At 51.6% G+C, this 51,780-nt stretch overlaps 7 protein-coding genes across 7 annotated transcripts; all 7 read left to right on the forward strand.

Moving 5' to 3' along the window:
• The first annotated feature begins 2,111 nt into the window (after positions 1–2,111).
• Positions 2,112–3,463, forward strand: LOC124592108 (collagen alpha-1(IV) chain-like). Its single transcript, XM_047131798.1, has 2 exons — positions 2,112–2,208; positions 2,547–3,463. The coding sequence occupies exons 1-2, from the start codon at positions 2,112–2,114 to the stop codon at positions 3,461–3,463; spliced, it is 1,014 nt and encodes a 337-aa protein (XP_046987754.1).
• A 5,331-nt stretch (positions 3,464–8,794) lies between these two features.
• Positions 8,795–9,966, forward strand: LOC124592109 (prestalk protein-like). The gene is made up of 2 exons (XM_047131799.1): positions 8,795–8,849; positions 9,014–9,966. Exons 1-2 carry the CDS (start codon positions 8,795–8,797, stop codon positions 9,964–9,966), a joined length of 1,008 nt encoding a protein of 335 aa, XP_046987755.1.
• A 1,928-nt stretch (positions 9,967–11,894) lies between these two features.
• LOC124592110 lies at positions 11,895–16,400 on the forward strand. Its single transcript, XM_047131800.1, has 5 exons — positions 11,895–11,991; positions 12,330–13,164; positions 13,962–14,310; positions 15,059–15,318; positions 15,545–16,400. The coding sequence occupies exons 1-5, from the start codon at positions 11,895–11,897 to the stop codon at positions 16,398–16,400; spliced, it is 2,397 nt and encodes a 798-aa protein (XP_046987756.1).
• A 2,178-nt stretch (positions 16,401–18,578) lies between these two features.
• Positions 18,579–19,750, forward strand: LOC124592111 (prestalk protein-like). Its single transcript, XM_047131801.1, has 2 exons — positions 18,579–18,633; positions 18,798–19,750. The coding sequence occupies exons 1-2, from the start codon at positions 18,579–18,581 to the stop codon at positions 19,748–19,750; spliced, it is 1,008 nt and encodes a 335-aa protein (XP_046987757.1).
• Positions 19,751–21,678: 1,928 nt separating this feature from the next.
• Positions 21,679–26,166, forward strand: LOC124592112. The gene is made up of 5 exons (XM_047131802.1): positions 21,679–21,775; positions 22,114–22,930; positions 23,728–24,076; positions 24,825–25,084; positions 25,311–26,166. Exons 1-5 carry the CDS (start codon positions 21,679–21,681, stop codon positions 26,164–26,166), a joined length of 2,379 nt encoding a protein of 792 aa, XP_046987758.1.
• A 2,178-nt stretch (positions 26,167–28,344) lies between these two features.
• Positions 28,345–29,516, forward strand: LOC124592113 (prestalk protein-like). The gene is made up of 2 exons (XM_047131803.1): positions 28,345–28,399; positions 28,564–29,516. Exons 1-2 carry the CDS (start codon positions 28,345–28,347, stop codon positions 29,514–29,516), a joined length of 1,008 nt encoding a protein of 335 aa, XP_046987759.1.
• A 1,928-nt stretch (positions 29,517–31,444) lies between these two features.
• On the forward strand, positions 31,445–32,778 carry LOC124592115 (cuticle collagen 10-like). The gene is made up of 2 exons (XM_047131804.1): positions 31,445–31,541; positions 31,880–32,778. The coding sequence occupies exons 1-2, from the start codon at positions 31,445–31,447 to the stop codon at positions 32,776–32,778; spliced, it is 996 nt and encodes a 331-aa protein (XP_046987760.1).
• Positions 32,779–51,780: the final 19,002 nt, after the last annotated feature.

The following is a 51,780-nucleotide window of genomic DNA, read 5'->3' on the forward strand; positions in this document are numbered from 1 at the left end:
GGGGACAGCACAGCTTGCGAGCTCAGCACAGCTTGCGAGGACAGCACAGCTGCGAGGACAGCACAGCTTGCGAGGACAGCACAGCTTGCGAGGACAGCATAGCTTGCGAGGACAGCACAACTTGCGAGGACAGCACAGCTTGCGAGGACAGCACAGGTTGCGAGGACAGCACAGCTTGCTAGGTCAGCACACCTTGCGAGGGCAGCACACCTTGCGAGGGACAGCACAGCTTGCGAGGACAGCACAGCTTGCGAGGAGAGCACAGCTTGCGAGGATAGCTCAGCTTGCGAGGTCAGCACAGCTTGCGAGGACAGCACAGCTTGCGAGGACAGCACAGCTTGCGAGGACGGCACAGCTTGCGAGGACGGCACAGCTTACAAAGACGGCACAGCTTGCGAGGACACACAGCTTGCGAGGACAGCACAGCTTGCGAGGACAACACAGGTTGCGGGGACAGCACAGCTTGCGTGGACAGCACAGGTTGTGAGGACAGCACGGCTTGCGAGAACAGCACGGCTTGCGAGGACAGCACAGCTTGCGAGGACAGCACAGCTTGCGAGGACAGCATAGCTTGCGAGGACAGCACGGCTTGCGAGGACAGCACAGCTTGCGAGGAGGGCTCAGCTTGCGAGGACGGCACAGCTTGCGAGGACAGGAAAGCTTGCGAGGACAGCAAAGCTTGTGAGGACTGCAAAGCTTGTGAGGACAGCACGGCTTGCGAGGACAGCAAGGCTTGCGTGGACAGCACACCTTGCGAAGGCTGCACTCCTTGCAAAGGCTGGACTCCTTGCAAAGGCTGCACACCTTGCGAAGGCTGCACTCCTTGCGAAGGCTGCACTCCTTGCGAAGGCTGCACTCCTTGCAAAGGCTGCACTCCTTGTGAAGGCTGCACGCCTTGCGAAGGCAGCACTCCGAGAAAAGGGTGCACTCCAAGCGAAGGCTGCACTCCGAGCGAAGGTTGCACTCCGAGCAAAGGTTGCACTCCGAGCAAAGGTTGCACTCTGAGCAAGGATTGTACTCCGTGCGAAGGTTGCACTCCGAGCAACGGTTGCACTCCATCCAAAGGCTGCACTCCATGCGAAAACTGCATTTCATTCGAAGGCTGCACCCCGTGCATACGCTGCATCCTGTGCAAAGAATGCACTCTGTGCAAAGGCTGTGCTCCTTACGTTGGCTGCACTTCTTGCGAACGCTGCACTCCGTTCGAAGGCTGCACACAGTGCGATGGTTGCACTTCATGGGAAGGCTGCACTCCATGCGAATGCTGCACTCCATGCGAAGGCTGCACTCCATGCTAAGGCTGCACTCCATGCGAAGGCTGCACTCCATGCGAAGGCTGCACTCCATGCAAAGGCTGCACTCCATGCGCAGGCTACACTCCATGCGAAGGCTACACTCCATGCGAAGGCTACACTCCATGCGAAGGCTACACACCATGCGAAGGCTACACTCCATGCGAAGGCTACACTCCATGCGAAGGCTACACTCCATGCAAAGGCTACACTCCATGCGAAGGCTACACTCCATGCGAAGGCTACACTCCATGCAAAGGCTACACTCCATGCAAAGGCTACACTCCATGCAAAGGCTACACTCCATGCAATGGCTACACTCCATGCAAAGGCTACACTCCATGCAATGGCTACACTCCATGCAAAGGCTACACTCCATGCGAAGGCTACACTCCATGCGAAGGCTGCACTCTGTTCGAGGGCTGCACTCTGTTCGAGGGCTGCACTCTGTGTGAAACCTGCTGCACTGCATGCAAAGACTGAACTCTGTGCGAAGGGTGTACTCCGTGTGGAGGCTACATTTTCTGCGAAATGTGTACTCCTAGTGACGGCTGCACTCCATGCAGAGACTACACTCCATGTGGAGGCTGCACTCCCTGCGGAGGCTGCACTCAATGTGAACGTTGCAGTCATTGAGAAGGCTACAGTCATTGAAAGTCTCACTCTTTGCAAGGGCTGCACTCCTTAAAAATTCTGCACACCTTGCAAAGTCTTTACACACTGTTATTACTGCATAGTCTGATTTCATCACTCCTATTAAGTGAGAAGATCTTTGTGGACGTCATGCAGTGTAAGGACTGCAAACCATGTCCAAGCATCATGACGTGTAGGCAGTACACCTTGTGCGATAACTCTCTTAATGAAATAATCCCAGATTGTGAGGAAGTTAATTTAAGAAAGAGACATGTTGCTACAGGTAGAGGAGCATACATTCTGATATCAGTCGCACTTGTCAGCGCACCTCACAGCTCACCATGAAAGGGAAGCACAGCTACCAGGGGCAACACACATTCGAAAGACAGTACAGATTGTGAGAGACTACACTGATGGGAGATGGCACATACTATTAGGAAGTGACTCTATTGAAGGACAGAACGTGAAGCGTGGACACCACTCCTTTTGAGGGCAGCATCCCTACTGAGGACAGCGCATTATGTGAGGACAGAACATCTTGGGATGGTAGAACCACACAATGTGAGCTCAGCTTGCTCTGCAAGGTGGGCTTGTCATGCATTGTATGTGAGTACAGCACAGCTTGCAAGGATGGCACACCTCGCGAAGACGGCACACCAAGCGAGGACGGCACACCAAGCGAGGACGGCACACGAAGGGAGGACGGCACACCAAGCGAGGACGGCACACCAAGCGAGGACGGCACACCAAGCGAGGACGGCACACCAAGCGAGGACGGCACACCAAGCGAGGACGGCACACCAAGCGAGGACGGCACACCTTGCGAGGACGGCACACCTTGCGAGGACGGCACACCAAGCGAGGACGGCACACCAAGCGAGGACGGCACACCAAGCGAGGATGGCACACCAAGCGAGGACGGCACACCAAGCGAGGACGGCACACCTTGCGCGGACGGCACACCTTGCGCGGACGGCACACCTTGCGCGGACGGCACACCTTGCGCGGACGGCACACCTTGCGCGGACGGCACACCTTGCGCGGACGGCACACCTTGCGCGGACGGCACAGCTTGCGAGGACGGCACACCTTGCGAGGACGGCACACCTTGCGAGGACGGCACACCTTGCGAGGACGGCACACCTTGCGAGGACGGCACACCTTGCGAGGACGGCACACCTTGCGAGGACGGCACACCAAGCGAGGACGGCACACCAAGCGAGGACGGCACACCATTCGAGGACGGCACTCCATTCGAGGACGGCACACCATTCGAGGACGACACACCATTCGAGGACGGCACACCATTCGAGGACGGCACACCATTCGAGGACGGCACACCATTCGAGGATGGCACATCATTCGAAGATGGCACACCATGTGAGGATTGCACACCATGCAGGGACAGCACACCTCACAAGCACTGCACACTTAGTGAAGACTGCACACCTGTGAAGTTAGGATGCCTTGTGAAGACAGCTCGCCCTGCAAAGACACCTTCAGAACACAAGACACCAATAAAATTGCACACCTACTGAGTACATCAAGTGTTAAGAAGATGGCAGATATGCAGGGGACAGCTCACTTTAGGCAGTCCGCACACCTTAAAGGGAGAGCACATGTTGGAATGAGAGGACATTTTATAAGGGAGGCTTACCCCATGAGGAGAGAATGCCTTGTAATGTTAGTACACTGTGTGGGGATAGGACAATATATGAAGATGGCATATTTTGTGAAAAATTATGTGTTCCAATGACTGCATGCCTTCTGATTGCTGCACTCATTATGAGGTTAGCACATGTTGGCAGTACAGCTCACCATGTGGGGGGCAGAATAATTTTCATGGACAGCACAACCAGTGAGGACAGCTCACCTTGCACAGAATGCACACCCCTTGCAAGGACAAAACAGCCCGCAAGGAAAGGACATCTTTCGAGGACAACACACCTTGTGCAGCAGCATACTTTTTGAGGACGGCGTATCTTATGAGAACAGCAAATATTTCAGGACCGTTAAAGAAGCGAGGACAGAACACCATATTAAGGTACAACATGTTGGGAGGAAAAACACATTTTCTGATAAGTGCATATTGTGCCATGCCATTCCTGCTCACCTTATGATGAGTGCAAAATCTGTGAGGACAGTACAGCTTACATTGACGGCACAGATATTGACACCGGCAATCCTCACAATGACAGAACATGTAGTTAGTGTATCTGACCTTGTGAACACAGCATACTTTTTGATGACAGCACAGCACACATTGCAAGGACAGCACACCTTGTGTGGGAAGCACACCTTGCGGGGACAGCACAATTTGTGGGGACAGCGCAATTTGCGAGGACAGCACAACTTGTGAGGACAGCACAAGTTGACAGTGCTGCACAAGTTGCGAGTACAGCACAACTTGTGAGGACAGCACAAGTTGACAGTACTGCACAAGTTGCGAGTACAGCACAACTTGCGAGGACAGCACAGCTTGAAAGGACAGCACAGCTTGAGAGGACAGCACAGCTTGCGAGGACAGCACAGGTTGCAAGGACAGCACAGCTTGCGAGGACAACAAACTTTTTGATTAACCTAGTGGATGCCATTACTCTAGTACGTTCAGTAACTGTTTCATTTGCAGCAACCTTAATGTATATAGTAACACTTGCATGTACAGATACACTAAAATGAATAGGAAGAACTTCACATTCAGCGGTTTTACCTGATAGAACATGAATAGTGTGTGCTGCAACTCTTGCATGCACAGTATCTCTAATGTACAGAGTAAGTGTTGGGTAAGCAGTCACTTCTCCATGCAAGGTAACTCTTGCAAGTTGAGTAACAGATGCTTTTGCAATCCTCACAATGACAGAACACGTAGTTAGTGTATGTGACCTTGTGAACACAGCATACTTTGAGGACAGCACAGCACACATTGCAAGGACAGCACACCTTGCGAGGGAAGCACACCTTGTGGGGACAGTAAAAGTTGCGAGAACAACACAGCTTGCGAGGACAGCACAGCTTGCGAGGACAGCACAGCTTGCGAGGACAGCACAGCTTGCGAGGACAGCTCAACTTGAGAGGACAGCACAACTTGAGAGGACAGCACAGCTTGCGAGGACAGCACAGCTTGCGAGGACAGCTCAACTTGAGAGGATAGCTCAACTTGAGTGGATAGCTTAACTTGAGAGGATAGCTCAACTTGAGAGGATAGCTCAACTTGAGAGGATAGCTCAACTTGAGAGGATAGCTCAACTTGAGAGGATAGCTCAACTTGAGAGGATAGCTCAACTTGAGAGGACAGCACAACTTGAGAGGACAGCTCAACTTGAGAGGGCAGCTCAACTTGAGATGGCAGCTCAACTTGAGAGGGCAGCTCAACTTGAGAGGGCAGCTCAACTTCAGTGTACAGCCCAACTTGAGAGGAAATCTCAACCTGAGAGGACACCTCAACCTGAGAGGACAGCTCAACTTGAGAGGACAGTCCATCTGTATAGGACAGCTCAACTGTAGAGGACAGCTCAACTTGAGAGGACAGCTCAACTTGAGAGGACAGCACAACTTGCGAAGGCAGCACAACTTGCGAGGACAGCAAAGCTTGCGAGGACAGCAAAGCTTGTGAGGACAGCAAAGCTTGTGAGGACAGCAAAGCTTGTGAGGACAGCACAGCTTGCGAGGACAGCACAGCTTGTGAGGACAGCACAGCTTGCGAGGACAGCACAGTTAGCGAGGACAGCACAGCTTGCGAGGACAGCACAGCTTGCGAGGACAGCACAGCTTGCGGAGACAGCACAGCTTGAGAGGACAGCACAGCTTGCGAGGTCAGCACACCTTGCGAGGGCAGCACACCTTGCGAGGACAGCATAGCTTGCGAGGACAGCACAGCTTGCGAGGAGAGCACAGCTTGTGAGAACAGCTCAGCTTGCGAGGTCAGCACAGCTTGCGAGGACAGCACAGCTTGTGAGGACAGCACAGCTTGCGAGGGCGGCACAGCTTGCGAGGACGGCACAGCTTACAAAGACGGCACAGCTTGCGAGGACAGCACAGCTTGCGAGGACAGCACAGCTTGCGAGGACAACACAGGTTGTGGGGACAGCACAGCTTGCGTGGACAGCACAGGTTGCGAGGACAGCACGGCTTGCGAGGACAGCACGGCTTGCGAGGACAGCACAGCTTGCGAGGACAGCACAGCTTGCGAGGACAGCACAGCTTGCGAGCTCAGCACAGCTTGCGAGGACAGCACAGCTTGCGAGGACAGCACAGCTTGCGAGGACAGCACAGCTTGCGAGGACAGCACAGCTTGCGAGGACAGGACAACTTGCGAGGACAGCACAGCTTGCGAGGACAGCACAGCTTGCGAGGACAGCACAGCTTGCGAGGTCAGCACACCTTGCGAGGGCAGCACACCTTGCCAGGACAGCACAGCTTGCGAGGACAGCACAGCTTGCGAGGAGAGCACAGCTTGCGAGGACAGCTCAGCTTGCGAGGTCAGCACAGCATGCGAGGACAGCACAGCTTGCGAGGACAGCACAGCTTGCGAGGACGGCACAGCTTGCGAGGACGGCACAGCTTACAAAGACGGCACAGCTTGCGAGGACAGCACAGCTTGCGAGGACAGCACAGCTTGCGAGGACAACACAGGTTGCGGGGACAGCACAGCTTGCGTGGACAGCACAGGTTGCGAGGACAGCATTACTTGAGAGGACAGCTCAACTTGAGAGGACAGCTCAACTTTGGAGGACAGCTCAACATAAGAGGGCAGCTCAACTTGAGAGGGCAGCTCAACTTGAGAGGGCAGCTCAACTTGAGAGGGCAGCTCAACTTGTGAGGACAGCTGAACTTGAGAGGGCAGCACAACTTGCGAGGACTGCACAACTTGCAAGAACAGCAAAGGTCGCGAGGACAGCAAAGCTTGCGAGGACAGCAAAGCTTGCGAGGACAGCAAAAGTCGCAAGGACAGCACGGCTCGCGAGGACAGCACAGCTTGCGAGGAGAGCACAGCTTGCGAGGACAGCACAAATTGGGAGGACAGCACAGCTTTCGAGGACAGCACAGCTTGCGATGACAGCACAACTTGCGAGGACAGCACGGCTTGCGAGGACAGCTCAACTTGAGAGGACAGCTCAACTTGAGAGGACAGCTCAGCTTTGGAGGACAGCTCAACATAAGAGGGCAGCTCAACTTGAGAGGACAGCTCAACTTGAGAGGACAGCTCAACTTGAGAGGACAGCTCAACTTGAGAGGACAGCACTACTTGAGAGGAAAGCACAACATGCGAAGACAGCAAAGCTTGCGAAGACAGCACGGCCGGCGAGGACAGCACGGCTTGCGAGGACAGCAAGGCTTGCGATGACAGCACAGCTTGCGAGGACAGTACAGCTTGCGAGGACAGCGCAGCTTGCGAGGACAGCACAGCTTGCGAGGACAGCACAGCTAACGCGGACAGCACAGCTTGCGAGGACAGCACAGCTTGCGAGGACAGCACAGCTTGCGAGGACAGCACAGCTTGCGAGGACGGCACAGCTTGCGAGGACGGCACAGCTTACAAAGACGGCACAGCTTGCGAGCACAGCACAGCTTGCGAGGACAGCACAGCTTGCGAGGACAACACAGGTTGCGGGGACAGCACAGCTTGCGTGGACAGCACAGGTTGCGAGGACAGCACGGCTTGCGAGGACAGCACAGCTTGCGAGGACAGCACAGCTTGCGAGGACAGCATAGCTTGCGAGGACAGGACAGCTTGCGAGGACAGCACAGCTTGTGAGGATGGCACAGCTTGCGAGGATGGCACAGCTTGCAAGGACATCACAGCTTGCGAGGACAGCTCAACTTGAGAGGACAGCTGAAATTGAGAGGACAGCTCAACTTGAGAGGACAGCTCAACTTCAGAGGACAGCAAAACTTGAGAGGACTGCTCAACTTGAGAGGGCTGCTCAGCTTCAGAGGGCAGCTCAACTAGAGAGGGCAGCTCAACTTGAGAGGGCAGCTCAACTTGAGAGGGCAGCTCAACTTGAGAGGGCAGCTCAACTTCAGTGTACAGCTCAACTTGAGAGGAAATCTCAACCTGAGAGGACACCTCAACCTGAGAGGACAGCTCAACTTGAGAGGACAGCACAACTTACAAGGACAGGAAAGCTTGCGAGGACAGCAAAGCTTGTGAGGACAGCAAAGCTTGTGAGGACAGCACGGCTTGCGAGGACAGCAAGGCTTGCGTGGACAGCACGGCTTCCGAGGACAGCACGGCTTGCAAGGACAGCACGGCTTGTGAGGACAGCACACCTGGCGAGGACAGCACGGCTTGCAAGGACAGCACGGCTTGCGAGGACAGCACAGCTTGCGAGGAGAGCACAGCTTGCGAGGACAGCACAGCTTGGGAGGACAGCACAGCTTTCGAGGACAGCACAGCTTGCGATGACAGCACAACTTGCGAGGACAGCACGGCCTTCGAGGACAGCTCAACTTGAGAGGACAGCTCAACTTGAGAGGACAGCTCAACTTGAGAGGACAGCTCAACTTGAGAGGACAGCTCAACTTGACAGGACAGCTTAAATTGAGAGGACAGCTCAACTTGAAAGGGCAGCTCAACTTGAGAGGACAGCTCATCTAGCGAGGACAGCTCATCTGAAGAGGACAGCTCAACATCAGAGGACAGCTAAACTTGAAGGAGAGGTCAACTTGAGAGGACATCTCAACTTGAGAGGACAGTTCAACTTGAGAGGACAGCTTAACTTGAGGGGACAGCTCAACTTGAGAGGACAGCTCAACTAGAGAAGGCAGCTCATCTTAAGAGGACAGCTCAACTTGAGGGGACAGCTCAACTTGGGAGGGCAGCTCAACTTGAGAGGGCAGCTCAACTTGAGAGGGCAGCTCAACTTGAGATGGCAGCTCAACTTGAGAGGGCAGCTCAACTTGAGAGGGCAGCTCAACTTCAGTGTACAGCCCAACTTGAGAGGAAATCTCAACCTGAGAGGACACCTCAACCTGAGAGGACAGCTCAACTTGAGAGGACAGTCCATCTGTTTAGGACAGCTCAACTGTAGAGGACAGCTCAACTTGAGAGGACAGCTCAACTTGAGAGGACAGCACAACTTGCGAAGGCAGCACAACTTGCGAGAACAGCAAAGCTTGTGAGGACAGCAAAGCTTGTGAGGACAGCAAAGCTTGTGAGGACAGCACAGCTTGCGAGGACAGCACAGCTTGCGAGGACAGCACAGCTTGCGAGGACAGCACAGCTTGCGAGGACAGCACAGCTTGCGAGGACAGCACAGCTTGCGAGCTCAGCACAGCTTGCGAGGACAGCACAGCTTGCGAGGACAGCACAGCTTGCGAGGACAGCTTAGCTTGCGAGGACAGCACAGCTTGCGAGGACAGCACAGCTAGCGAGGACAGCACAGCTTGCGAGGACAGCACAGCTTGCGAGGACAGCACAGCTTGCGAGGACAGCACAGCTTGCGAGGACAGCACAGCTTGCGAGGTCAGCACACCTTGCGAGGGCAGCACACCTTGCGAGGGCAGCACAGCTTGCGAGGACAGCACAGCTTGCGAGGAGAGCACAGCTTGCGAGAACAGCTCAGCTTGCGAGGTCAGCACAGCTTGCGAGGACAGCACAGCTTGTGAGGACAGCACAGCTTGCGAGGACGGCACAGCTTGCGAGGACGGCACAGCTTACAAAGACGGCACAGCTTGCGAGGACAGCACAGCTTGCGAGGACAGCACAGCTTGCGAGGACAACACAGGTTGCGGGGACAGCACAGCTTGCGTTGACAGCACAGGTTGCGAGGACAGCACGGCTTGCGAGGACAGCACGGCTTGCGAGGACAGCACAGCTTGCGAGGACAGCACAGCTTGCGAGGACAGCATAGCTTGCGGGGACAGCACAGCTTGCGAGCTCAGCACAGCTTGCGAGGACAGCACAGCTTGCGAGGACAGCACAGCTTGCGAGGACAGCACAGCTTGCGAGGACAGCATAGCTTGCGAGGACAGCACAACTTGCGAGGACAGCACAGCTTGCGAGGACAGCACAGGTTGCGAGGACAGCACAGCTTGCTAGGTCAGCACACCTTGCGAGGGCAGCACACCTTGCGAGGACAGCACAGCTTGCGAGGACAGCACAGCTTGCGAGGAGAGCACAGCTTGCGAGGATAGCTCAGCTTGCGAGGTCAGCACAGCTTGCGAGGACAGCACAGCTTGCGAGGACAGCACAGCTTGCGAGGACGGCACAGCTTGCGAGGACGGCACAGCTTACAAAGACGGCACAGCTTGCGAGGACACACAGCTTGCGAGGACAGCACAGCTTGCGAGGACAACACAGGTTGCGGGGACAGCACAGCTTGCGTGGACAGCACAGGTTGTGAGGACAGCACGGCTTGCGAGAACAGCACGGCTTGCGAGGACAGCACAGCTTGCGAGGACAGCACAGCTTGCGAGGACAGCATAGCTTGCGAGGACAGCACGGCTTGCGAGGACAGCACAGCTTGCGAGGAGGGCTCAGCTTGCGAGGACGGCACAGCTTGCGAGGACAGGAAAGCTTGCGAGGACAGCAAAGCTTGTGAGGACTGCAAAGCTTGTGAGGACAGCACGGCTTGCGAGGACAGCAAGGCTTGCGTGGACAGCACACCTTGCGAAGGCTGCACTCCTTGCAAAGGCTGGACTCCTTGCAAAGGCTGCACACCTTGCGAAGGCTGCACTCCTTGCGAAGGCTGCACTCCTTGCGAAGGCTGCACTCCTTGCAAAGGCTGCACTCCTTGTGAAGGCTGCACGCCTTGCGAAGGCAGCACTCCGAGAAAAGGGTGCACTCCAAGCGAAGGCTGCACTCCGAGCGAAGGTTGCACTCCGAGCAAAGGTTGCACTCCGAGCAAAGGTTGCACTCTGAGCAAGGATTGTACTCCGTGCGAAGGTTGCACTCCGAGCAACGGTTGCACTCCATCCAAAGGCTGCACTCCATGCGAAAACTGCATTTCATTCGAAGGCTGCACCCCGTGCATACGCTGCATCCTGTGCAAAGAATGCACTCTGTGCAAAGGCTGTGCTCCTTACGTTGGCTGCACTTCTTGCGAACGCTGCACTCCGTTCGAAGGCTGCACACAGTGCGATGGTTGCACTTCATGGGAAGGCTGCACTCCATGCGAATGCTGCACTCCATGCGAAGGCTGCACTCCATGCTAAGGCTGCACTCCATGCGAAGGCTGCACTCCATGCGAAGGCTGCACTCCATGCAAAGGCTGCACTCCATGCGCAGGCTACACTCCATGCGAAGGCTACACTCCATGCGAAGGCTACACTCCATGCGAAGGCTACACACCATGCGAAGGCTACACTCCATGCGAAGGCTACACTCCATGCGAAGGCTACACTCCATGCAAAGGCTACACTCCATGCGAAGGCTACACTCCATGCGAAGGCTACACTCCATGCAAAGGCTACACTCCATGCAAAGGCTACACTCCATGCAAAGGCTACACTCCATGCAATGGCTACACTCCATGCAAAGGCTACACTCCATGCAATGGCTACACTCCATGCAAAGGCTACACTCCATGCGAAGGCTACACTCCATGCGAAGGCTGCACTCTGTTCGAGGGCTGCACTCTGTTCGAGGGCTGCACTCTGTGTGAAACCTGCTGCACTGCATGCAAAGACTGAACTCTGTGCGAAGGGTGTACTCCGTGTGGAGGCTACATTTTCTGCGAAATGTGTACTCCTAGTGACGGCTGCACTCCATGCAGAGACTACACTCCATGTGGAGGCTGCACTCCCTGCGGAGGCTGCACTCAATGTGAACGTTGCAGTCATTGAGAAGGCTACAGTCATTGAAAGTCTCACTCTTTGCAAGGGCTGCACTCCTTAAAAATTCTGCACACCTTGCAAAGTCTTTACACACTGTTATTACTGCATAGTCTGATTTCATCACTCCTATTAAGTGAGAAGATCTTTGTGGACGTCATGCAGTGTAAGGACTGCAAACCATGTCCAAGCATCATGACGTGTAGGCAGTACACCTTGTGCGATAACTCTCTTAATGAAATAATCCCAGATTGTGAGGAAGTTAATTTAAGAAAGAGACATGTTGCTACAGGTAGAGGAGCATACATTCTGATATCAGTCGCACTTGTCAGCGCACCTCACAGCTCACCATGAAAGGGAAGCACAGCTACCAGGGGCAACACACATTCGAAAGACAGTACAGATTGTGAGAGACTACACTGATGGGAGATGGCACATACTATTAGGAAGTGACTCTATTGAAGGACAGAACGTGAAGCGTGGACACCACTCCTTTTGAGGGCAGCATCCCTACTGAGGACAGCGCATTATGTGAGGACAGAACATCTTGGGATGGTAGAACCACACAATGTGAGCTCAGCTTGCTCTGCAAGGTGGGCTTGTCATGCATTGTATGTGAGTACAGCACAGCTTGCAAGGATGGCACACCTCGCGAAGACGGCACACCAAGCGAGGACGGCACACCAAGCGAGGACGGCACACGAAGGGAGGACGGCACACCAAGCGAGGACGGCACACCAAGCGAGGACGGCACACCAAGCGAGGACGGCACACCAAGCGAGGACGGCACACCAAGCGAGGACGGCACACCAAGCGAGGACGGCACACCTTGCGAGGACGGCACACCTTGCGAGGACGGCACACCAAGCGAGGACGGCACACCAAGCGAGGACGGCACACCAAGCGAGGATGGCACACCAAGCGAGGACGGCACACCAAGCGAGGACGGCACACCTTGCGCGGACGGCACACCTTGCGCGGACGGCACACCTTGCGCGGACGGCACACCTTGCGCGGACGGCACACCTTGCGCGGACGGCACACCTTGCGCGGACGGCACACCTTGCGCGGACGGCACAGCTTGCGAGGACGGCACACCTTGCGAGGACGGCACACCTTGCGAGGACGGCACACCTTGCGAGGACGGCACACCTTGCGAGGACGGCACACCTTGCGAGGACGGCACACCTTGCGAGGACGGCACACCAAGCGAGGACGGCACACCAAGCGAGGACGGCACACCATTCGAGGACGGCACTCCATTCGAGGACGGCACACCATTCGAGGACGACACACCATTCGAGGACGGCACACCATTCGAGGACGGCACACCATTCGAGGACGGCACACCATTCGAGGATGGCACATCATTCGAAGATGGCACACCATGTGAGGATTGCACACCATGCAGGGACAGCACACCTCACAAGCACTGCACACTTAGTGAAGACTGCACACCTGTGAAGTTAGGATGCCTTGTGAAGACAGCTCGCCCTGCAAAGACACCTTCAGAACACAAGACACCAATAAAATTGCACACCTACTGAGTACATCAAGTGTTAAGAAGATGGCAGATATGCAGGGGACAGCTCACTTTAGGCAGTCCGCACACCTTAAAGGGAGAGCACATGTTGGAATGAGAGGACATTTTATAAGGGAGGCTTACCCCATGAGGAGAGAATGCCTTGTAATGTTAGTACACTGTGTGGGGATAGGACAATATATGAAGATGGCATATTTTGTGAAAAATTATGTGTTCCAATGACTGCATGCCTTCTGATTGCTGCACTCATTATGAGGTTAGCACATGTTGGCAGTACAGCTCACCATGTGGGGGGCAGAATAATTTTCATGGACAGCACAACCAGTGAGGACAGCTCACCTTGCACAGAATGCACACCCCTTGCAAGGACAAAACAGCCCGCAAGGAAAGGACATCTTTCGAGGACAACACACCTTGTGCAGCAGCATACTTTTTGAGGACGGCGTATCTTATGAGAACAGCAAATATTTTCAGGACCGTTAAAGAAGCGAGGACAGAACACCATATTAAGGTACAACATGTTGGGAGGAAAAACACATTTTCTGATAAGTGCATATTGTGCCATGCCATTCCTGCTCACCTTATGATGAGTGCAAAATCTGTGAGGACAGTACAGCTTACATTGACGGCACAGATATTGACACCGGCAATCCTCACAATGACAGAACATGTAGTTAGTGTATCTGACCTTGTGAACACAGCATACTTTTTGATGACAGCACAGCACACATTGCAAGGACAGCACACCTTGTGTGGGAAGCACACCTTGCGGGGACAGCACAATTTGTGGGGACAGCGCAATTTGCGAGGACAGCACAACTTGTGAGGACAGCACAAGTTGACAGTGCTGCACAAGTTGCGAGTACAGCACAACTTGTGAGGACAGCACAAGTTGACAGTACTGCACAAGTTGCGAGTACAGCACAACTTGCGAGGACAGCACAGCTTGAAAGGACAGCACAGCTTGAGAGGACAGCACAGCTTGCGAGGACAGCACAGGTTGCAAGGACAGCACAGCTTGCGAGGACAACAAACTTTTTGATTAACCTAGTGGATGCCATTACTCTAGTACGTTCAGTAACTGTTTCATTTGCAGCAACCTTAATGTATATAGTAACACTTGCATGTACAGATACACTAAAATGAATAGGAAGAACTTCACATTCAGCGGTTTTACCTGATAGAACATGAATAGTGTGTGCTGCAACTCTTGCATGCACAGTATCTCTAATGTACAGAGTAAGTGTTGGGTAAGCAGTCACTTCTCCATGCAAGGTAACTCTTGCAAGTTGAGTAACAGATGCTTTTGCAATCCTCACAATGACAGAACACGTAGTTAGTGTATGTGACCTTGTGAACACAGCATACTTTGAGGACAGCACAGCACACATTGCAAGGACAGCACACCTTGCGAGGGAAGCACACCTTGTGGGGACAGTAAAAGTTGCGAGAACAACACAGCTTGCGAGGACAGCACAGCTTGCGAGGACAGCACAGCTTGCGAGGACAGCACAGCTTGCGAGGACAGCTCAACTTGAGAGGACAGCACAACTTGAGAGGACAGCACAGCTTGCGAGGACAGCACAGCTTGCGAGGACAGCTCAACTTGAGAGGATAGCTCAACTTGAGTGGATAGCTTAACTTGAGAGGATAGCTCAACTTGAGAGGATAGCTCAACTTGAGAGGATAGCTCAACTTGAGAGGATAGCTCAACTTGAGAGGATAGCTCAACTTGAGAGGATAGCTCAACTTGAGAGGACAGCACAACTTGAGAGGACAGCTCAACTTGAGAGGGCAGCTCAACTTGAGATGGCAGCTCAACTTGAGAGGGCAGCTCAACTTGAGAGGGCAGCTCAACTTCAGTGTACAGCCCAACTTGAGAGGAAATCTCAACCTGAGAGGACACCTCAACCTGAGAGGACAGCTCAACTTGAGAGGACAGTCCATCTGTATAGGACAGCTCAACTGTAGAGGACAGCTCAACTTGAGAGGACAGCTCAACTTGAGAGGACAGCACAACTTGCGAAGGCAGCACAACTTGCGAGGACAGCAAAGCTTGCGAGGACAGCAAAGCTTGTGAGGACAGCAAAGCTTGTGAGGACAGCAAAGCTTGTGAGGACAGCACAGCTTGCGAGGACAGCACAGCTTGTGAGGACAGCACAGCTTGCGAGGACAGCACAGTTAGCGAGGACAGCACAGCTTGCGAGGACAGCACAGCTTGCGAGGACAGCACAGCTTGCGGAGACAGCACAGCTTGAGAGGACAGCACAGCTTGCGAGGTCAGCACACCTTGCGAGGGCAGCACACCTTGCGAGGACAGCATAGCTTGCGAGGACAGCACAGCTTGCGAGGAGAGCACAGCTTGTGAGAACAGCTCAGCTTGCGAGGTCAGCACAGCTTGCGAGGACAGCACAGCTTGTGAGGACAGCACAGCTTGCGAGGGCGGCACAGCTTGCGAGGACGGCACAGCTTACAAAGACGGCACAGCTTGCGAGGACAGCACAGCTTGCGAGGACAGCACAGCTTGCGAGGACAACACAGGTTGTGGGGACAGCACAGCTTGCGTGGACAGCACAGGTTGCGAGGACAGCACGGCTTGCGAGGACAGCACGGCTTGCGAGGACAGCACAGCTTGCGAGGACAGCACAGCTTGCGAGGACAGCACAGCTTGCGAGCTCAGCACAGCTTGCGAGGACAGCACAGCTTGCGAGGACAGCACAGCTTGCGAGGACAGCACAGCTTGCGAGGACAGCACAGCTTGCGAGGACAGGACAACTTGCGAGGACAGCACAGCTTGCGAGGACAGCACAGCTTGCGAGGACAGCACAGCTTGCGAGGTCAGCACACCTTGCGAGGGCAGCACACCTTGCCAGGACAGCACAGCTTGCGAGGACAGCACAGCTTGCGAGGAGAGCACAGCTTGCGAGGACAGCTCAGCTTGCGAGGTCAGCACAGCATGCGAGGACAGCACAGCTTGCGAGGACAGCACAGCTTGCGAGGACGGCACAGCTTGCGAGGACGGCACAGCTTACAAAGACGGCACAGCTTGCGAGGACAGCACAGCTTGCGAGGACAGCACAGCTTGCGAGGACAACACAGGTTGCGGGGACAGCACAGCTTGCGTGGACAGCACAGGTTGCGAGGACAGCATTACTTGAGAGGACAGCTCAACTTGAGAGGACAGCTCAACTTTGGAGGACAGCTCAACATAAGAGGGCAGCTCAACTTGAGAGGGCAGCTCAACTTGAGAGGGCAGCTCAACTTGAGAGGGCAGCTCAACTTGTGAGGACAGCTGAACTTGAGAGGGCAGCACAACTTGCGAGGACTGCACAACTTGCAAGAACAGCAAAGGTCGCGAGGACAGCAAAGCTTGCGAGGACAGCAAAGCTTGCGAGGACAGCAAAAGTCGCAAGGACAGCACGGCTCGCGAGGACAGCACAGCTTGCGAGGAGAGCACAGCTTGCGAGGACAGCACAAATTGGGAGGACAGCACAGCTTTCGAGGACAGCACAGCTTGCGATGACAGCACAACTTGCGAGGACAGCACGGCTTGCGAGGACAGCTCAACTTGAGAGGACAGCTCAACTTGAGAGGACAGCTCAGCTTTGGAGGACAGCTCAACATAAGAGGGCAGCTCAACTTGAGAGGACAGCTCAACTTGAGAGGACAGCTCAACTTGAGAGGACAGCTCAACTTGAGAGGACAGCACTACTTGAGAGGAAAGCACAACATGCGAAGACAGCAAAGCTTGCGAAGACAGCACGGCCGGCGAGGACAGCACGGCTTGCGAGGACAGCAAGGCTTGCGATGACAGCACAGCTTGCGAGGACAGTACAGCTTGCGAGGACAGCGCAGCTTGCGAGGACAGCACAGCTTGCGAGGACAGCACAGCTAACGCGGACAGCACAGCTTGCGAGGACAGCACAGCTTGCGAGGACAGCACAGCTTGCGAGGACAGCACAGCTTGCGAGGACGGCACAGCTTGCGAGGACGGCACAGCTTACAAAGACGGCACAGCTTGCGAGCACAGCACAGCTTGCGAGGACAGCACAGCTTGCGAGGACAACACAGGTTGCGGGGACAGCACAGCTTGCGTGGACAGCACAGGTTGCGAGGACAGCACGGCTTGCGAGGACAGCACAGCTTGCGAGGACAGCACAGCTTGCGAGGACAGCATAGCTTGCGAGGACAGGACAGCTTGCGAGGACAGCACAGCTTGTGAGGATGGCACAGCTTGCGAGGATGGCACAGCTTGCAAGGACATCACAGCTTGCGAGGACAGCTCAACTTGAGAGGACAGCTGAAATTGAGAGGACAGCTCAACTTGAGAGGACAGCTCAACTTCAGAGGACAGCAAAACTTGAGAGGACTGCTCAACTTGAGAGGGCTGCTCAGCTTCAGAGGGCAGCTCAACTAGAGAGGGCAGCTCAACTTGAGAGGGCAGCTCAACTTGAGAGGGCAGCTCAACTTGAGAGGGCAGCTCAACTTCAGTGTACAGCTCAACTTGAGAGGAAATCTCAACCTGAGAGGACACCTCAACCTGAGAGGACAGCTCAACTTGAGAGGACAGCACAACTTACAAGGACAGGAAAGCTTGCGAGGACAGCAAAGCTTGTGAGGACAGCAAAGCTTGTGAGGACAGCACGGCTTGCGAGGACAGCAAGGCTTGCGTGGACAGCACGGCTTCCGAGGACAGCACGGCTTGCAAGGACAGCACGGCTTGTGAGGACAGCACACCTGGCGAGGACAGCACGGCTTGCAAGGACAGCACGGCTTGCGAGGACAGCACAGCTTGCGAGGAGAGCACAGCTTGCGAGGACAGCACAGCTTGGGAGGACAGCACAGCTTTCGAGGACAGCACAGCTTGCGATGACAGCACAACTTGCGAGGACAGCACGGCCTTCGAGGACAGCTCAACTTGAGAGGACAGCTCAACTTGAGAGGACAGCTCAACTTGAGAGGACAGCTCAACTTGAGAGGACAGCTCAACTTGACAGGACAGCTTAAATTGAGAGGACAGCTCAACTTGAAAGGGCAGCTCAACTTGAGAGGACAGCTCATCTAGCGAGGACAGCTCATCTGAAGAGGACAGCTCAACATCAGAGGACAGCTAAACTTGAAGGAGAGGTCAACTTGAGAGGACATCTCAACTTGAGAGGACAGTTCAACTTGAGAGGACAGCTTAACTTGAGGGGACAGCTCAACTTGAGAGGACAGCTCAACTAGAGAAGGCAGCTCATCTTAAGAGGACAGCTCAACTTGAGGGGACAGCTCAACTTGGGAGGGCAGCTCAACTTGAGAGGGCAGCTCAACTTGAGAGGGCAGCTCAACTTGAGATGGCAGCTCAACTTGAGAGGGCAGCTCAACTTGAGAGGGCAGCTCAACTTCAGTGTACAGCCCAACTTGAGAGGAAATCTCAACCTGAGAGGACACCTCAACCTGAGAGGACAGCTCAACTTGAGAGGACAGTCCATCTGTTTAGGACAGCTCAACTGTAGAGGACAGCTCAACTTGAGAGGACAGCTCAACTTGAGAGGACAGCACAACTTGCGAAGGCAGCACAACTTGCGAGAACAGCAAAGCTTGTGAGGACAGCAAAGCTTGTGAGGACAGCAAAGCTTGTGAGGACAGCACAGCTTGCGAGGACAGCACAGCTTGCGAGGACAGCACAGCTTGCGAGGACAGCACAGCTTGCGAGGACAGCACAGCTTGCGAGGACAGCACAGCTTGCGAGCTCAGCACAGCTTGCGAGGACAGCACAGCTTGCGAGGACAGCACAGCTTGCGAGGACAGCTTAGCTTGCGAGGACAGCACAGCTTGCGAGGACAGCACAGCTAGCGAGGACAGCACAGCTTGCGAGGACAGCACAGCTTGCGAGGACAGCACAGCTTGCGAGGACAGCACAGCTTGCGAGGACAGCACAGCTTGCGAGGTCAGCACACCTTGCGAGGGCAGCACACCTTGCGAGGGCAGCACAGCTTGCGAGGACAGCACAGCTTGCGAGGAGAGCACAGCTTGCGAGAACAGCTCAGCTTGCGAGGTCAGCACAGCTTGCGAGGACAGCACAGCTTGTGAGGACAGCACAGCTTGCGAGGACGGCACAGCTTGCGAGGACGGCACAGCTTACAAAGACGGCACAGCTTGCGAGGACAGCACAGCTTGCGAGGACAGCACAGCTTGCGAGGACAACACAGGTTGCGGGGACAGCACAGCTTGCGTTGACAGCACAGGTTGCGAGGACAGCACGGCTTGCGAGGACAGCACGGCTTGCGAGGACAGCACAGCTTGCGAGGACAGCACAGCTTGCGAGGACAGCATAGCTTGCGGGGACAGCACAGCTTGCGAGCTCAGCACAGCTTGCGAGGACAGCACAGCTTGCGAGGACAGCACAGCTTGCGAGGACAGCACAGCTTGCGAGGACAGCATAGCTTGCGAGGACAGCACAACTTGCGAGGACAGCACAGCTTGCGAGGACAGCACAGGTTGCGAGGACAGCACAGCTTGCTAGGTCAGCACACCTTGCGAGGGCAGCACACCTTGCGAGGACAGCACAGCTTGCGAGGACAGCACAGCTTGCGAGGAGAGCACAGCTTGCGAGGATAGCTCAGCTTGCGAGGTCAGCACAGCTTGCGAGGACAGCACAGCTTGCGAGGACAGCACAGCTTGCGAGGACGGCACAGCTTGCGAGGACGGCACAGCTTACAAAGACGGCACAGCTTGCGAGGACACACAGCTTGCGAGGACAGCACAGCTTGCGAGGACAACACAGGTTGCGGGGACAGCACAGCTTGCGTGGACAGCACAGGTTGTGAGGACAGCACGGCTTGCGAGAACAGCACGGCTTGCGAGGACAGCACAGCTTGCGAGGACAGCACAGCTTGCGAGGACAGCATAGCTTGCGAGGACAGCACGGCTTGCGAGGACAGCACAGCTTGCGAGGAGGGCTCAGCTTGCGAGGACGGCACAGCTTGCGAGGACAGGAAAGCTTGCGAGGACAGCAAAGCTTGTGAGGACTGCAAAGCTTGTGAGGACAGCACGGCTTGCGAGGACAGCAAGGCTTGCGTGGACAGCACACCTTGCGAAGGCTGCACTCCTTGCAAAGGCTGGACTCCTTGCAAAGGCTGCACACCTTGCGAAGGCTGCACTCCTTGCGAAGGCTGCACTCCTTGCGAAGGCTGCACTCCTTGCAAAGGCTGCACTCCTTGTGAAGGCTGCACGCCTTGCGAAGGCAGCACTCCGAGAAAAGGGTGCACTCCAAGCGAAGGCTGCACTCCGAGCGAAGGTTGCACTCCGAGCAAAGGTTGCACTCCGAGCAAAGGTTGCACTCTGAGCAAGGATTGTACTCCGTGCGAAGGTTGCACTCCGAGCAACGGTTGCACTCCATCCAAAGGCTGCACTCCATGCGAAAACTGCATTTCATTCGAAGGCTGCACCCCGTGCATACGCTGCATCCTGTGCAAAGAATGCACTCTGTGCAAAGGCTGTGCTCCTTACGTTGGCTGCACTTCTTGCGAACGCTGCACTCCGTTCGAAGGCTGCACACAGTGCGATGGTTGCACTTCATGGGAAGGCTGCACTCCATGCGAATGCTGCACTCCATGCGAAGGCTGCACTCCATGCTAAGGCTGCACTCCATGCGAAGGCTGCACTCCATGCGAAGGCTGCACTCCATGCAAAGGCTGCACTCCATGCGCAGGCTACACTCCATGCGAAGGCTACACTCCATGCGAAGGCTACACTCCATGCGAAGGCTACACACCATGCGAAGGCTACACTCCATGCGAAGGCTACACTCCATGCGAAGGCTACACTCCATGCAAAGGCTACACTCCATGCGAAGGCTACACTCCATGCGAAGGCTACACTCCATGCAAAGGCTACACTCCATGCAAAGGCTACACTCCATGCAAAGGCTACACTCCATGCAATGGCTACACTCCATGCAAAGGCTACACTCCATGCAATGGCTACACTCCATGCAAAGGCTACACTCCATGCGAAGGCTACACTCCATGCGAAGGCTGCACTCTGTTCGAGGGCTGCACTCTGTTCGAGGGCTGCACTCTGTGTGAAACCTGCTGCACTGCATGCAAAGACTGAACTCTGTGCGAAGGGTGTACTCCGTGTGGAGGCTACATTTTCTGCGAAATGTGTACTCCTAGTGACGGCTGCACTCCATGCAGAGACTACACTCCATGTGGAGGCTGCACTCCCTGCGGAGGCTGCACTCAATGTGAACGTTGCAGTCATTGAGAAGGCTACAGTCATTGAAAGTCTCACTCTTTGCAAGGGCTGCACTCCTTAAAAATTCTGCACACCTTGCAAAGTCTTTACACACTGTTATTACTGCATAGTCTGATTTCATCACTCCTATTAAGTGAGAAGATCTTTGTGGACGTCATGCAGTGTAAGGACTGCAAACCATGTCCAAGCATCATGACGTGTAGGCAGTACACCTTGTGCGATAACTCTCTTAATGAAATAATCCCAGATTGTGAGGAAGTTAATTTAAGAAAGAGACATGTTGCTACAGGTAGAGGAGCATACATTCTGATATCAGTCGCACTTGTCAGCGCACCTCACAGCTCACCATGAAAGGGAAGCACAGCTACCAGTGGCAACACACATTCGAAAGACAGTACAGATTGTGAGAGACTACACTGATGGGAGATGGCACATACTATTAGGAAGTGACTCTATTGAAGGACAGAACGTGAAGCGTGGACACCACTCCTTTTGAGGGCAGCATCCCTACTGAGGACAGCGCATTATGTGAGGACAGAACATCTTGGGATGGTAGAACCACACAATGTGAGCTCAGCTTGCTCTGCAAGGTGGGCTTGTCATGCATTGTATGTGAGTACAGCACAGCTTGCAAGGATGGCACACCTCGCGAAGACGGCACACCAAGCGAGGACGGCACACCAAGCGAGGACGGCACACCAAGCGAGGACGGCACACCAAGCGAGGACGGCACACCAAGCGAGGACGGCACACCAAGCGAGGACGGCACACCAAGCGAGGACGGCACACCAAGCGAGGACGGCACACCTTGCGAGGACGGCACACCTTGCGAGGACGGCACACCAAGCGAGGACGGCACACCAAGCGAGGACGGCACACCAAGCGAGGACGGCACACCAAGCGAGGACGGCACACCAAGCGAGGACGGCACACCTTGCGCGGACGGCACACCTTGCGCGGACGGCACACCTTGCGCGGACGGCACACCTTGCGCGGACGGCACACCTTGCGCGGACGGCACACCTTGCGCGGACGGCACACCTTGCGCGGACGGCACAGCTTGCGAGGACGGCACACCTTGCGAGGACGGCACACCTTGCGAGGACGGCACACCTTGCGAGGACGGCACACCTTGCGAGGACGGCACACCTTGCGAGGACGGCACACCTTGCGAGGACGGCACACCAAGCGAGGACGGCACACCAAGCGAGGACGGCACACCATTCGAGGACGGCACTCCATTCGAGGACGGCACACCATTCGAGGACGACACACCATTCGAGGACGGCACACCATTCGAGGACGGCACACCATTCGAGGACGGCACACCATTCGAGGATGGCACATCATTCGAAGATGGCACACCATGTGAGGATGGCACACCATGCAGGGACAGCACACCTCACAAGCACTGCACACTTAGTGAAGACTGCACACCTGTGAAGTTAGGATGCCTTGTGAAGACAGCTCGCCCTGCAAAGACACCTTCAGAACACAAGACACCAATAAAATTGCACACCTACTGAGTACATCAAGTGTTAAGAAGATGGCAGATATGCAGGGGACAGCTCACTTTAGGCAGTCCGCACACCTTAAAGGGAGAGCACATGTTGGAATGAGAGGACATTTTATAAGGGAGGCTTACCCCATGAGGAGAGAATGCCTTGTAATGTTAGTACACTGTGTGGGGATAGGACAATATATGAAGATGGCATATTTTGTGAAAAATTATGTGTTCCAATGACTGCATGCCTTCTGATTGCTGCACTCATTATGAGGTTAGCACATGTTGGCAGTACAGCTCACCATGTGGGGGGCAGAATAATTTTCATGGACAGCACAACCAGTGAGGACAGCTCACCTTGCACAGAATGCACACCCCTTGCAAGGACAAAACAGCCCGCAAGGAAAGGACATCTTTCGAGGACAACACACCTTGTGCAGCAGCATACTTTTTGAGGACGGCGTATCTTATGAGAACAGCAAATATTTTCAGGACCGTTAAAGAAGCGAGGACAGAACACCATATTAAGGTACAACATGTTGGGAGGAAAAACACATTTTCTGATAAGTGCATATTGTGCCATGCCATTCCTGCTCACCTTATGATGAGTGCAAAATCTGTGAGGACAGTACAGCTTACATTGACGGCACAGATATTGACACCGGCAATCCTCACAATGACAGAACATGTAGTTAGTGTATCTGACCTTGTGAACACAGCATACTTTTTGATGACAGCACAGCACACATTGCAAGGACAGCACACCTTGTGTGGGAAGCACACCTTGCGGGGACAGCACAATTTGTGGGGACAGCGCAATTTGCGAGGACAGCACAACTTGTGAGGACAGCACAAGTTGACAGTGCTGCACAAGTTGCGAGTACAGCACAACTTGTGAGGACAGCACAAGTTGACAGTACTGCACAAGTTGCGAGTACAGCACAACTTGCGAGGACAGCACAGCTTGAAAGGACAGCACAGCTTGAGAGGACAGCACAGCTTGCGAGGACAGCACAGGTTGCAAGGACAGCACAGCTTGCGAGGACAACAAACTTTTTGATTAACCTAGTGGATGCCATTACTCTAGTACGTTCAGTAACTGTTTCATTTGCAGCAACCTTAATGTATATAGTAACACTTGCATGTACAGATACACTAAAATGAATAGGAAGAACTTCACATTCAGCGGTTTTACCTGATAGAACATGAATAGTGTGTGCTGCAACTCTTGCATGCACAGTATCTCTAATGTACAGAGTAAGTGTTGGGTAAGCAGTCACTTCTCCATGCAAGGTAACTCTTGCAAGTTGAGTAACAGATGCTTTTGCAATCCTCACAATGACAGAACACGTAGTTAGTGTATGTGACCTTGTGAACACAGCATACTTTGAGGACAGCACAGCACACATTGCAAGGACAGCACACCTTGCGAGGGAAGCACACCTTGTGGGGACAGTAAAAGTTGCGAGAACAACACAGCTTGCGAGGACAGCACAGCTTGCGAGGACAGCACAGCTTGCGAGGACAGCACAGCTTGCGAGGACAGCTCAACTTGAGAGGACAGCACAACTTGAGAGGACAGCACAGCTTGCGAGGACAGCACAGCTTGCGAGGACAGCTCAACTTGAGAGGATAGCTCAACTTGAGTGGATAGCTTAACTTGAGAGGATAGCTCAACTTGAGAGGATAGCTCAACTTGAGAGGATAGCTCAACTTGAGAGGATAGCTCAACTTGAGAGGATAGCTCAACTTGAGAGGATAGCTCAACTTGAGAGGACAGCACAACTTGAGAGGACAGCTCAACTTGAGAGGGCAGCTCAACTTGAGATGGCAGCTCAACTTGAGAGGGCAGCTCAACTTGAGAGGGCAGCTCAACTTCAGTGTACAGCCCAACTTGAGAGGAAATCTCAACCTGAGAGGACACCTCAACCTGAGAGGACAGCTCAACTTGAGAGGACAGTCCATCTGTATAGGACAGCTCAACTGTAGAGGACAGCTCAACTTGAGAGGACAGCTCAACTTGAGAGGACAGCACAACTTGCGAAGGCAGCACAACTTGCGAGGACAGCAAAGCTTGCGAGGACAGCAAAGCTTGTGAGGACAGCAAAGCTTGTGAGGACAGCAAAGCTTGTGAGGACAGCACAGCTTGCGAGGACAGCACAGCTTGTGAGGACAGCACAGCTTGCGAGGACAGCACAGTTAGCGAGGACAGCACAGCTTGCGAGGACAGCACAGCTTGCGAGGACAGCACAGCTTGCGGAGACAGCACAGCTTGAGAGGACAGCACAGCTTGCGAGGTCAGCACACCTTGCGAGGGCAGCACACCTTGCGAGGACAGCATAGCTTGCGAGGACAGCACAGCTTGCGAGGAGAGCACAGCTTGTGAGAACAGCTCAGCTTGCGAGGTCAGCACAGCTTGCGAGGACAGCACAGCTTGTGAGGACAGCACAGCTTGCGAGGGCGGCACAGCTTGCGAGGACGGCACAGCTTACAAAGACGGCACAGCTTGCGAGGACAGCACAGCTTGCGAGGACAGCACAGCTTGCGAGGACAACACAGGTTGTGGGGACAGCACAGCTTGCGTGGACAGCACAGGTTGCGAGGACAGCACGGCTTGCAAGGACAGCACGGCTTGCGAGGACAGCACAGCTTGCGAGGACAGCACAGCTTGCGAGGACAGCACAGCTTGCGAGCTCAGCACAGCTTGCGAGGACAGCACAGCTTGCGAGGACAGCACAGCTTGCGAGGACAGCACAGCTTGCGAGGACAGCACAGCTTGCGAGGACAGGACAACTTGCGAGGACAGCACAGCTTGCGAGGACAGCACAGCTTGCGAGGACAGCACAGCTTGCGAGGTCAGCACACCTTGCGAGGGCAGCACACCTTGCCAGGACAGCACAGCTTGCGAGGACAGCACAGCTTGCGAGGAGAGCACAGCTTGCGAGGACAGCTCAGCTTGCGAGGTCAGCACAGCATGCGAGGACAGCACAGCTTGCGAGGACAGCACAGCTTGCGAGGACGGCACAGCTTGCGAGGACGGCACAGCTTACAAAGACGGCACAGCTTGCGAGGACAGCACAGCTTGCGAGGACAGCACAGCTTGCGAGGACAACACAGGTTGCGGGGACAGCACAGCTTGCGTGGACAGCACAGGTTGCGAGGACAGCATTACTTGAGAGGACAGCTCAACTTGAGAGGACAGCTCAACTTTGGAGGACAGCTCAACATAAGAGGGCAGCTCAACTTGAGAGGGCAGCTCAACTTGAGAGGGCAGCTCAACTTGAGAGGGCAGCTCAACTTGTGAGGACAGCTGAACTTGAGAGGGCAGCACAACTTGCGAGGACTGCACAACTTGCAAGAACAGCAAAGGTCGCGAGGACAGCAAAGCTTGCGAGGACAGCAAAGCTTGCGAGGACAGCAAAAGTCGCAAGGACAGCACGGCTCGCGAGGACAGCACAGCTTGCGAGGAGAGCACAGCTTGCGAGGACAGCACAAATTGGGAGGACAGCACAGCTTTCGAGGACAGCACAGCTTGCGATGACAGCACAACTTGCGAGGACAGCACGGCTTGCGAGGACAGCTCAACTTGAGAGGACAGCTCAACTTGAGAGGACAGCTCAGCTTTGGAGGACAGCTCAACATAAGAGGGCAGCTCAACTTGAGAGGACAGCTCAACTTGAGAGGACAGCTCAACTTGAGAGGACAGCTCAACTTGAGAGGACAGCACTACTTGAGAGGAAAGCACAACATGCGAAGACAGCAAAGCTTGCGAAGACAGCACGGCCGGCGAGGACAGCACGGCTTGCGAGGACAGCAAGGCTTGCGATGACAGCACAGCTTGCGAGGACAGTACAGCTTGCGAGGACAGCGCAGCTTGCGAGGACAGCACAGCTTGCGAGGACAGCACAGCTAACGCGGACAGCACAGCTTGCGAGGACAGCACAGCTTGCGAGGACAGCACAGCTTGCGAGGACAGCACAGCTTGCGAGGACGGCACAGCTTGCGAGGACGGCACAGCTTACAAAGACGGCACAGCTTGCGAGCACAGCACAGCTTGCGAGGACAGCACAGCTTGCGAGGACAACACAGGTTGCGGGGACAGCACAGCTTGCGTGGACAGCACAGGTTGCGAGGACAGCACGGCTTGCGAGGACAGCACAGCTTGCGAGGACAGCACAGCTTGCGAGGACAGCATAGCTTGCGAGGACAGGACAGCTTGCGAGGACAGCACAGCTTGTGAGGATGGCACAGCTTGCGAGGATGGCACAGCTTGCAAGGACATCACAGCTTGCGAGGACAGCTCAACTTGAGAGGACAGCTGAAATTGAGAGGACAGCTCAACTTGAGAGGACAGCTCAACTTCAGAGGACAGCAAAACTTGAGAGGACTGCTCAACTTGAGAGGGCTGCTCAGCTTCAGAGGGCAGCTCAACTAGAGAGGGCAGCTCAACTTGAGAGGGCAGCTCAACTTGAGAGGGCAGCTCAACTTGAGAGGGCAGCTCAACTTCAGTGTACAGCTCAACTTGAGAGGAAATCTCAACCTGAGAGGACACCTCAACCTGAGAGGACAGCTCAACTTGAGAGGACAGCACAACTTACAAGGACAGGAAAGCTTGCGAGGACAGCAAAGCTTGTGAGGACAGCAAAGCTTGTGAGGACAGCACGGCTTGCGAGGACAGCAAGGCTTGCGTGGACAGCACGGCTTCCGAGGACAGCACGGCTTGCAAGGACAGCACGGCTTGTGAGGACAGCACACCTGGCGAGGACAGCACGGCTTGCAAGGACAGCACGGCTTGCGAGGACAGCACAGCTTGCGAGGAGAGCACAGCTTGCGAGGACAGCACAGCTTGGGAGGACAGCACAGCTTTCGAGGACAGCACAGCTTGCGATGACAGCACAACTTGCGAGGACAGCACGGCCTTCGAGGACAGCTCAACTTGAGAGGACAGCTCAACTTGAGAGGACAGCTCAACTTGAGAGGACAGCTCAACTTGAGAGGACAGCTCAACTTGACAGGACAGCTTAAATTGAGAGGACAGCTCAACTTGAAAGGGCAGCTCAACTTGAGAGGACAGCTCATCTAGCGAGGACAGCTCATCTGAAGAGGACAGCTCAACATCAGAGGACAGCTAAACTTGAAGGAGAGGTCAACTTGAGAGGACATCTCAACTTGAGAGGACAGTTCAACTTGAGAGGACAGCTTAACTTGAGGGGACAGCTCAACTTGAGAGGACAGCTCAACTAGAGAAGGCAGCTCATCTTAAGAGGACAGCTCAACTTGAGGGGACAGCTCAACTTGGGAGGGCAGCTCAACTTGAGAGGGCAGCTCAACTTGAGAGGGCAGCTCAACTTGAGATGGCAGCTCAACTTGAGAGGGCAGCTCAACTTGAGAGGGCAGCTCAACTTCAGTGTACAGCCCAACTTGAGAGGAAATCTCAACCTGAGAGGACACCTCAACCTGAGAGGACAGCTCAACTTGAGAGGACAGTCCATCTGTTTAGGACAGCTCAACTGTAGAGGACAGCTCAACTTGAGAGGACAGCTCAACTTGAGAGGACAGCACAACTTGCGAAGGCAGCACAACTTGCGAGAACAGCAAAGCTTGTGAGGACAGCAAAGCTTGTGAGGACAGCAAAGCTTGTGAGGACAGCACAGCTTGCGAGGACAGCACAGCTTGCGAGGACAGCACAGCTTGCGAGGACAGCACAGCTTGCGAGGACAGCACAGCTTGCGAGGACAGCACAGCTTGCGAGCTCAGCACAGCTTGCGAGGACAGCACAGCTTGCGAGGACAGCACAGCTTGCGAGGACAGCTTAGCTTGCGAGGACAGCACAGCTTGCGAGGACAGCACAGCTAGCGAGGACAGCACAGCTTGCGAGGACAGCACAGCTTGCGAGGACAGCACAGCTTGCGAGGACAGCACAGCTTGCGAGGACAGCACAGCTTGCGAGGTCAGCACACCTTGCGAGGGCAGCACACCTTGCGAGGGCAGCACAGCTTGCGAGGACAGCACAGCTTGCGAGGAGAGCACAGCTTGCGAGAACAGCTCAGCTTGCGAGGTCAGCACAGCTTGCGAGGACAGCACAGCTTGTGAGGACAGCACAGCTTGCGAGGACGGCACAGCTTGCGAGGACGGCACAGCTTACAAAGACGGCACAGCTTGCGAGGACAGCACAGCTTGCGAGGACAGCACAGCTTGCGAGGACAACACAGGTTGCGGGGACAGCACAGCTTGCGTTGACAGCACAGGTTGCGAGGACAGCACGGCTTGCGAGGACAGCACGGCTTGCGAGGACAGCACAGCTTGCGAGGACAGCACAGCTTGCGAGGACAGCATAGCTTGCGGGGACAGCACAGCTTGCGAGCTCAGCACAGCTTGCGAGGACAGCACAGCTTGCGAGGACAGCACAGCTTGCGAGGACAGCACAGCTTGCGAGGACAGCATAGCTTGCGAGGACAGCACAACTTGCGAGGACAGCACAGCTTGCGAGGACAGCACAGGTTGCGAGGACAGCACAGCTTGCTAGGTCAGCACACCTTGCGAGGGCAGCACACCTTGCGAGGACAGCACAGCTTGCGAGGACAGCACAGCTTGCGAGGAGAGCACAGCTTGCGAGGATAGCTCAGCTTGCGAGGTCAGCACAGCTTGCGAGGACAGCACAGCTTGCGAGGACAGCACAGCTTGCGAGGACGGCACAGCTTGCGAGGACGGCACAGCTTACAAAGACGGCACAGCTTGCGAGGACACACAGCTTGCGAGGACAGCACAGCTTGCGAGGACAACACAGGTTGCGGGGACAGCACAGCTTGCGTGGACAGCACAGGTTGTGAGGACAGCACGGCTTGCGAGAACAGCACGGCTTGCGAGGACAGCACAGCTTGCGAGGACAGCACAGCTTGCGAGGACAGCATAGCTTGCGAGGACAGCACGGCTTGCGAGGACAGCACAGCTTGCGAGGAGGGCTCAGCTTGCGAGGACGGCACAGCTTGCGAGGACAGGAAAGCTTGCGAGGACAGCAAAGCTTGTGAGGACTGCAAAGCTTGTGAGGACAGCACGGCTTGCGAGGACAGCAAGGCTTGCGTGGACAGCACACCTTGCGAAGGCTGCACTCCTTGCAAAGGCTGGACTCCTTGCAAAGGCTGCACACCTTGCGAAGGCTGCACTCCTTGCGAAGGCTGCACTCCTTGCGAAGGCTGCACTCCTTGCAAAGGCTGCACTCCTTGTGAAGGCTGCACGCCTTGCGAAGGCAGCACTCCGAGAAAAGGGTGCACTCCAAGCGAAGGCTGCACTCCGAGCGAAGGTTGCACTCCGAGCAAAGGTTGCACTCCGAGCAAAGGTTGCACTCTGAGCAAGGATTGTACTCCGTGCGAAGGTTGCACTCCGAGCAACGGTTGCACTCCATCCAAAGGCTGCACTCCATGCGAAAACTGCATTTCATTCGAAGGCTGCACCCCGTGCATACGCTGCATCCTGTGCAAAGAATGCACTCTGTGCAAAGGCTGTGCTCCTTACGTTGGCTGCACTTCTTGCGAACGCTGCACTCCGTTCGAAGGCTGCACACAGTGCGATGGTTGCACTTCATGGGAAGGCTGCACTCCATGCGAATGCTGCACTCCATGCGAAGGCTGCACTCCATGCTAAGGCTGCACTCCATGCGAAGGCTGCACTCCATGCGAAGGCTGCACTCCATGCAAAGGCTGCACTCCATGCGCAGGCTACACTCCATGCGAAGGCTACACTCCATGCGAAGGCTACACTCCATGCGAAGGCTACACACCATGCGAAGGCTACACTCCATGCGAAGGCTACACTCCATGCGAAGGCTACACTCCATGCAAAGGCTACACTCCATGCGAAGGCTACACTCCATGCGAAGGCTACACTCCATGCAAAGGCTACACTCCATGCAAAGGCTACACTCCATGCAAAGGCTACACTCCATGCAATGGCTACACTCCATGCAAAGGCTACACTCCATGCAATGGCTACACTCCATGCAAAGGCTACACTCCATGCGAAGGCTACACTCCATGCGAAGGCTGCACTCTGTTCGAGGGCTGCACTCTGTTCGAGGGCTGCACTCTGTGTGAAACCTGCTGCACTGCATGCAAAGACTGAACTCTGTGCGAAGGGTGTACTCCGTGTGGAGGCTACATTTTCTGCGAAATGTGTACTCCTAGTGACGGCTGCACTCCATGCAGAGACTACACTCCATGTGGAGGCTGCACTCCCTGCGGAGGCTGCACTCAATGTGAACGTTGCAGTCATTGAGAAGGCTACAGTCATTGAAAGTCTCACTCTTTGCAAGGGCTGCACTCCTTAAAAATTCTGCACACCTTGCAAAGTCTTTACACACTGTTATTACTGCATAGTCTGATTTCATCACTCCTATTAAGTGAGAAGATCTTTGTGGACGTCATGCAGTGTAAGGACTGCAAACCATGTCCAAGCATCATGACGTGTAGGCAGTACACCTTGTGCGATAACTCTCTTAATGAAATAATCCCAGATTGTGAGGAAGTTAATTTAAGAAAGAGACATGTTGCTACAGGTAGAGGAGCATACATTCTGATATCAGTCGCACTTGTCAGCGCACCTCACAGCTCACCATGAAAGGGAAGCACAGCTACCAGGGGCAACACACATTCGAAAGACAGTACAGATTGTGAGAGACTACACTGATGGGAGATGGCACATACTATTAGGAAGTGACTCTATTGAAGGACAGAACGTGAAGCGTGGACACCACTCCTTTTGAGGGCAGCATCCCTACTGAGGACAGCGCATTATGTGAGGACAGAACATCTTGGGATGGTAGAACCACACAATGTGAGCTCAGCTTGCTCTGCAAGGTGGGCTTGTCATGCATTGTATGTGAGTACAGCACAGCTTGCAAGGATGGCACACCTCGCGAAGACGGCACACCAAGCGAGGACGGCACACCAAGCGAGGACGGCACACCAAGCGAGGACGGCACACCAAGCGAGGACGGCACACCAAGCGAGGACGGCACACCAAGCGAGGACGGCACACCAAGCGAGGACGGCACACCAAGCGAGGACGGCACACCTTGCGAGGACGGCACACCTTGCGAGGACGGCACACCAAGCGAGGACGGCACACCAAGCGAGGACGGCACACCAAGCGAGGATGGCACACCAAGCGAGGACGGCACACCAAGCGAGGACGGCACACCTTGCGCGGACGGCACACCTTGCGCGGACGGCACACCTTGCGCGGACGGCACACCTTGCGCGGACGGCACACCTTGCGCGGACGGCACACCTTGCGCGGACGGCACACCTTGCGCGGACGGCACAGCTTGCGAGGACGGCACACCTTGCGAGGACGGCACACCTTGCGAGGACGGCACACCTTGCGAGGACGGCACACCTTGCGAGGACGGCACACCTTGCGAGGACGGCACACCTTGCGAGGACGGCACACCAAGCGAGGACGGCACACCAAGCGAGGACGGCACACCATTCGAGGACGGCACTCCATTCGAGGACGGCACACCATTCGAGGACGACACACCATTCGAGGACGGCACACCATTCGAGGACGGCACACCATTCGAGGACGGCACACCATTCGAGGATGGCACATCATTCGAAGATGGCACACCATGTGAGGATGGCACACCATGCAGGGACAGCACACCTCACAAGCACTGCACACTTAGTGAAGACTGCACACCTGTGAAGTTAGGATGCCTTGTGAAGACAGCTCGCCCTGCAAAGACACCTTCAGAACACAAGACACCAATAAAATTGCACACCTACTGAGTACATCAAGTGTTAAGAAGATGGCAGATATGCAGGGGACAGCTCACTTTAGGCAGTCCGCACACCTTAAAGGGAGAGCACATGTTGGAATGAGAGGACATTTTATAAGGGAGGCTTACCCCATGAGGAGAGAATGCCTTGTAATGTTAGTACACTGTGTGGGGATAGGACAATATATGAAGATGGCATATTTTGTGAAAAATTATGTGTTCCAATGACTGCATGCCTTCTGATTGCTGCACTCATTATGAGGTTAGCACATGTTGGCAGTACAGCTCACCATGTGGGGGGCAGAATAATTTTCATGGACAGCACAACCAGTGAGGACAGCTCACCTTGCACAGAATGCACACCCCTTGCAAGGACAAAACAGCCCGCAAGGAAAGGACATCTTTCGAGGACAACACACCTTGTGCAGCAGCATACTTTTTGAGGACGGCGTATCTTATGAGAACAGCAAATATTTTCAGGACCGTTAAAGAAGCGAGGACAGAACACCATATTAAGGTACAACATGTTGGGAGGAAAAACACATTTTCTGATAAGTGCATATTGTGCCATGCCATTCCTGCTCACCTTATGATGAGTGCAAAATCTGTGAGGACAGTACAGCTTACATTGACGGCACAGATATTGACACCGGCAATCCTCACAATGACAGAACATGTAGTTAGTGTATCTGACCTTGTGAACACAGCATACTTTTTGATGACAGCACAGCACACATTGCAAGGACAGCACACCTTGTGTGGGAAGCACACCTTGCGGGGACAGCACAATTTGTGGGGACAGCGCAATTTGCGAGGACAGCACAACTTGTGAGGACAGCACAAGTTGACAGTGCTGCACAAGTTGCGAGTACAGCACAACTTGTGAGGACAGCACAAGTTGACAGTACTGCACAAGTTGCGAGTACAGCACAACTTGCGAGGACAGCACAGCTTGAAAGGACAGCACAGCTTGAGAGGACAGCACAGCTTGCGAGGACAGCACAGGTTGCAAGGACAGCACAGCTTGCGAGGACAACAAACTTTTTGATTAACCTAGTGGATGCCATTACTCTAGTACGTTCAGTAACTGTTTCATTTGCAGCAACCTTAATGTATATAGTAACACTTGCATGTACAGATACACTAAAATGAATAGGAAGAACTTCACATTCAGCGGTTTTACCTGATAGAACATGAATAGTGTGTGCTGCAACTCTTGCATGCACAGTATCTCTAATGTACAGAGTAAGTGTTGGGTAAGCAGTCACTTCTCCATGCAAGGTAACTCTTGCAAGTTGAGTAACAGATGCTTTTGCAATCCTCACAATGACAGAACACGTAGTTAGTGTATGTGACCTTGTGAACACAGCATACTTTGAGGACAGCACAGCACACATTGCAAGGACAGCACACCTTGCGAGGGAAGCACACCTTGTGGGGACAGTAAAAGTTGCGAGAACAACACAGCTTGCGAGGACAGCACAGCTTGCGAGGACAGCACAGCTTGCGAGGACAGCACAGCTTGCGAGGACAGCTCAACTTGAGAGGACAGCACAACTTGAGAGGACAGCACAGCTTGCGAGGACAGCACAGCTTGCGAGGACAGCTCAACTTGAGAGGATAGCTCAACTTGAGTGGATAGCTTAACTTGAGAGGATAGCTCAACTTGAGAGGATAGCTCAACTTGAGAGGATAGCTCAACTTGAGAGGATAGCTCAACTTGAGAGGATAGCTCAACTTGAGAGGACAGCACAACTTGAGAGGACAGCACAACTTGCAAGGATAGTAGACCTTGTGATTAACCTTGTAGTGCCATGACATGAATAGTGTGTTCTGCAACTCTTGCATGTACAGTATCTCAAATGTGCAGAGTAAGTTTTGCGTAAGCAGTCACTCCTCCATGCAAGGTATCTCTTGCAAGTTCAGTAACAGATGCTTTTGCAGCTGAGTTGTGTGTATTAACCACAGAACTTGAATAGACTGCTTTGCATGCTGTAATGCGGAAAAAAAGAGATGGGAAGGAGAAAAAGCAGTATGTAGAAAGAAGGGAGGGAGGAAGGGAGTGTATGAGGAAAGTATGTTTGAGAGAGTTGAAGAGGATAGTAATATGGGGAAGGATGAGAGGAGGAGAAGGAAGCCATGGTGAGAAGAGGGAGGATGTATCGGGCAAAGAGGAAACGACGGAGAGAAATAAGGAAGGAACGAAAGTAACAGGTAATATAAGTATAAAGTGAATGGAGGAGGATAGAGAAAAATATATATAAATATATATATATACATAGTGTGTAGATGGTATGTTTACTACAATTGAGAACACACGAAAACGCTGTACAGGCAGTGAAGTGGAGACTCAAAAGGTGAAAACAAGTACTAAGTCTGAGGTGAGGCAAGAAGGAAGAACTTCCACAACAGTAGGCGCTACTGAATAATAAAGTGGGGAAACCAAAGTGTAGAATGGTAGTCGAGCCACATGGTGGCTAGAATAAAAGACACTCGTCGTTGTGGTGTCTAATATCAGTCATGCTGTCTGTCAAGACAACAACAGTAATGGACAGATCAAACAGGTGCATCGAAATTCCTGACGACTGGAGCATTACAATAATCAGTACCATAAGCTGTGCTGTGTGGCGCCAATTAACAAGTTGTCAGACGACAATCGAAGGCAAGATATCCACCGTAACACAAAAGATGAGAGACAGACGTACCAGTACTGCTAGACATGCCTAATGCCGCATAAATCCACGCTGCCTCTTGTGCCGCCCATTCACTTAACGTAGTGTTACAGATGAAGTACCTGCCGAAAACACGGAGGGATTTCTATAGACTGTAACTATAAAAAAAAAAGGAAAGTGTGAAGAGCGTGGGACACAGGGCAGACGATACATTGTACGCCAAGGACGGAATGTGATGTGTTGGCAAATGTGCCAAGACCTTGTAGATAGAGGAGGCCGAAATGCAGGCTATCTAACGCAGACGGGCGTGAATTCTGGAACAGGATAAGTATTGAATGGTAATAAGAAAAGTATGCAGCTCCTCGAATACTTAACTTTATTCCATCCTTGTGGTACATCGCTCTTGATAATACAAATAAGACTATCTTCAGATACGGTTAATGGCGCCTTGCTATGTCGTAGTCACGGACTTAGCTGAAGGCTATTCTAACTGTCTCTCGGCAAATTAGAGAAAGGCTTCGTAAGTGTGGTCGCTAGCAAAGTCATCGTACAACTGGGGCGAGTGCTATTCCGCATCTCGAGACCTGCCTTGTGGTGGCGCTCGGTCTGCGATCACACAGTGGCGACACGCGGGTCCGACATGTACTAAATGGACAGCGGCCGATTTAAAGTACCAACTAGCAAGTGTGGTGTCTGGCGGTGACACCACAGAATGCGTCGGAAAGCGCGGTCCAGTATTGCGATAGGGGGTGTGGTGGGGGGGGAGGGGGGTTATGGGGCACAAAATGCGGCCCGTCATTCGTCGGAATTCGCAGCTCGCGGCCGATATCCCGTGGTGCGAATCCAGGGATGAGCACAGCCTCTCACAGTCGCCTGGAGGCGTCATAAAATCCATGTTCAGCTATTTGCTTCCAGGCTGCACTTCCTGAGTTAGCAGGCTTCAATATAACATTGTTGCAACCCTAGCTTCCTGACTGAGAAAGCAAAACAGAAATTTCCAGATCACACACACACACACACACAAATCGTCGCAATTGGGCTGCATTAAAATAATTGGAGCATTACATAATATTTAAACCACAACCAGTGCTGTGTGGCAGCAGTGAAAGGGTGTCTAGAAGGAAAGCCAGGGGAAAAAAAAATACGCGCCGTCAGAGGCGGGGGTGGCACGCCTGCTAATACAATTAACAGCGATAATTTTAATTGCTGTCTGGGGGCTGGTGTGTCTATGGCTTCGCAGTGCACGAACTGCTTCCTTACTTGCTTCCCAACTTAACAAGCAAGGTCGCAAACAGGTTATTTCAACAGGCGCATTTGTATCGCCTGTGTGGTTTGTGGGGGGGGGGGAGGGGGGGAGGCATGAGTGTGCATTGCGCAGCCTGTGGGCAGCATGCATTATGTCCTGTCCCCCTCCTAGCTGCCCGACTTAGCAAGCGACTTTGCAATGCGACTCCGCTGCGCTCCGCTTGCTCCCAGTTACGTTATAAGGCGGCCACTCCGCACAAATGACAGCGAGACACTTGCGAACTCCGAACGGGTCAAATATCGGCGGGCGGAATATATCCTGCGTCAAAGCAGACTACACCACTTCACTTACGGCATGATACTTTGACACCGCCAACTAGATACCACCTTACTGTCCTAGGCAAAAACGCACTCAAAGACGCAAATACAAACCGAAAAACGGATTACACAAACTCGCGCAAAAGCTACTTTTTCGTCTGATGTACTTGCAAATTAAACACTTTCCGTTACTCTCCTTTCATTCCACTGTGGAAACTAGTATTTTTTTTACCTCGCCAAACGGTCCTATATCAAAGCAAACTACGCTCACTGGGCCAGGCGGCGCGGCGCGTCTCTTCTCATCGTCTCAAAATACGCTGCATAAACGTCCGTAACTCCTCGATGCCCTCACTTCAAATCTTAAAACTTTGACACCGCCAAGCGACCACCGACCTCAGTACGTCATACAAATTTCACCTCGATACGACCTTACTGTCCCTGAGAAAAACGCACTCAAAGACGCAAATACAAACCGAAAAACGGATTACACAAACTCGCGCAAAAGCTACTTTTTCGTCTGATGTACTTGCAAATTAAACACTTTCCGTTACTCTCCTTTCATTCCACTGTGGAAACTAGTATTTTTTTTACCTCGCCAAACGGTCCTATATCAAAGCAAACTACGCTCACTGGGCCAGGCGGCGCGGCGCGTCTCTTCTCATCGTCTCAAAATACGCTGCATAAACGTCCGTAACTCCTCGATGCCCTCACTTCAAATCTTAAAACTTTGACACCGCCAAGCGACCACCGACCTCAGTACGTCATACAAATTTCACCTCGATACGACCTTACTGTCCCTGAGAAAAACGCACTCAAAGACGCAAATACAAACCGAAAAACGGATTACACAAACTCGCGCAAAAGCTACTTTTTCGTCTGATGTACTTGCAAATTAAACACTTTCCGTTACTCTCCTTTCATTCCACTGTGGAAACTAGTATTTTTTTTACCTCGCCAAACGGTCCTATATCAAAGCAAACTACGCTCACTGGGCCAGGCGGCGCGGCGCGTCTCTTCTCATCGTCTCAAAATACGCTGCATAAACGTCCGTAACTCCTCGATGCCCTCACTTCAAATCTTAAAACTTTGACACCGCCAAGCGACCACCGACCTCAGTACGTCATACAAATTTCACCTCGATACGACCTTACTGTCCCTGAGAAAAACGCACTCAAAGACGCAAATACAAACCGAAAAACGGATTACACAAACTCGCGCAAAAGCTACTTTTTCGTCTGATGTACTTGCAAATTAAACACTTTCCGTTACTCTCCTTTCATTCCACTGTGGAAACTAGTATTTTTTTTACCTCGCCAAACGGTCCTATATCAAAGCAAACTACGCTCACTGGGCCAGGCGGCGCGGCGCGTCTCTTCTCATCGTCTCAAAATACGCTGCATAAACGTCCGTAACTCCTCGATGCCCTCACTTCAAATCTTAAAACTTTGACACCGCCAAGCGACCACCGACCTCAGTACGTCATACAAATTTCACCTCGATACGACCTTACTGTCCCTGAGAAAAACGCACTCAAAGACGCAAATACAAACCGAAAAACGGATTACACAAACTCGCGCAAAAGCTACTTTTTCGTCTGATGTACTTGCAAATTAAACACTTTCCGTTACTCTCCTTTCATTCCACTGTGGAAACTAGTATTTTTTTTACCTCGCCAAACGGTCCTATATCAAAGCAAACTACGCTCACTGGGCCAGGCGGCGCGGCGCGTCTCTTCTCATCGTCTCAAAATACGCTGCATAAACGTCCGTAACTCCTCGATGCCCTCACTTCAAATCTTAAAACTTTGACACCGCCAAGCGACCACCGACCTCAGTACGTCATACAAATTTCACCTCGATACGACCTTACTGTCCCTGAGAAAAACGCACTCAAAGACGCAAATACAAACCGAAAAACGGATTACACAAACTCGCGCAAAAGCTACTTTTTCGTCTGATGTACTTGCAAATTAAACACTTTCCGTTACTCTCCTTTCATTCCACTGTGGAAACTAGTATTTTTTTTACCTCGCCAAACGGTCCTATATCAAAGCAAACTACGCTCACTGGGCCAGGCGGCGCGGCGCGTCTCTTCTCATCGTCTCAAAATACGCTGCATAAACGTCCGTAACTCCTCGATGCCCTCACTTCAAATCTTAAAACTTTGACACCGCCAAGCGACCACCGACCTCAGTACGTCATACAAATTTCACCTCGATACGACCTTACTGTCCCTGAGAAAAACGCACTCAAAGACGCAAATACAAACCGAAAAACGGATTACACAAACTCGCGCAAAAGCTACTTTTTCGTCTGATGTACTTGCAAATTAAACACTTTCCGTTACTCTCCTTTCATTCCACTGTGGAAACTAGTATTTTTTTTACCTCGCCAAACGGTCCTATATCAAAGCAAACTACGCTCACTGGGCCAGGCGGCGCGGCGCGTCTCTTCTCATCGTCTCAAAATACGCTGCATAAACGTCCGTAACTCCTCGATGCCCTCACTTCAAATCTTAAAACTTTGACACCGCCAAGCGACCACCGACCTCAGTACGTCATACAAATTTCACCTCGATACGACCTTACTGTCCCTGAGAAAAACGCACTCAAAGACGCAAATACAAACCGAAAAACGGATTACACAAACTCGCGCAAAAGCTACTTTTTCGTCTGATGTACTTGCAAATTAAACACTTTCCGTTACTCTCCTTTCATTCCACTGTGGAAACTAGTATTTTTTTTACCTCGCCAAACGGTCCTATATCAAAGCAAACTACGCTCACTGGGCCAGGCGGCGCGGCGCGTCTCTTCTCATCGTCTCAAAATACGCTGCATAAACGTCCGTAACTCCTCGATGCCCTCACTTCAAATCTTAAAACTTTGACACCGCCAAGCGACCACCGACCTCAGTACGTCATACAAATTTCACCTCGATACGACCTTACTGTCCCTGAGAAAAACGCACTCAAAGACGCAAATACAAACCGAAAAACGGATTACACAAACTCGCGCAAAAGCTACTTTTTCGTCTGATGTACTTGCAAATTAAACACTTTCCGTTACTCTCCTTTCATTCCACTGTGGAAACTAGTATTTTTTTTACCTCGCCAAACGGTCCTATATCAAAGCAAACTACGCTCACTGGGCCAGGCGGCGCGGCGCGTCTCTTCTCATCGTCTCAAAATACGCTGCATAAACGTCCGTAACTCCTCGATGCCCTCACTTCAAATCTTAAAACTTTGACACCGCCAAGCGACCACCGACCTCAGTACGTCATACAAATTTCACCTCGATACGACCTTACTGTCCCTGAGAAAAACGCACTCAAAGACGCAAATACAAACCGAAAAACGGATTACACAAACTCGCGCAAAAGCTACTTTTTCGTCTGATGTACTTGCAAATTAAACACTTTCCGTTACTCTCCTTTCATTCCACTGTGGAAACTAGTATTTTTTTTACCTCGCCAAACGGTCCTATATCAAAGCAAACTACGCTCACTGGGCCAGGCGGCGCGGCGCGTCTCTTCTCATCGTCTCAAAATACGCTGCATAAACGTCCGTAACTCCTCGATGCCCTCACTTCAAATCTTAAAACTTTGACACCGCCAAGCGACCACCGACCTCAGTACGTCATACAAATTTCACCTCGATACGACCTTACTGTCCCTGAGAAAAACGCACTCAAAGACGCAAATACAAACCGAAAAACGGATTACACAAACTCGCGCAAAAGCTACTTTTTCGTCTGATGTACTTGCAAATTAAACACTTTCCGTTACTCTCCTTTCATTCCACTGTGGAAACTAGTATTTTTTTTACCTCGCCAAACGGTCCTATATCAAAGCAAACTACGCTCACTGGGCCAGGCGGCGCGGCGCGTCTCTTCTCATCGTCTCAAAATACGCTGCATAAACGTCCGTAACTCCTCGATGCCCTCACTTCAAATCTTAAAACTTTGACACCGCCAAGCGACCACCGACCTCAGTACGTCATACAAATTTCACCTCGATACGACCTTACTGTCCCTGAGAAAAACGCACTCAAAGACGCAAATACAAACCGAAAAACGGATTACACAAACTCGCGCAAAAGCTACTTTTTCGTCTGATGTACTTGCAAATTAAACACTTTCCGTTACTCTCCTTTCATTCCACTGTGGAAACTAGTATTTTTTTTACCTCGCCAAACGGTCCTATATCAAAGCAAACTACGCTCACTGGGCCAGGCGGCGCGGCGCGTCTCTTCTCATCGTCTCAAAATACGCTGCATAAACGTCCGTAACTCCTCGATGCCCTCACTTCAAATCTTAAAACTTTGACACCGCCAAGCGACCACCGACCTCAGTACGTCATACAAATTTCACCTCGATACGACCTTACTGTCCCTGAGAAAAACGCACTCAAAGACGCAAATACAAACCGAAAAACGGATTACACAAACTCGCGCAAAAGCTACTTTTTCGTCTGATGTACTTGCAAATTAAACACTTTCCGTTACTCTCCTTTCATTCCACTGTGGAAACTAGTATTTTTTTTACCTCGCCAAACGGTCCTATATCAAAGCAAACTACGCTCACTGGGCCAGGCGGCGCGGCGCGTCTCTTCTCATCGTCTCAAAATACGCTGCATAAACGTCCGTAACTCCTCGATGCCCTCACTTCAAATCTTAAAACTTTGACACCGCCAAGCGACCACCGACCTCAGTACGTCATACAAATTTCACCTCGATACGACCTTACTGTCCCTGAGAAAAACGCACTCAAAGACGCAAATACAAACCGAAAAACGGATTACACAAACTCGCGCAAAAGCTACTTTTTCGTCTGATGTACTTGCAAATTAAACACTTTCCGTTACTCTCCTTTCATTCCACTGTGGAAACTAGTATTTTTTTTACCTCGCCAAACGGTCCTATATCAAAGCAAACTACGCTCACTGGGCCAGGCGGCGCGGCGCGTCTCTTCTCATCGTCTCAAAATACGCTGCATAAACGTCCGTAACTCCTCGATGCCCTCACTTCAAATCTTAAAACTTTGACACCGCCAAGCGACCACCGACCTCAGTACGTCATACAAATTTCACCTCGATACGACCTTACTGTCCCTGAGAAAAACGCACTCAAAGACGCAAATACAAACCGAAAAACGGATTACACAAACTCGCGCAAAAGCTACTTTTTCGTCTGATGTACTTGCAAATTAAACACTTTCCGTTACTCTCCTTTCATTCCACTGTGGAAACTAGTATTTTTTTTACCTCGCCAAACGGTCCTATATCAAAGCAAACTACGCTCACTGGGCCAGGCGGCGCGGCGCGTCTCTTCTCATCGTCTCAAAATACGCTGCATAAACGTCCGTAACTCCTCGATGCCCTCACTTCAAATCTTAAAACTTTGACACCGCCAAGCGACCACCGACCTCAGTACGTCATACAAATTTCACCTCGATACGACCTTACTGTCCCTGAGAAAAACGCACTCAAAGACGCAAATACAAACCGAAAAACGGATTACACAAACTCGCGCAAAAGCTACTTTTTCGTCTGATGTACTTGCAAATTAAACACTTTCCGTTACTCTCCTTTCATTCCACTGTGGAAACTAGTATTTTTTTTACCTCGCCAAACGGTCCTATATCAAAGCAAACTACGCTCACTGGGCCAGGCGGCGCGGCGCGTCTCTTCTCATCGTCTCAAAATACGCTGCATAAACGTCCGTAACTCCTCGATGCCCTCACTTCAAATCTTAAAACTTTGACACCGCCAAGCGACCACCGACCTCAGTACGTCATACAAATTTCACCTCGATACGACCTTACTGTCCCTGAGAAAAACGCACTCAAAGACGCAAATACAAACCGAAAAACGGATTACACAAACTCGCGCAAAAGCTACTTTTTCGTCTGATGTACTTGCAAATTAAACACTTTCCGTTACTCTCCTTTCATTCCACTGTGGAAACTAGTATTTTTTTTACCTCGCCAAACGGTCCTATATCAAAGCAAACTACGCTCACTGGGCCAGGCGGCGCGGCGCGTCTCTTCTCATCGTCTCAAAATACGCTGCATAAACGTCCGTAACTCCTCGATGCCCTCACTTCAAATCTTAAAACTTTGACACCGCCAAGCGACCACCGACCTCAGTACGTCATACAAATTTCACCTCGATACGACCTTACTGTCCCTGAGAAAAACGCACTCAAAGACGCAAATACAAACCGAAAAACGGATTACACAAACTCGCGCAAAAGCTACTTTTTCGTCTGATGTACTTGCAAATTAAACACTTTCCGTTACTCTCCTTTCATTCCACTGTGGAAACTAGTATTTTTTTTACCTCGCCAAACGGTCCTATATCAAAGCAAACTACGCTCACTGGGCCAGGCGGCGCGGCGCGTCTCTTCTCATCGTCTCAAAATACGCTGCATAAACGTCCGTAACTCCTCGATGCCCTCACTTCAAATCTTAAAACTTTGACACCGCCAAGCGACCACCGACCTCAGTACGTCATACAAATTTCACCTCGATACGACCTTACTGTCCCTGAGAAAAACGCACTCAAAGACGCAAATACAAACCGAAAAACGGATTACACAAACTCGCGCAAAAGCTACTTTTTCGTCTGATGTACTTGCAAATTAAACACTTTCCGTTACTCTCCTTTCATTCCACTGTGGAAACTAGTATTTTTTTTACCTCGCCAAACGGTCCTATATCAAAGCAAACTACGCTCACTGGGCCAGGCGGCGCGGCGCGTCTCTTCTCATCGTCTCAAAATACGCTGCATAAACGTCCGTAACTCCTCGATGCCCTCACTTCAAATCTTAAAACTTTGACACCGCCAAGCGACCACCGACCTCAGTACGTCATACAAATTTCACCTCGATACGACCTTACTGTCCCTGAGAAAAACGCACTCAAAGACGCAAATACAAACCGAAAAACGGATTACACAAACTCGCGCAAAAGCTACTTTTTCGTCTGATGTACTTGCAAATTAAACACTTTCCGTTACTCTCCTTTCATTCCACTGTGGAAACTAGTATTTTTTTTACCTCGCCAAACGGTCCTATATCAAAGCAAACTACGCTCACTGGGCCAGGCGGCGCGGCGCGTCTCTTCTCATCGTCTCAAAATACGCTGCATAAACGTCCGTAACTCCTCGATGCCCTCACTTCAAATCTTAAAACTTTGACACCGCCAAGCGACCACCGACCTCAGTACGTCATACAAATTTCACCTCGATACGACCTTACTGTCCCTGAGAAAAACGCACTCAAAGACGCAAATACAAACCGAAAAACGGATTACACAAACTCGCGCAAAAGCTACTTTTTCGTCTGATGTACTTGCAAATTAAACACTTTCCGTTACTCTCCTTTCATTCCACTGTGGAAACTAGTATTTTTTTTACCTCGCCAAACGGTCCTATATCAAAGCAAACTACGCTCACTGGGCCAGGCGGCGCGGCGCGTCTCTTCTCATCGTCTCAAAATACGCTGCATAAACGTCCGTAACTCCTCGATGCCCTCACTTCAAATCTTAAAACTTTGACACCGCCAAGCGACCACCGACCTCAGTACGTCATACAAATTTCACCTCGATACGACCTTACTGTCCCTGAGAAAAACGCACTCAAAGACGCAAATACAAACCGAAAAACGGATTACACAAACTCGCGCAAAAGCTACTTTTTCGTCTGATGTACTTGCAAATTAAACACTTTCCGTTACTCTCCTTTCATTCCACTGTGGAAACTAGTATTTTTTTTACCTCGCCAAACGGTCCTATATCAAAGCAAACTACGCTCACTGGGCCAGGCGGCGCGGCGCGTCTCTTCTCATCGTCTCAAAATACGCTGCATAAACGTCCGTAACTCCTCGATGCCCTCACTTCAAATCTTAAAACTTTGACACCGCCAAGCGACCACCGACCTCAGTACGTCATACAAATTTCACCTCGATACGACCTTACTGTCCCTGAGAAAAACGCACTCAAAGACGCAAATACAAACCGAAAAACGGATTACACAAACTCGCGCAAAAGCTACTTTTTCGTCTGATGTACTTGCAAATTAAACACTTTCCGTTACTCTCCTTTCATTCCACTGTGGAAACTAGTATTTTTTTTACCTCGCCAAACGGTCCTATATCAAAGCAAACTACGCTCACTGGGCCAGGCGGCGCGGCGCGTCTCTTCTCATCGTCTCAAAATACGCTGCATAAACGTCCGTAACTCCTCGATGCCCTCACTTCAAATCTTAAAACTTTGACACCGCCAAGCGACCACCGACCTCAGTACGTCATACAAATTTCACCTCGATACGACCTTACTGTCCCTGAGAAAAACGCACTCAAAGACGCAAATACAAACCGAAAAACGGATTACACAAACTCGCGCAAAAGCTACTTTTTCGTCTGATGTACTTGCAAATTAAACACTTTCCGTTACTCTCCTTTCATTCCACTGTGGAAACTAGTATTTTTTTTACCTCGCCAAACGGTCCTATATCAAAGCAAACTACGCTCACTGGGCCAGGCGGCGCGGCGCGTCTCTTCTCATCGTCTCAAAATACGCTGCATAAACGTCCGTAACTCCTCGATGCCCTCACTTCAAATCTTAAAACTTTGACACCGCCAAGCGACCACCGACCTCAGTACGTCATACAAATTTCACCTCGATACGACCTTACTGTCCCTGAGAAAAACGCACTCAAAGACGCAAATACAAACCGAAAAACGGATTACACAAACTCGCGCAAAAGCTACTTTTTCGTCTGATGTACTTGCAAATTAAACACTTTCCGTTACTCTCCTTTCATTCCACTGTGGAAACTAGTATTTTTTTTACCTCGCCAAACGGTCCTATATCAAAGCAAACTACGCTCACTGGGCCAGGCGGCGCGGCGCGTCTCTTCTCATCGTCTCAAAATACGCTGCATAAACGTCCGTAACTCCTCGATGCCCTCACTTCAAATCTTAAAACTTTGACACCGCCAAGCGACCACCGACCTCAGTACGTCATACAAATTTCACCTCGATACGACCTTACTGTCCCTGAGAAAAACGCACTCAAAGACGCAAATACAAACCGAAAAACGGATTACACAAACTCGCGCAAAAGCTACTTTTTCGTCTGATGTACTTGCAAATTAAACACTTTCCGTTACTCTCCTTTCATTCCACTGTGGAAACTAGTATTTTTTTTACCTCGCCAAACGGTCCTATATCAAAGCAAACTACGCTCACTGGGCCAGGCGGCGCGGCGCGTCTCTTCTCATCGTCTCAAAATACGCTGCATAAACGTCCGTAACTCCTCGATGCCCTCACTTCAAATCTTAAAACTTTGACACCGCCAAGCGACCACCGACCTCAGTACGTCATACAAATTTCACCTCGATACGACCTTACTGTCCCTGAGAAAAACGCACTCAAAGACGCAAATACAAACCGAAAAACGGATTACACAAACTCGCGCAAAAGCTACTTTTTCGTCTGATGTACTTGCAAATTAAACACTTTCCGTTACTCTCCTTTCATTCCACTGTGGAAACTAGTATTTTTTTTACCTCGCCAAACGGTCCTATATCAAAGCAAACTACGCTCACTGGGCCAGGCGGCGCGGCGCGTCTCTTCTCATCGTCTCAAAATACGCTGCATAAACGTCCGTAACTCCTCGATGCCCTCACTTCAAATCTTAAAACTTTGACACCGCCAAGCGACCACCGACCTCAGTACGTCATACAAATTTCACCTCGATACGACCTTACTGTCCCTGAGAAAAACGCACTCAAAGACGCAAATACAAACCGAAAAACGGATTACACAAACTCGCGCAAAAGCTACTTTTTCGTCTGATGTACTTGCAAATTAAACACTTTCCGTTACTCTCCTTTCATTCCACTGTGGAAACTAGTATTTTTTTTACCTCGCCAAACGGTCCTATATCAAAGCAAACTACGCTCACTGGGCCAGGCGGCGCGGCGCGTCTCTTCTCATCGTCTCAAAATACGCTGCATAAACGTCCGTAACTCCTCGATGCCCTCACTTCAAATCTTAAAACTTTGACACCGCCAAGCGACCACCGACCTCAGTACGTCATACAAATTTCACCTCGATACGACCTTACTGTCCCTGAGAAAAACGCACTCAAAGACGCAAATACAAACCGAAAAACGGATTACACAAACTCGCGCAAAAGCTACTTTTTCGTCTGATGTACTTGCAAATTAAACACTTTCCGTTACTCTCCTTTCATTCCACTGTGGAAACTAGTATTTTTTTTACCTCGCCAAACGGTCCTATATCAAAGCAAACTACGCTCACTGGGCCAGGCGGCGCGGCGCGTCTCTTCTCATCGTCTCAAAATACGCTGCATAAACGTCCGTAACTCCTCGATGCCCTCACTTCAAATCTTAAAACTTTGACACCGCCAAGCGACCACCGACCTCAGTACGTCATACAAATTTCACCTCGATACGACCTTACTGTCCCTGAGAAAAACGCACTCAAAGACGCAAATACAAACCGAAAAACGGATTACACAAACTCGCGCAAAAGCTACTTTTTCGTCTGATGTACTTGCAAATTAAACACTTTCCGTTACTCTCCTTTCATTCCACTGTGGAAACTAGTATTTTTTTTACCTCGCCAAACGGTCCTATATCAAAGCAAACTACGCTCACTGGGCCAGGCGGCGCGGCGCGTCTCTTCTCATCGTCTCAAAATACGCTGCATAAACGTCCGTAACTCCTCGATGCCCTCACTTCAAATCTTAAAACTTTGACACCGCCAAGCGACCACCGACCTCAGTACGTCATACAAATTTCACCTCGATACGACCTTACTGTCCCTGAGAAAAACGCACTCAAAGACGCAAATACAAACCGAAAAACGGATTACACAAACTCGCGCAAAAGCTACTTTTTCGTCTGATGTACTTGCAAATTAAACACTTTCCGTTACTCTCCTTTCATTCCACTGTGGAAACTAGTATTTTTTTTACCTCGCCAAACGGTCCTATATCAAAGCAAACTACGCTCACTGGGCCAGGCGGCGCGGCGCGTCTCTTCTCATCGTCTCAAAATACGCTGCATAAACGTCCGTAACTCCTCGATGCCCTCACTTCAAATCTTAAAACTTTGACACCGCCAAGCGACCACCGACCTCAGTACGTCATACAAATTTCACCTCGATACGACCTTACTGTCCCTGAGAAAAACGCACTCAAAGACGCAAATACAAACCGAAAAACGGATTACACAAACTCGCGCAAAAGCTACTTTTTCGTCTGATGTACTTGCAAATTAAACACTTTCCGTTACTCTCCTTTCATTCCACTGTGGAAACTAGTATTTTTTTTACCTCGCCAAACGGTCCTATATCAAAGCAAACTACGCTCACTGGGCCAGGCGGCGCGGCGCGTCTCTTCTCATCGTCTCAAAATACGCTGCATAAACGTCCGTAACTCCTCGATGCCCTCACTTCAAATCTTAAAACTTTGACACCGCCAAGCGACCACCGACCTCAGTACGTCATACAAATTTCACCTCGATACGACCTTACTGTCCCTGAGAAAAACGCACTCAAAGACGCAAATACAAACCGAAAAACGGATTACACAAACTCGCGCAAAAGCTACTTTTTCGTCTGATGTACTTGCAAATTAAACACTTTCCGTTACTCTCCTTTCATTCCACTGTGGAAACTAGTATTTTTTTTACCTCGCCAAACGGTCCTATATCAAAGCAAACTACGCTCACTGGGCCAGGCGGCGCGGCGCGTCTCTTCTCATCGTCTCAAAATACGCTGCATAAACGTCCGTAACTCCTCGATGCCCTCACTTCAAATCTTAAAACTTTGACACCGCCAAGCGACCACCGACCTCAGTACGTCATACAAATTTCACCTCGATACGACCTTACTGTCCCTGAGAAAAACGCACTCAAAGACGCAAATACAAACCGAAAAACGGATTACACAAACTCGCGCAAAAGCTACTTTTTCGTCTGATGTACTTGCAAATTAAACACTTTCCGTTACTCTCCTTTCATTCCACTGTGGAAACTAGTATTTTTTTTACCTCGCCAAACGGTCCTATATCAAAGCAAACTACGCTCACTGGGCCAGGCGGCGCGGCGCGTCTCTTCTCATCGTCTCAAAATACGCTGCATAAACGTCCGTAACTCCTCGATGCCCTCACTTCAAATCTTAAAACTTTGACACCGCCAAGCGACCACCGACCTCAGTACGTCATACAAATTTCACCTCGATACGACCTTACTGTCCCTGAGAAAAACGCACTCAAAGACGCAAATACAAACCGAAAAACGGATTACACAAACTCGCGCAAAAGCTACTTTTTCGTCTGATGTACTTGCAAATTAAACACTTTCCGTTACTCTCCTTTCATTCCACTGTGGAAACTAGTATTTTTTTTACCTCGCCAAACGGTCCTATATCAAAGCAAACTACGCTCACTGGGCCAGGCGGCGCGGCGCGTCTCTTCTCATCGTCTCAAAATACGCTGCATAAACGTCCGTAACTCCTCGATGCCCTCACTTCAAATCTTAAAACTTTGACACCGCCAAGCGACCACCGACCTCAGTACGTCATACAAATTTCACCTCGATACGACCTTACTGTCCCTGAGAAAAACGCACTCAAAGACGCAAATACAAACCGAAAAACGGATTACACAAACTCGCGCAAAAGCTACTTTTTCGTCTGATGTACTTGCAAATTAAACACTTTCCGTTACTCTCCTTTCATTCCACTGTGGAAACTAGTATTTTTTTTACCTCGCCAAACGGTCCTATATCAAAGCAAACTACGCTCACTGGGCCAGGCGGCGCGGCGCGTCTCTTCTCATCGTCTCAAAATACGCTGCATAAACGTCCGTAACTCCTCGATGCCCTCACTTCAAATCTTAAAACTTTGACACCGCCAAGCGACCACCGACCTCAGTACGTCATACAAATTTCACCTCGATACGACCTTACTGTCCCTGAGAAAAACGCACTCAAAGACGCAAATACAAACCGAAAAACGGATTACACAAACTCGCGCAAAAGCTACTTTTTCGTCTGATGTACTTGCAAATTAAACACTTTCCGTTACTCTCCTTTCATTCCACTGTGGAAACTAGTATTTTTTTTACCTCGCCAAACGGTCCTATATCAAAGCAAACTACGCTCACTGGGCCAGGCGGCGCGGCGCGTCTCTTCTCATCGTCTCAAAATACGCTGCATAAACGTCCGTAACTCCTCGATGCCCTCACTTCAAATCTTAAAACTTTGACACCGCCAAGCGACCACCGACCTCAGTACGTCATACAAATTTCACCTCGATACGACCTTACTGTCCCTGAGAAAAACGCACTCAAAGACGCAAATACAAACCGAAAAACGGATTACACAAACTCGCGCAAAAGCTACTTTTTCGTCTGATGTACTTGCAAATTAAACACTTTCCGTTACTCTCCTTTCATTCCACTGTGGAAACTAGTATTTTTTTTACCTCGCCAAACGGTCCTATATCAAAGCAAACTACGCTCACTGGGCCAGGCGGCGCGGCGCGTCTCTTCTCATCGTCTCAAAATACGCTGCATAAACGTCCGTAACTCCTCGATGCCCTCACTTCAAATCTTAAAACTTTGACACCGCCAAGCGACCACCGACCTCAGTACGTCATACAAATTTCACCTCGATACGACCTTACTGTCCCTGAGAAAAACGCACTCAAAGACGCAAATACAAACCGAAAAACGGATTACACAAACTCGCGCAAAAGCTACTTTTTCGTCTGATGTACTTGCAAATTAAACACTTTCCGTTACTCTCCTTTCATTCCACTGTGGAAACTAGTATTTTTTTTACCTCGCCAAACGGTCCTATATCAAAGCAAACTACGCTCACTGGGCCAGGCGGCGCGGCGCGTCTCTTCTCATCGTCTCAAAATACGCTGCATAAACGTCCGTAACTCCTCGATGCCCTCACTTCAAATCTTAAAACTTTGACACCGCCAAGCGACCACCGACCTCAGTACGTCATACAAATTTCACCTCGATACGACCTTACTGTCCCTGAGAAAACGCACTCAAAGACGCAAATACAAACCGAAAAACGGATTACACAAACTCGCGCAAAAGCTACTTTTTCGTCTGATGTACTTGCAAATTAAACACTTTCCGTTACTCTCCTTTCATTCCACTGTGGAAACTAGTATTTTTTTTACCTCGCCAAACGGTCCTATATCAAAGCAAACTACGCTCACTGGGCCAGGCGGCGCGGCGCGTCTCTTCTCATCGTCTCAAAATACGCTGCATAAACGTCCGTAACTCCTCGATGCCCTCACTTCAAATCTTAAAACTTTGACACCGCCAAGCGACCACCGACCTCAGTACGTCATACAAATTTCACCTCGATACGACCTTACTGTCCCTGAGAAAAACGCACTCAAAGACGCAAATACAAACCGAAAAACGGATTACACAAACTCGCGCAAAAGCTACTTTTTCGTCTGATGTACTTGCAAATTAAACACTTTCCGTTACTCTCCTTTCATTCCACTGTGGAAACTAGTATTTTTTTTACCTCGCCAAACGGTCCTATATCAAAGCAAACTACGCTCACTGGGCCAGGCGGCGCGGCGCGTCTCTTCTCATCGTCTCAAAATACGCTGCATAAACGTCCGTAACTCCTCGATGCCCTCACTTCAAATCTTAAAACTTTGACACCGCCAAGCGACCACCGACCTCAGTACGTCATACAAATTTCACC

This window comes from Schistocerca americana, unplaced genomic scaffold, assembly GCF_021461395.2.
Source record: "Schistocerca americana isolate TAMUIC-IGC-003095 unplaced genomic scaffold, iqSchAmer2.1 HiC_scaffold_906, whole genome shotgun sequence".
In the NCBI taxonomy this organism is placed as follows: Eukaryota; Metazoa; Arthropoda; class Insecta; order Orthoptera; family Acrididae; genus Schistocerca; species Schistocerca americana.

Excerpts from the sequence above, each read along its gene's own strand:
- LOC124592111 (XM_047131801.1), top strand. The coding sequence starts at position 18,579 with ATGGCAGCTCAACTTGAGAGGGCAGCTCAACTTGAGAGGGCAGCTCAA. Across the intron at positions 18,634-18,797 it reads GAGGGCAGCTCAACTTCAGT|GCAGCACAACTTGCGAGAAC; the intron begins GTACAGCCCAAC and ends CAACTTGCGAAG.
- LOC124592108 (XM_047131798.1), top strand. The coding sequence starts at position 2,112 with ATGACGTGTAGGCAGTACACCTTGTGCGATAACTCTCTTAATGAAATA. Across the intron at positions 2,209-2,546 it reads AAAGAGACATGTTGCTACAG|CTTGCAAGGATGGCACACCT; the intron begins GTAGAGGAGCAT and ends AGTACAGCACAG.
- LOC124592113 (XM_047131803.1), top strand. The coding sequence starts at position 28,345 with ATGGCAGCTCAACTTGAGAGGGCAGCTCAACTTGAGAGGGCAGCTCAA. Across the intron at positions 28,400-28,563 it reads GAGGGCAGCTCAACTTCAGT|GCAGCACAACTTGCGAGAAC; the intron begins GTACAGCCCAAC and ends CAACTTGCGAAG.
- LOC124592112 (XM_047131802.1), top strand. The coding sequence starts at position 21,679 with ATGACGTGTAGGCAGTACACCTTGTGCGATAACTCTCTTAATGAAATA. Across the intron at positions 21,776-22,113 it reads AAAGAGACATGTTGCTACAG|CTTGCAAGGATGGCACACCT; the intron begins GTAGAGGAGCAT and ends AGTACAGCACAG. Across the intron at positions 25,085-25,310 it reads TTGCGAGGACAGCAAAGCTT|CACACCTTGCGAGGACAGCA; the intron begins GTGAGGACAGCA and ends TTGCGAGGGCAG.
- LOC124592115 (XM_047131804.1), top strand. The coding sequence starts at position 31,445 with ATGACGTGTAGGCAGTACACCTTGTGCGATAACTCTCTTAATGAAATA. Across the intron at positions 31,542-31,879 it reads AAAGAGACATGTTGCTACAG|CTTGCAAGGATGGCACACCT; the intron begins GTAGAGGAGCAT and ends AGTACAGCACAG.
- LOC124592109 (XM_047131799.1), top strand. The coding sequence starts at position 8,795 with ATGGCAGCTCAACTTGAGAGGGCAGCTCAACTTGAGAGGGCAGCTCAA. Across the intron at positions 8,850-9,013 it reads GAGGGCAGCTCAACTTCAGT|GCAGCACAACTTGCGAGAAC; the intron begins GTACAGCCCAAC and ends CAACTTGCGAAG.
- LOC124592110 (XM_047131800.1), top strand. The coding sequence starts at position 11,895 with ATGACGTGTAGGCAGTACACCTTGTGCGATAACTCTCTTAATGAAATA. Across the intron at positions 11,992-12,329 it reads AAAGAGACATGTTGCTACAG|CTTGCAAGGATGGCACACCT; the intron begins GTAGAGGAGCAT and ends AGTACAGCACAG. Across the intron at positions 13,165-13,961 it reads GAAGACTGCACACCTGTGAA|CACAGCACACATTGCAAGGA; the intron begins GTTAGGATGCCT and ends TTTTGATGACAG.